Consider the following 72089-nt stretch of genomic DNA (forward strand, 5'->3'; position numbering starts at 1 on the left):
CTCCTTGAGTCATTCGCTCAGTTTGTCGTGAACTATCACATGAACAAAGTGAATACCTCCTTGCCTGAGCTGTTGAATATGCTTAAGACAGCTGAGAGCCATATTAAGAAAAAAAAGACTTCACTTCTTCTTGTGGGTAAAACTTCTAAGAAGAAGTCAGATTTTAAGTGTTCAAAGAAAGCACTAAATCCTAAGGGTGGTAAGATGAAGAAGAAGGGAAAAAAAGTCTCAGGATTGGGTACCTATTTTCATTGTGGCAAGGCAAGACATTGGAAAAAGAATTGCAAGTTATATTTGCAACTGTAAAGGCTGGTGCAAGCGACGCACCAAAAGATATGTATGAGATACATATAATTTTGTCATTAAGTTATTCCAATTTAGACTCTTAGGTATTGGATACCACCTACAGTTCTCATATCTGAAAATCATTACAGGGGCTGCAGAACATTAGAGCACTGAAGAAAGGTGATTTCGAGCTCTACGATGCTGGAGGAGAGTTCATCCAAGCAAAAATTATGGGGATATATATGTTAAAGTTATCTTCTGAGAAGATCTTAGAGCTAGAAAACTGTTATTATATGCCTAAGATCATTAGAAATATTATTTTTGTACCATTGCTTTTGCAACGAGATTATAAAATAAATGGAAAGAGCAATAGTTACTCAATTTCTTTTTTTAATAAATTTTTTTGTCATGACGTTATTAATAATGGTCTTCTGATTCTATCTAATGATAATTTTTTTTATATTGATGAAAGCAAAAAGTGAAAGAGAAAAGAGTTAAATAATACTTTACTTTGGCATTGTCGACTTGGTCATATAAGTGAGACAAGAATTAACAAGTTATACAAAGAATAGTTCTTTGATCCTTATGATTATGAATCATTAGGTACTTGTGAATCTTATCTTATGAAAAAAATGACTAAGACTCCATTCAATAGACATGGAGAAAGGACAAGTGAGTTATTAGAACTTGTACGTACTGATATATATAGTCTTATGACAACAGAAGCCAGAGGAGGATACTCTTATTTTATAACGTTCACTGATGATTTATCTAGGTTTGGATATATGTGTCTTATGAAACACAAATTCGAAGCCTTTGATAAATTTAAAGAGTATCAAAGTATGATCGAGAAATAAACTCAAAAAAGTATTAAAATCTTTCGATCTGATCGAGGAGAAAAATACTTATCAAATGAGTTGCTAGATCATCTTAAAAAAAATAGAATTCTCTCAGAATGGACTCCTCCCTATACATCACAGCTAAATAGTGTATCAGAAAGAAGAAATTGTACTTTATTAGATATGGTGCGGTCCATGATGTGCCTTATAGATTTGCCTATTTTCTTCTGGGGATATGTCCTAGAAACTTCTGTCTATATTCTGAACAGAGTACCTTCAAAATCTGTGCCAAGCACTCAATATGAGATATGAAGAGAAAAGAAGCCTAATCTTAAGTATCTTAAGATATGGGGCTGTCCAGCTTATGTTAAAAGAAATTTTGGACATAAACTGAGTGCTAGGACAGATAAATGCTTGTTTGTAAGCTATCCTAAAAAGAGTATAGGATACCTCTTTTACCATCCTATTGAACATAAGGTGTTTGTGTTGGAAAATATATCCCAAAAGCCAATCGTCAAGCTATTGACAGTTGAGCAACCAAGTATTGTAATTGATTTATTAATAAATAAAATATATTTTTGGTATTTTCATCATAAGTTTTCATCTTCTGATGAACTCTGTTGTTATGATGAAGTCCTTAGGACTATTTAAGTTCAATAAAGAGAGGATTTATCGATTAGTCCTTAAAATTATTCACGACCAAATGATAGGCTGTTAATAAGGACGACAGCTTCTATCGAGCATAGGTCGCTGTAGGCCATATGGGTTGGTTGTCCTCTTAACTAAAGAGTGTGGAGATACTGCTATGGTGTACAGGTAAGATGTAAGGATACATCATTATTGAACGTGACCAACTCTAAAGCATTCTGCTGTCGAGAATGTCTCTGATGGGATATAGGTATAAGTGTCTCTTAGACCTGAGATCGTCTCAGTGACTTGCAAGCAACTCATTGTGCTTTGGTACTGGACTAACTGAATTTCTAATTCAGTGATAGAAGGCTTCAGGGCACAGTCAAGTACTTGCAAAGTCAGAGTGTGATCGAGATGGGATTGACCACTCCAAGAGTTGGAGAAGAATGAGTCACTATATTTCAATTTAGCAAAACTTTGGCTATGGTAATCCATCAGAAGGACTTGATATTTTGAAATATAATGTGGACAACTTGATCAGAGTTGACAGTTGAACTCTGAGGTATCATATGATCATTTTGGTCAAGGAGATAAATTATATAGAAACTATATCTACATGGGTTCTAAGGATATTGTTCTACACATTCGACCTATCCGACCGTCGGATACCATTGCTAGATGATCACTTCGATTGGTATAAAAATTTATTTCTATACTACTGACTTAGATTTGGACCTATGAGATCACACACATTAGAGTCCACGATCTGATCAGATGGTTGATCAATGATTAAAAATTATTCTAGTGTTAAACGATCAATACAATTGACATTTAACCTAGTGCAAGTGTTACAGGAGGATCGATTAGCAATTCGATTACTAATTGGCTTAATTTGATTAAGCCAATGGGCTGAGATTAAGTTTAATTGAATATAATTTAATTAGATTTAGTTTGGACTTGATTGGATCAAGTCCAATTAGTTTATTGGATAAGCCAAGTGCAAGAAAAAACTAGTCCTAGTTCAATTAGGACTTGGGTCAACCTAATTTTTAATTTGATTAAAAAATTAAAATACAATCAAATATAATTTAATATAATTAAATTAAATTTTTAATTGAGTTAAGATCTATTTTAATTGGATTGATCTAATTTTAATTTGATTTGATTTGAGAAACTAAATTAAAGCAAGTCATAAGATAGATCCTAGTAAGACTAGGATTTTACCTTGCGCCATATAAGCCCCACACTCCCTCTTTCTTATTCCACGCCAATTCCCTCTTATTTTGTGTAACAAAAATCCTCTCCCAGATCTTCACAACACCCAAAAGATTTTCTCTCTTCTTTCTTATATGGAAGATGGTTGTGGATCAAATCAAAGTAGGAATAAGTTTGGATTTCAAATTCTATGAGATAGAGTTTTAGAAATCCAAAACTCTTTCTTTTTTGCACCGATTTTATCCAAATTTTTCTTGAGATTTTTGTGGCTTTTATGGCACTTGATAGGTGCTCTTTGCTATTGGTCCACACACAAAAAGAAGGAGGGGGCACCCAAGAGTTGGGCGCCCCTTATCTTGCCATGTTTGGATAAACCTTGACTAGGTATTTGACCTAGACAAGGACTCTATCATATCTCTCTATATAAAATGAATTTCTTCATAAATTTTTTATAAAAAAATAGATCAAAGAGAGACCTTTATGGCATCCAAAAATCAGAGAGAAAGAAGGTTGGGGTGTGGAGATATAAAAGGCACAAGATAGGATGTCTAGAGAGAGCAAAGAGAAGAAGAAGAGGGTCTTCTTCTAGGGTTGTTGTGTTCATCTCTTTCCTTCCTCCATCTTGAGTTTTCTGAGAGTATCTCAGATCTAAATCTCCTCCTCCTACTTCAAATCTTTGGAAGAGTCCAAATCAAGAAGAATGAGGAACCTGATCAACCATCGAAGTGTGGGAAATTCAGTGCAGGGGTAAAATGGTAATTTTAAAACTTTTTCAAAATTATGATTTTACAGTGAAAAAATATTAATTAATCTAATTAATTAATATAAATTTATCTTATACTAGGATCTAAATATGATATATAGCATGCATGCATGCATTTAAATTTGAAATTCAAATTCAAACAGTAAACACTTTATTGTAATGTGTTCAGAACACAATATCTTTGTGCGGGTAGTAGATCGCCATAATCTGATCACCATCAAGAGAGTCTGATCATCGTGATACAGCCACATAGTATGTCTGGCCTTTGCGGATCATCCACATGAAGCTCTCGATCTGATCGACTCCTCACGAGTGCTAGCTCGTTGTAGAGCCCTTTTGATGGTCGATTCTGATCGAACTCCTTCGATCGATGTCTGTCGATTCTTTGGATACTCTGGATCATCAACAGACATGCTTGAGAGGATGTTGAAGATCTTTCTAAAATTTTGTAGGCTCACGACACTCGTAGCTCACTTTCTCACTTCCCGAACCCAGGCTAAAACTCTAGGGAACTCACCAGAAACCTTGCACCCACTTTTCTTTCTTTTCTTTCTTTTTCTCTTGGAAGGATATGGACTTCCTTCTCATGCACAAGACTTCTCATGTCCCAAAATTTTTCTTCAAAAATCTTCTTCTTGCACACCCCACTCTTCTCCTCCTTTTATAACAACGTCAAACGTCTTATCCAAAAGAAAGGATAAAGATGAGTAATTGCACATTTGAATTCAAATTAAATTTTGAATTCAAATGGACACCAACTCATCCCTTATCCACTAAAGGTATGAGGCGTGGCTTAAATTATGCATGAAGTGATTTCATGAGAAACTTTTTCTCATGTAATAAATGGGGCGTAAAAAAAGGGATAAGGTGCAAAGATTGATTGCCCATTCAAATTCAAACTTTATTTTGAATTTGAATGGCCAACCAATCATCCTTATCCATTCTAATGGTACATTAATGTGGGGTGTGGAGAGGGCTTGGCGTGAGGAAAAAATTCATGAGAAGTTCCTTCTTATGAATTCAAATGGGTGCAATGGAAGTGAGGTGGCGCATGGAGATTGGGTCAAGGTGGTTTAATTATTTAAACCAACCTAATTGAACCAAATAAGTTAAGTCCAATTAGACTAATTTAAACCCAACTAAATTAGGCTTAATTAGGCTCAATAAAATCCTAATCAAATCAAGAATTGATTAAGCCCAACTCCTGATCAAATCAGGGACCAAACCATCTCGATGATTAGATCAACTCTTAACCTAATCGGGTCAAACCCAACTGAATCCAATTCAATTGGACTTGATCCAAAAATAATTACTCAATCAAATTGAATTAATTAACAATCAAATCACTAATTAAACCTCTCATAAATACTAAGTCCAAATCTGATGGGCAATCAGGCATCAGAATTCATCGATATGTAACCCTGATCAAAAAGTCCCAACCAATGGGACTCTTGACCCCGGTACCCATAATATGAGGAACTCGTGATCAGAGAATCCTGATTCTCGATCACTGAGTCTCAAACATATAGGATTCTACATCAGCCATCAGATCAGATAGGAACCTCTAGTGTGTGTGACCCCGCAGGTTCGAACCTAAGCCGGTAGCACAGGAACCAATTCCTGTACTAATCGAAGTGACCATCTAGCAATGGTACCCGACATCCAGATAGGTCGAAGAGTCACAATCGCAACACTTAGAACCTACATGAATATGGTTACTGTATAATTCATCCTTTTGACCCCTGTGTTTAGGATGACTCCGGATTAAACTGTCAACCCTGATCGGATCATCCGAATCGTGCTCAACTCAAACAGTCCTGTGACTCCTCACAAGGACTACCCTGGCCAAGATTTTGCTAAATTGAAACATGACTGTACACAGCTCCTAAGCTGGAGTGGTCAATCCCATCTTGACACACTCACCGACAAGTCAAGTACTTGACTACACCCAGTAGCCTTCCATCACTGAATTAGAAATTCAGGTAGTCCAGTGCCTAAGTGTAGTGAGTTGCTTGCAAGTCACCGTGGCGGTCTCAGGTCGGAGGGATATTTATACCCATATTCCATCAGAGCAAATCTTGACAGCAGAAATAGCTCCGGAGTCGGTCACATTCAGTGCAGATATACCCTTATATCTCATCTGTATGCCATACCAGTGTCTCCACACTCATTGGTTAAGAGGACAACCAACCTATATGGCACACAATGACCTATGCTTGATAAACGTTGTCATCCTTGATAACAACGTATCATTTAGTCGCGAATAGATTTAAGGACTAAATGATAAATCCTCCTTTGTCAAGTCTAAATAGTCCTAAGGACTTCACCACAACATAGGAGTTCCTTAGAAGATGAAACATTTTATGATGAAAAATGCCAAAATAATTTTTATTAATTCATAATTTATGTACAAATACAAAAATGAGCACAACCATCAACAGGCTGACGATTGGCTTTGGGACACTATTCCCAACAATCTCCCACTTGGCCTAAAGCCAATCGGTTCAGTATCTAATACCCATCTTTGACTTGTAGTTGTCGAACTCCTTCACTGCAATGGCTTTAGTGAATGGGTCAGCTAGGTTCTCCTTCCCGTCGATCTTCTAAAGATTGACGTCACCTCGATCCATAATTTTTCAGATGAGATGGTAAGGGCACAGAATATGCTTCGTCTGCTGGTGTGCCTTTGGTTCCTTCACCTGAGCAATGACTCCAGAGCTGTCACAGTAGAGCAGAACTGGACCAACAAGGGAGGGTGCTACTCCGAGCTCGGTGATGAATTTTCTCAACCACACCGCTTCTTTGGCAGCATCTGATGCAGCGACATACTCTGCCTCGTAAACTGAATCAGCCACTGTGTGCTGCTTGAAACTTTTCCAGCAGATAGCCCCACCATTAAGGGTAAAAATAAATCCCAACACACTTTTACGTCATCATGATCAGACTGAAAACTAGAGTCTGTAAACCCTATAAGTCTCAAGTTCGATTCACCATAAACAAGCCACTGATCCTTAGTATTTCTTAAATACTTCAGGATGCTTTTAACAACCTTCCAGTGATTCTCCCCTGGATCAGATTGGTATCTACTCACTACCCCTAGTGAGTATGCCACATCTGGTCGTGTACATATCATGGCATACATGATAGATCCCACTGTCGAAGCATATGGAATCCTACCCATATGCTCTCTCTCTTGAGGTGTTGTCGGACAATCCCTCTTTGAGAGAGAAATTTCATGGCCTATCGGAAGATAGCCTTTCTTGGAATTCTCCATGCTGAACCTCTTCAGCATAGTATCAATGTACATGGACTAAGATAAACCAAGCAACCTTTTAGATCTATCCCTATAGATCCTCATTCCTAGGATGTAGGAAGCTTCTCCCAGATCCTTCATGGAGAACTGTGACGACAGCCAAATCTTTATTCCCTGTAATGCAGAGACATCATTCCCGATTAAGAGAACATCATCCATATACAATACAAGAAATACTACTACTGGACCATTAGCCCACTTATAAATGCATGGCTCTTCTCCGTTCTTAACGAAGCCATACGTCTTGATCATCTTATCAAAATGTATGTTCCAACTCCGTGATGCCTGCTTAAGTCCATAAATGGACCTCTGTAGCCTGCACACCTTAGACTCATCTATGGATGTGAATTCTTCAGGTTGTATCATATACACCTCTTCATCCAGCTCTCCATTTGAGAAAGTTGTCTTCACATTCATCTGCCAGATTTCATAGTCCAGATGGGCAGCTATCGCAAGCATAATCCGAATGGATTTGAACATTGCCACATGAGAAAATATCTCGTCATAGTCTATACCATAACATTGACGATATCCCTTGGCAACCAGATGGGCTTTATAGATTTCCACCTTTCCGTCTGTGCCTCTCTTCCTTTTGAAGACCCACTTACACCCTATGGGTTTTACTCCTTCGGGTGGGTCAACCAATGTCCACACATCGTTGACCTTCATGGACTCCATTTCGGATTTCATGGCCTCCAGCCATTTCTCAGAGTCGGATCTCTGCATTGCATCCATGTAGATGATCGGATCCTCATCATTTTTATCAAGTTCGATAGGATTGCCGTCCCAAACCAAGAAACCATAGTATCTGTCCAGTTGACGTGGTACTCTATCAGATCGCCTTAAGGGTGCTTGAACAATGGGCTCCGGATCTGATCTAACCAAATCTGGTTCAGGTTCAGCAACTTGTGTCAGTTTTTCCACCTGCCGAACTTCGTCAAGTTCGATCTTAGAGGCAACAGTCCCTTCACCAAGGAACTCTTTTTCTAAAAAGATTGTCTTAAGGCTGACAAATACTTTTTGCTCATCAGCTAGGTAGAACTAATACCCTTTGGTCTCTTTTGGGTACCCTATAAAATTACACTTGTCAGACCTGGGTCCAAGCTTGTCCGTAATTAAACGTTTAACATAAGCCGGACACCCCCAAACCCTAAGGTGCGAGAGTACTGGCTTACGTCCTATCCATATCTCATATGGTGTTTTGGTTACAGACTTACTCGAAACTCTATTTAGAAGGTAACAAGCCGATTTGAGCGCATATCTCCAAAGGGAGATCGGCAGACCAGCAAACCCTATCATGGATCGAATCATGTCCAACAAGATCCGATTCCTACTTTCAGATACACCATTATGTTATGGTGTTCCAGGAGGAGTTCACTGAGAGAGAATCCCATTCCCCCCAAGATATGTCAAAAAATTATTGGAAAGGTATTCACCTCCTCGATCAGATCGAAGAGTTTTAATACACTTTTCAGTTTATTTTTCTACCTCATTTCAAAATAGTTTGAACATTTCAAACGACTCCAATTTATGCTTCATTAAATAGACATACCCATACCTCGATAGGTCGTCTGTGAAGGTTGTGAAGTAGAAATATCTACCTCTTGCACTTGAGCTCATGGGTCCACATACATCAGAATGTACCAAACCCAAGAGTTCACTGGCTCGCTCACCTTTTCCAGTAAAAGGTGATTTGGTCATTTTTTCAAGAAGATAGGACTCATAGGTTGGAAGTGATTCACAATCACCTACTTCAAGAATTCTTTCTTGAGCCAACCTATTTATCCTGTTCTTATTGATATGACCTAGCCTACAGTGCCAAAGATAGACTTCTGACACATTATCTATTCTAGGGCGTTTATCGGAGGTTTGAACCACATTAACAGGTTGTGATAGAAAGTAAATTCCATTATTAAGTTGTCCAACAAACATTGTAACACCATTCAAAATGATATTGCAAACGTTTCTTTTTATTAAAAATTGATAACCATTCATGGCCAAAAGGCCTACAGAAATAATATTTAATAAAAAGCTTGGACAATAGTGACATTCACTCAGAATTATATTTCGAGAATTGATTACAAGGTTCATGATTCCTAATGCTAGAACTAGAACTTTGCTTCCATCTCCAACATTCAGGAATCTATCACCTTTATCAAATCTTCTACTGACCTGCAGACCCTACATCGAATTGCAAATATGATAAGGGCTTCCGGTATCCAATACCCAGGCAGTAGTATCACAAATGAAAAAGTTGCAAGGTGTTATCATATAAGTACCTTGCTTCTTCTTTGGCCTGTTCGGGTCTAGGGAGGCAATGTATAGAGGACAGTTCCTCTTCCAGTGCCCCTGCTTCTTGCAAAAGAAGCACTCTGCCTGGCTCTGGTCGGGCTTGCGCTTCTTGGTCTGACCCTGTGCAGATGTCCCAGCATGCAGCTGCACCTTCTTATTCTTCTTCTTCTTGTTCTTCTTCTTCCCTTTCTTAAAGGGTCGACGACCAGAAGAAGACCCTCCCACAACATTCACCGACTCCTTATGGAGCTGGTGATCCTTCTCAAAGTTCTGCAGCAACCCCAACAAGCCGTGGTAGTTCACTGCAGGCTTTGTCATCCGAAAATGAGTAAGGAAGGAGAGGAAGGACTTGGGCAATGAATTAAGGATTGCATCCTTACCGAGCTGCTCGTGCAGGGGAAAGCCCAGTTTACTTAGGCGCTCAATCATTTCGATCATGTACAGTACATGATCAGTGACTGAGGCTCCATCCCTCATCCAAGCATTGAAAATGGCACAAAAAGTTTTGTGCCTTTCAATGTCGTCAGGCATGCCAAAGGAGTCATTCAACATTTGAAGCATCTCCTGTGGCTGGGCGTTCTCGAACCTGTGGCTGAACTCATCATTCATTGCCGCCAGCATAATGCACCGAATGGTGGTGCGGTCGTTGAACCACTTCTGATAAGTATCTCGGACCATCCCTCTAATGTTCGAGGCTGGCTCCTCAGGTGCCGGATCCGTTACTACATAAAGGATCCGCTCATGCTTAAGGATGATTTTTAATTTTCGATACTAGCTATCGAAATTAGGTCCCATGAGCTTGTCATTATCTAATAATGACCGGAGTGACAGGGTAGTGGGCATAGCCGTACAAAGGAAAACCAGACCTATATTAGTACATAAATTATTAATACTAAAGACTTGGACTTTAGTCTAAAGTTTCTCCCAGTATTTTTACGAATTGGTAGCCTCAACCTTCAATTCGAGGAATTACTTTAATTTCTTAGTGGGTACTAGAATCCACACAGACTACACACGAGCCCAACTTTGGTTGGTCAACCCATGTGTATCTATGGGTAGGTTCATAACCAGTTGTTTCTCTAAACAACTTCTAGTAATTGATTTTGCCCCAGAACCTAATCAGTAGGCTTTGGCCTCCACTAAAAAAATCTGGTTAGGTCCAACCATTAACATGATTTGATTTGGTGAATCAGACCAATAAATGATCAGGCCCGACTTTGGCTGGCCAACCTGATCACCATCAGAAAGACTCAAACCAAATTATCATATTATGAATGATAATTCCATTAGCCAATAAGCACCAGGCCTTTGGGCCTCCAATGATTATTAAACTAATGGACTCATTATCACTCACTTAATGGGAGGCTATGACTTAGTTATCAATATAACTTAATCATTTTTAGGGACCTAATAATTTTTGAGGATTTTATTAAAGGATAGATGAGAAGAAAATATCCAGCCAATTTTAATCCTCCCACTGACTTCACCAAATCAGATTAAAAAGGATTTAATTAAAGCTAGCATTAGGAGCACCTAAATCAGTCAAACTGATTTACCTAATGACATGGGTGAGCCCTAATCACCAAGTGATCTAATCAAAACCTAATTCACCAGGTTGGCCAGGTAAGTAAGATCAGTGGTGGGGATAAGCCATTAACTCGTCAGAGATCAAATCACTGCGAGTAGCTCCTGCTTAAAAACCACTGGTCAAACTGCCAAACTTACCTTAGACACCAACCAGTTCATTAGTTTTAATTTGATCAACTTAGTAAATAGGGTTCCACCACGTAGCCATGAATTAAGTCCATCTTGGTCTAGTTAAAGACATGGACCCATTCAACTACAACTATTGGAGTTGAGTCTAGAGTATCCTTGACCTAATCTAATTCAACTTTTGATTAGATTTGACCAATTACTCTAGTTTAGTCCATTTCTTTAAGCTAACCTTTGGTCTAACTCAATTATGGACCTAATCCATCTAACCCATTGACCCACAAGTTTATGCAATTATCTTAAGTCTTAATTCACAATTCTAGACCTACTAGACAACACTTAATTCTTTTAATTAAGTATTTGGACTGATGGGTCAGGGTTTGACATTTTGAAAATAATTTTCAAATTTGAAAGGTTTTATTTTTTGTTCACCAAATATGTTGACTCATTTCACAAATAGATCAGCACATTTCATAAATAGCAATCCTATTGCTAATTACATAATAAGAAATAACTCAATCAAAATAAATCATGAATATTCCTTTAGATCTAATCTAACACATTCATGATAAATTTCATAATTGAACCTTTACATCTTAATTCCTTTCGCTGCTTCATCTGCATGGGATATAATTGCAGTGGCACCCCTACCGCCATAGGAGACCCCATTGAATGGGAGGAGAGGATCTTTAAACCCTGCTTTTCTCCTATGACCGGACGGTCATGGCAACCAACCCAATTCGATTACTTGCTACTTGGATCAAGTATATCTAAATATACCAATTTTAAAATTTAAATTTTAAATTTTAAATTTTAAATTTTAAATTTTAAATTTCAAATAAATTTCAAATTTCAAATTTTTGAATTTCAAATTTTGAATTTCAAATTTTGAATTTTAAATTTTGAATTTCAAATTTGAAATTTCAATCAAATTTCAAATTTTAAATTTTAAATTTCAAATTTTTGAATTTTGAATTTCGAACAACTTTCAAAATTCAAATTTTAAATTTTTGAATTTTAAATTTCAAATTTAAACTTTTAGATTACAACTTAATCTACGCATGCAAATATATATATCATATCTAAGAATCTCGCTCTGATACCATTTGTGGGAAATTCAGTGTAGGGGTAAAATGATAATTTTAAAACTTTCAAAATTATGATTTTATAGTGGAAAAATATTAATTAATCTAATTAATTAATATGAATTTATTCTATACTAGGATCTAAATATGATATATAGCATACATGCATTTAAATTTGAAATTCAAATTTAAACAGTAAATACTTTACTGTAATGTGTTCAAAACACAATATCTTTGTGTGGGTAGTAGATCGTCGCAATTTGATCATCGTCGGGAGAGTTTGATCATCGCGACACAGCCACACAGCATGTCTGGCCTCTATGGATCGTTCACATGAAGCTCTCAGTCTGATCGACTCCTTACGAGTGCTAGCTCATTGTAGAGCCCTTTTGACAGCCGATACTGATCGAACTCCTTCGATCGATGTCTATCGATTCTTTGGATGCTTTGGATCATTAACAGACATGCTTGAGAGGATGTTGAAGATCTTCCTAAAATTTTGTGGGCTCACGATACTCGTAGCTCACTTTCTCACTTTCCAAACCCCAGGCTAAAACTCTAGGGAACTCACCGGAAACCTTGCACCCACTTTTCTTTCTTTTCTTTCTTTTTCTCTTGGAAGGATATGGACTTCCTTCTCACGCACAAGACTTCTCATGCCCCAAAATTTTTCTCCAAAAATCTTCTTCTTGCACGCCCCACTCTTCTCCTCCTTTTATAACAACGTCAAACATCTTATCCAAAAGAAAGGATAAAGATGAGTAATTGTACATTTGAATTCAAATCAAATTTTGAATTCAAATGGACACCAACTCATCCCTTATCCACTAAAGGTGTGAGGCGTGGCTTAAATTGTGCATGGAGTGATTTCATGAGAAATCTTTTCTCATATAATAAATGGGGCGTAAAAAAAGGGATAAGGTGCAAAGATTGATTGCCCATTCAAATTCAAACTTTATTTTGAATTTGAATGGCCAACCAATCATCCTTATCCATTCAAATGGTACATTAATGTGGGGCATGGAGAGGGCTTGGTGTGAGGAAAAAATTCATGAGAAGTTCCTTCTCATGAATTCAAATAGGTGCAATGGAAGTGAGGTGGCGCATGGAGATTGGGTCAAGGTGGTTTAATTATTTAAACCAACCTAATTGAACCAAATAAGTTAGGTCCAATTAGACTAATTTAAATCCAACTAAATTAGGCTTAATTAGGCTCAATAAAATCTTAATCAAATCAGGAATTGATTAAGCCCAACCCCTGATCAAATCAGGAACCAAACCATCTCGACGATTAGGTCAACTCTTAACCTAATCGGGTCAAACCCAACTGAATCCAATTCAATTGGACTTGATCCAAAAATAATTACTCAATTAAATTGAGTTAATTAGCAATTAAATCACTAATTAAATCTCTCATAAATATTGAGTCCAAATTCGATGGGCAATCAGACATCAGAATTCATCGATATGTAACCCTGATCGAAAAGTCCCAACCAGTGGGACTCTTGACCCCGGTACCCATAATGTGTGGAACTCATGATCAGAGAATCCTGATTCTTGATCACTGATTCTCAAATATGTAGGATTCTACATCAGCCATCATATCAGATAGGAACCTCTAATGTGTGTGACCCCGCAGGTTCGAACCTAAGCCAGTAGCACAGGAATCAATTCTTGTACTAATCGAAGTAATCATCTAGCAATGGTACCCGACATCCAGTTAGGTCGAAGAGTCACAATCGCAACACTCAGAACCTACATGGATATGGTTACTGTATAATTCATCCTTTTGACCCCTGTGTTTAGGATGACTCAGGGTTAAACTGTCAGCCCTGATCGGATCATCCGAATCGTGCTCAACTCAAACAGTCCTGTGACTCCTCACAAGAACTTCCCCGGCCAAGGTTTTGCTAAATTGAAACACGACTATACACAACTCCTAAACTGGAGTGGTCAATCATATCTTGACACACGCACCGACAAGTCAAGTACTTGACTACACCCAGCAGCCTTCCGTCACTGAATTAGAAATTCAGGTAGTCTAGTGCCTAAGTGCAGTGAGTTGCTTGTAAGTCACCGTGACGGTCTCAGGTCGGAGGGACATTTATACCCATATTCCATTGGAGCAAATCTTGACAGTTGAAATAGCTTCGGAGTCGGTCACGTTTAGTGCAGATGTACCCTTACATCTCACATGTATGCCATATCAGTGTCTCCACACTGATTCGTTAAGAGGACAACCAACCTATATGGCACACAATGACCTATGCTTGATAAACATTGTCATCCTTGGTAACAACGTATCATTTGATCACGAACAGATTTAAGGACTAAACGATAAATCCTCCTTTGTCGAGTCTAAATTTCCTAAGGACTTCACCACAACATAGGAGTTTATTAGAAGATGAAATATTTTGTGATGAAAAATATCAAAATAATTTTTATTAATTCATAATTTATGTATAAATACAAAAATGAGCACAACCATCAATAGGCTGACGATTGGCTTTGGGACACTATTCCCAACACGAAGAAGGATCAGTGCAGTACTAGCATACTATGCTGATTTTCTGGAGCAGGACTTCTGATCGAGATTCGTGGGCTCTTGTGGATGACTCCTAGAGGTCGGATGCATGTGCAACTTGCAACATCATCCTCAAGCCCAGATCAGTAAGGTTAGAATATCTAACTTGCAAGGTAATAGATCTGATCTATTGTTTATTACATACATTAGATGTAACATAGAAATATGTTGATATGATCAACATGTAGTTCATTCTATAAATATTTTAATTTTTGATTTAATGCCATATAATAATCATATAATAGGATCTTAGATCTAAAGATTCTCTAATTTTATAAAATAAAAATAATTTATTTTAGTCTTCCACTGCATGATCTTGAAAAAGTTTCAAGATCTAACCCTGAAACCCTAGATATGGTTCCTTCAATTGGTATCAGAGTCAAGTTGTTTATTACATGATTATTTATACATATTTAAATTATTTTTTAGATTAGATCTAATTTATAATCTAATTATTAAATCTAAAATTAAAATTTTTAGATCAATCACAAACTGCAAGGTTGTCCTGCTGTAAGGTGTACCCCTTATAGTGCAAAGATTGTCCTAATTCGTATAGATCTATCTTTAATCATAAATTTATTAGATATGATCTAGATTAAATTTATGATTTATTAGATTTAAAAGATATTTAAATCTAAAATAAAATCTCTTTGTTAATATAACCTGCGCAAAGAACCATCATATTTTTGTCTGAAAAATTTACACAGTTTAAAGTTGAAATTGTTTCAATTACATGAACTTGTTTAGATTAGATCTAAAGTAGTTTCATGTTTATTTCATTTGCATCTTGATTATGAATCAAACATGCAACTTGTTTAGTGAAACCATGTTGTAAAATTATTTTACAAATATGAAAATTATTTTCAAAAAGTCGAACCCCAACCCTCAGCCCAAAACTTAATTGAGAATTAAGAAGTTGTTTTGATTAGGTTCTAGGATTGTGAATTGAAGAACCTAAGACACAAACCATAACACATTGGGTTAATGGGTTAGTGAGAATTAGGTCCATTAATTGGGTTAGACCTAAGGTTAGATTAAAGATAGACTTAATTAAAGAATTGACTAAATCTAATCAATTGTTGTCTTAATAATGGTCAAGGATTCTCTAGATCAATTACAATAGTTGTAGTTGGTCAAGTCCATATCTTTAACGAGAATCAAATGAACTTGATTCTTGGCTAAGCGATCTAGCACGAACTGTTAGGTTGATCCAATCGATACTAATTAAACCAGTTGGTGTCTAAGGTAAACCAAATCGATGATTTTTAATTGGGAGCCCGCTTATCTGGCCATTTCTGATGGTGTCTAAGGCAAGCTTTGGCAGACCCTCCCATCAATCAAACTTACTTGGCCTCTTGATGAAATTATATTTTGATTAGATCAATTGACTATTCGAGTTGATCCATGTCAGCTAGGTAAATCAGTGTGACTGATTTAGGTGCTTCTAGACCAGCCCTTTGAATGGTCTCCCTTAAGCTGACTTGGTGAAGCCAGTGGGAGGATCATGATAAGCTAGTTCATCTAACCTCATCCTCTAAATCAATTAAATTTTTTAAAATTATTAGATCCTTAAAATAAAATAGTTATGGTGATAACTAGATCATAGCCTCCCATTAAGTGGATGATAATGGGTCCATCAATTGGATAATCATTGGAGGCCCAAAGGCCTAGTGCTTATCGACTGATGGAATTATCATTCATAATATGATTTCTTGACTGCATCTTTCTAAATGGTGATGAGGTTAGCCAACCAAAGTTGGGCCTAATCATTCATTGGCTAGATGGGCCAAGTATGGTCATGTTAATGTTTGGACCTAACCAGACCTTTTCAGTAGAGGCCAAAGCCTACTGATTAGGGACTGGGGCAAAATTAAAATTACTAGAAATTATTTAGAGAAACAATTGATTATGAACCTACCCTTAGATATACATGGGTTAGCCAACCAAAGTTTGGCTTGTGTGCTGTCTAAGTGGATTCTAGTACCCACTAAGGAATTAGGATAATTCCTCGAATTGGAGGTAGAGGCTACCAATACGAATAAAATAGTGGGAGAAACCTTTTGATTAAAGTTCAAATTTTTAGGTTTAATGAATCAATTACTAATTAAGTTATGATTTTTCTTTGTGCAGATATGGCCACTTCCCTATTGCTCCGATTATTGTTGGACAATGATAAGTTGGTGGGACCCAACTTCGATAGCTGGTACCAAAAGTTGAAGATAGTTCTAGATCATGAACGGATCCTATATGTGATAACGGATCTTGCACCTGAGGAGCCAGCTGCCAATGCATATGGAACAGTCAGAGATACTTACCAGAAGTGGCTCGATGATCGGACTACGGTGTGCTGCATCATGCTGGTTGCCATGAGTGATGAGTTCAGTCACAAATTTGAGATGGCTCAGTCAAAGGACATGCTTCAAGTGTTGGAGGATGTCTTTGGCACACTCGATGATGTGGAGAGGCACAAGACTAGTTGTGCCATCTTCAACGCCAAAATACGGGATGGTGCCTTTATCACTGATCATGTATTGTACATGATCGAGTTGATGGAGTGTTTGAGCAAACTCGGCTTTTCCTTGCATGAGCAGCTTGGGAAAGATGCAATACTGAACTCGCTGCCCAAGTCTTATCTCTCATTCCTCACTCATTATAGAATGACAAAGCCTGAAGTAAACTATCACGGGTTACTGGGGTTGCTTCAAAACTTTGAAAAGGATCACCAACTCCATAAGGAGTCGGTGAACTTTGTGGGAGGTTCGTCTTCTGATTCACGACCCTTTAAGAAAGGGAAGAAGAACAAGAAGAAGAAAGTGAAGAAGGTGAAAGTTCAGGCTGGGACATCAGTGCAGAGCCAGACCAAAAAGATCAAGCCCGATAAGAGTCAAGCTGAATGCTTCTTTTGCAAGAAGTGGGGGCACTGAAAGAAGAACTATCCTCAGTACATTGCCTCCCTAGACCTAAACAGGTAGAGAAAGTAGCAAGCTATTGCTGGGCAAGGCATTTATATGATAACTCTTTGCAATTTCTCTATTTGTGATATAACTGACTGGGTATTGGATACCGGTTGCCCTTACTATATTTGCAATTCATTGCAGAGGTTGCAGGTCAGTAAGAGATTCGAGCAAGGTGAGAGGTTCCTGAATGTTGGAGATGAAAGACCAGTTCTAATTCTAGCATTAGGAATCTTGAAACTTGTATTTGAGTCCCATACTGTTGTTCTTAATGATTGTCATTTCTGTCCCAGTTTCTTTTTAAACGTTATTTCTGTAGGCCTTCTGGCCAAAAATGATTATGAAATTTTAAAAAAGAAACAAGTTTATAATATCATTATGAATGATGTTACTATTTTTTATGGACATTTGAATAATGGTGTGTATTTATTATCACAACCTGTTAACGTAGTCTATTCTACTGGCAAGCACCCTAGATTAGATAGTGTGTCAGATATCTACTTATGGCACTGTAGGCTAGGTCATATAAACAAGAACAGAATAAACAGGTTGACTCAAGAGAGAATTCTCGAAGTCAGTGATTGTGAATCACTTCTAACTTGTGAGTCCTGTCTTCTTGGTAAAATGACCAAGTCACCTTTTACTGAAAAAGGTGAGAGAGCTACTGAGCTCTTGGGCCTAGTACATACTGATGTATGTGGGCCTATGAGCACAAGTGCTAGAGGTGGATATTTTTACTTCATCACTTTTACAGATGATCTATCCAGATATGGATATGTCTATCTAATAAAATATAAGTCGGATTTATTTGAAATGTTCAAACGATTATGAAGTGAAGGAGAAAAACAAACTGGGAAGAGTATTAAAACTCTTCGATCTGACCGAGGAGGAGAATACGTTTCTGGTGAGTTTCTCACATACCTAGGAGAGAATGGGATTCTCTCCCAATGGACTCCTTCAGGAACATCACAGTATAATGGTGTGTCTGAAATGAGAAATCGGACTCTGTTAAACATGGTCCGATCTATGATGGGTTTTGCCAGCTTGCTGATATCTTTTTGGGGATATGCACTCGAATTGGTCTGTTATCTATTAAATAGGATTTCAAGTAAGTTTGTAATTAAGACTCCATATGAGATATGGACAGGACGTAAGCCGGCACTTTCACACCTTAGGGTCTGGGGGTGCCCGACCTATGTCAAACGGTTAGTTATAGATAAACTCAGATCTAGGTTTGACTAATGCACATTCATAGGGTACCCTAAAGAGATCAAAGGTCATTTTTTCTACCATGCTGATGAACAAAAGGTGTTCATCAGCCTTAAGGTAACCTTTTTAGAAAAGGAGTTCTTTGGTGAAGGAACCGTTGCCTCTAAGGTTGAACTTGATGAAGTTCAACAAGTAGAAGGACCGACACCAATAGCTGAACCTGAGTCGGATTTGATTAGATCAAATTCGAAATACAATATACCTACACCATTAAGGCGATCCGATAGAGTACCGCGTCAGTCAGACAGATACTACGATTTCTTGATCTGGGATGGTGATCCCATCGAACTCGATGAGAATGATGAGGATCTGATCATCTATATGGATGCAATGCAGAGACCTAATTTTGAAAAATGGCTTGAAGCCATGAAATCCGAAATAGAGTCCATGAAGGTCAACGATGTATGGACATTGGTTGACCCACCTGAAGGAGTTAAACCCATTGGGTGTAAATGGATCTTCAAAAGGAAGAGGGGCGTAGATGGAAAGGTGGAGACCTATAAAGCCCGTCTGGTTGCCAAGGGGTATTGTCAACATTATGGTATTGACTATGACGAGATATTTTTTCCTATGGCAATGCTCAAATCAATTCGGATAATGCTTGCAATAGCTGTCCATCTGGATTATGAGATCTAATAGATGGATGTAAAGACATCTTTCCTGAATGGAGAGCTGACTGAGGAGGTGTATATGATACAACCTGAGGGATTTGCATCCACAGATAAGTCCAAGGTATGCAAGCTTCAGAGATCTATTTATGGATTGAAGCAAGCTTCTCGGAGTTGGAACATGCATTTTGATAAGGTGATCAAAATGTATGGCTTCGTTAAGAACAGAGAAGAGCCCTGCATCTATAAATGGGCAAATGATCCAATTGTGGTATTTCTTGTCTTGTATGTGGATGACATTCTCTTAATCAGGAATGACATCCCCACACTACAGGGAATAAAAGTTTGGTTGTCATCACAGTTCTCCATGAAGGACTTGGGTGAAGCATCCTACATCCTAGGGATGAAGATATATAGGGATGATCTAAAAAGATGCTTGGGTTATCTCAGTCCATGTATATAGACACTGTGCTGAAGAGTTTCAGCATGAAGAATTCCAAGAAGGACTATCTACTGATAGGCCATGAAATTTCTCTCTCTAAGAAGGATTGTCCGACAACTCCTGAAGAGAGAGAGCGTATGAGTGGAGTCCCATATGCTTCGACCATAGGATCTATCATGTACGCCATGACATGTACAAGGTCAAATGTGCAATACTCACTAGGAGTAGTGAGTAGATACCAATCTGATCCTGGAGAAAACTACTGGAAAGTGGTTAAAGCCATCCTTAAGTATTTGAGAAATACTAAGGACCAATGGTTGGTTTATGGTGAGTCAGATCTGAAACTTGAGGGGTTCACAGACTCCAGCTTTCAATCTGACCATGATGATAGCAGAAGCGTATCAGGTTATATCTTTACTCTGAATGGTGGAGCCATCTGCTGGAAGAGTTTCAAGCAGTATATTGTGGCAGACTTTGTTTGCGAGGTGGAGTACATCGCAGCATCGGATGCCGTAAAGGAAGCTGTGTGATCGAGAAAATTCATCACCGAGCTCGGAGTAGCACCCTCCCTCGATGGTCTGGTCCTACTCCACTGCGACAGCACTAGTACCATAGCTCAGGAGAAGGCACCCAAAGCACACCAGCGAATGAAGCAAATTTTATGCTGCTTCCACCTGATCCGAGAGATTGTGGATTGAGGTGACGTCGACCTTCAGAAGATCGACGGAAAGAAAAATCTGACTGACCCCTTCACTAAAGCCCTAGCGATAAAGGAGTTCGATAATCACAAGTCAAAGATAGATATTAGATACTATGCCGAGTGGCTTTAGGACAAGTGGGAGTTGTTGGAAAATATGTCTCAAAAGTCAATCGTCAAGCTGTTGACGGTTGAGCAACCAAGTATTATAATTGATTTGTTAATAAATAAAATATATTTTTGGTATTTTTATCATAAGTTTTCATCTTCTAACGAACTCCATTGTTATGATGAAGTCCTTAGGACTATTTAAGTTCGATAAAGATAGGATTTATCGATTAGTCCTTAAAATTATTCACGATCAAATGATAGGCTGTTAATAAGGATGACAGCTTGTATCGAGCATAGGTCACTGTAGGCCATATGGGTTAGTTGTCCTCTTAACCAAAGAGTGTGGAGACACTGGTATAGCATACAGGTGAGATGTAAGGATACATCGTCATTGAACGTGACCAACTCCAAAGCATTCTGCTGTCGAAAATATCTTTGATGGGATATAGGTATAAGTGTCCCTTAGACTTGAGATCGCCTCAGTGACTTGCAAGCAACTCACTGTGCTTTGGTACTGGACTAACTAAATTTTTAATTCAGTGATGGAAGGCTTCTGGGCAACATGGAATCGATCACTCCTAGTAAGAGAAGATCGCATCCTACTTGCTCTGATCGATTGATGATTCAGGAAGCCTTTGATAAAAGTAGAATAAAAATTAGAAAGAATTTTTAATATTTTATTAATTGAATCATCATATAAGATTGAGAAAAATATGAGTATGATATTGGATTTGATATCATTTCATATCTGGAGTCATATTCGGGGTGCAGGAAGATCACAGGATCAAATTGCATGGTAACTTTTTACTGAAAGATATTTTTGATATTTTTATTAAATTTTTATATCTTCTAGATAGACATAATATATTACTATATGTCAATCTTATCTTATGGGTTTGATCGAATTAAAGAGTTTAATTCAATCGTTAATTAGAAAGAGTTCAAATTGTTGAAATCGGGTTAGTTTGATTAGATCTAGATTGATTAGATTAAATTCTAATCAAATCAAATCAACTTATACTCAGATCTATTGCTAGCTAGATATGGAATCCAATGGGTCACATACAAAGAAAATTGATCAGGGGTCTAATTGGATTAGATCATATTGCAAAATTGACATGCTAGCACATGTTGCAAAAACTAGCTCCCTGTTTCAAATCGGGTTCGAAATTGATTCTAGATTGGACTAATTAAAGCTAAATTAATTCAAACCAATTTTGAGTTTGAGTTGGGTTGGCCCTTAGCTATATGTATCAAAAAATTTGGAACTAGAAAACTAAGTCTCCATGAGTCAAGAATTTTTCTTGTGCGTGGGTGCAATTTTTGTGCACAGAAATAGCTTTCACATCCCATGAGATGGGATGCCTCATCCTTGAGCTTATCCAATGTTCGATGATGAAATAAATTTTTGAGTGATTCCTACTTAATTTTGAGCATAGAAAATCTTTTTGAAGTTAAAATTCCTTCTATTTTAAACGTGGAAATTCATCAAATTTGGAAATCCTATCAGTCTGATCCATGCGCCTGACCAAGAGTCCAACTTGTGAAGGACTCTAACCCATTTGTCATGCCACTTCTTAATCTAAGATTTTTGCTATGCCATTTTGATGTTAGAACCTTCACTTTTGGCCATTGGATGGATAAAATTGAGCTGATGGGTGGTGGAGAAAAATTATGCCATAGGAAGCTGGGCGATGCATCGAAAAATCATCGAGAAAAATATTTCGAAGAGTCCTTCTACGTGAAGCATCTCTTGGATTTTTTTTTGATGGTTGTCATGTGTCAAAATATTTCAGATGGATATGAGAATTCATCAAGAGGTGTGAGATTTTCTGATGGATGCGAGATGGCACATAGAAGGGGCACGAATAATTCCCGAACGCAACCCGTCACTAAGTATTTAAGGGGGGGTGCGCCGAGGGATTGGATTTATTTAGGTTTTTAATTCCTCTTTTCTTTCTAACATCCTCTCTCTATTGCCTAATTAGTTCCTTCCTTCTCTTGTTAGGATAAGTTCAAAATAGTAAGGACAAGTCCGATTTTAGGACAAGAGTCTAGGAAGAGAATTAAGGAAGACAAGGAGAGAAGAAAGGTAGGGATAGGAAGGCTTGGAGAAGAGTAAGAGGAGAAGAGTAAGAGGGTCTTAAGGTCCTGGTGTCCAAAAAAATTCTCAGAGTAAAAATTTTGAAGAAAAAAATCATCTCAAAGAGTCGGTGTCCTGATCATAGCCCTGTGTGTATCACCATTGGAGGGCAAACAATTGGGCATCTGGTGGAGATTCTGTCGAAATTTGGATTAAGCACTGCAGGTATTCTTCTATAGCTTGAATTTAATTTTGAATTTATATTATATATGATTGTTAATCATCAAGGAGATACTGGTTTAAGGGTTTTATATTTAAAATTTTTTAATTTAAATTTTGAAATCTATTATACTTCCACTGTGCATGCCCACCCTAAAACCCTATAGAGCTTGCTTACAATTATAGCTATCAGGCTAGCATGCTGATACGATCGTGATGTAGTCATTAGGACACCATGATTATCAATCTAATTTTGACTTCAATAAAAATTAAAAATATGTAGAAAGTAGCGAGTTGGATCGAATCCATAGAGAAGGCAGGATTTTGATTTGAAATCTTTGATTTTGCAAAAAAAAGAAATAAAATTTTGAAGAAAGCAATTCAAGTCAGAAAAAAAATTAAAAGTATAAAAAATAAATTCATACTAAGATCTACTATTTAGACCATAGCTTCTACTTACAATAAAAATAAATAATAAGAATTTAAAGTATATAAAATAAATTGGTACTAAGATCTACTAACTAGATCCTAGCACCTACTTGCAAAAAAAATAAAAGACAAGAATTTAAAGTGTAAGAAAATAAATTTTGCATTAACTAGAATTAAAATTTAAGTATAAAAAATTTAAAAATAGAATAAAAATAAAACTATAGCAAAGATCTGAAGTTGATCAGTCCAGCCTCGTCGGGAAGATGGTTGATGATCTCTCCTTCTTCTTTCGTACTCCGTAGAGCGAACTGGCTTCTCTTCTTCTTCTCCTTGGATCTTTAAATTTATCTAATTTTTTCTTAAATTTTTTTACTATTTTATTGAATTTTTTCTTCTCTCTAGACTTATTTCTAGACCCCCTATTTATAGGTGAATTTTTTATTTTTTTTTGGTAGCACAAAGAGTCCTAAAACCCCTAGAAAACATATTATACTTGTATCATAAATTCCTGACCATTAGATCATTAATGGACCACTCAAATCAGCCCAAAATTCACTATTTAAATCCTTATCAAGGTTGAAATCAATACTAGCCATTGGATCATGCCTCAGATGAGATCTGGACCGTCGATCAGTGCCCTTTATCTCTTATCCAAAGTCGGGAACCACCGCTGCTGTCGGATTGGATGATAGATTAAATTTCGGCCATCCAATCATGTATTTTTCTTCTGCCTCACTCGTAGACCATGCTTGTGGATCGTGAAATTATTCTGTGGACCGTGCCTTTGCTTCTATGGATCGAGCGGTCGGTCCACCATGCATCGAAGGTAATAAAAATTATTTTTTAGGATATTTTGACTTAATTTTTGCTCTGATTTCATCTAAAAAATTTTTTAAAAAATATGCATTAAATTTTTTAAATTTTTTTTATTATTTTAGTACTTAAATTACTCAATTAAATCAATATCTATTTTTTATAAATATGTACTAATTTTATATTTTTTAAAAATTATTTATTTTTTCAAGAAAATCTAATTTATTCATAAAATTAGATTTTTTAGAAGATGTTAGCACCAAAAATTATCAAAAATATCTAAAATAAATATAAAAATATGCCACTTATCATACCCCCCAACTTAAACTTTGCTCATCTTCGAGTAAAGAAAGAATTTAGAATTAAGTACTGTTTAACTTAAAATTTTAAATTTTATCAAATAATTTTTAAAATGGCCATTGATATTCAGTAGAGCGTGAGAGAGGTATGTCATTGGAGTATTAATACTAATCAATATGAGAGTTAAACTAAGAATACTAAATATTTTCTAAACTTTCTAAATTATTCCTACCTTTATCTCTAAATCATTAATCTTCATATGGACAAGTATATGGTTACTTCCATCCTTCATTTATTAATTTTTTTTAATATTGTACCGCTATTAAATATTTTAACCCCTTAAGCTTTCTGTTTGACCCATGTAGTGAGGTTTCAGCCAATGACTCCCAAACCAGATGGCTTTAGGGCACTAGGTATAGAATATCCCTTGGATCTACTGGCTCGAATCAAACAGGCTATGAGTTAAAACTAGCTTTACAACAAGCTTCTTTGTCCTTCATACCTTTTGACATGAAACTCAATGCTTGCTTAGGTAAAGAGGCTTGGTTACTCAGCATGAAGTACTTGAATTTTTTTTTAATTTTTTTTATATGAAGAAATGTATAGTTGCCCTACACAAGCCCATAAAAAGTAAATTTTTCTTTAATGCTGGTAGAAAAATTTAAAAATACTCAGAAAAAACTATTTAAGTTCTAAACATAACTCTTTATTGAATTTTTTTAATACTTGATCCCTCAATATCTCACAAACTCCCTGATCTGTGCATCAATTTTTTTAAAAAAAATGCTTGATTTAACTCGATTCTTAAGTATAATCAGGAGCTTAAATGCTAGATACTAACTTACTTGAGGACTTAAAAAATTTTATTATTCTCTCCCCCATCTTAATCAACATTGTCCTCAATGGAGTAGGAAAAATGAAGGATGCATACAAAGAGAAAGAAAAAGAGAGATGTCACTTGATCCAGAAGTCTTTTAAAAATTAGTTCTCCCCCTCAACTTAGCCAATATTATCTTGAGATACCTACAAAAGATATTAAGTAAGACTTAATTAACCTAAACAAAATATAAAAAAATAAAAAATAAAAGCTAAAAATTAAAAACTGGGTTGCCTCTCAAGAAGTGCTAAGTTTATTGTCTTCAGCTAGACCATGCTGATTCTTTCACCTATCCCATATCAAATATTGGATTGATAAATTTTAATAATTTTGGATTACCAATCTTAAGAAGATGACCTATAATAAATTTTAATATTTTATTGTCAATCTTCAGAAAGTATAGCACATCTCCGTTCTTAATTTTAGAAAGATAGTTCACAAACCTATTCACAGACCCATGTTTATCAAGAATTTCTTCTATTTGTTCTTCTAAAATGCTCATGAATTGAGTTTTTAGGTTAGGAGTTGAGTTTGAAGTAATGGGTACTGAAAGGGTGTCACTTGATTTTAAACATGTGTACTCAGATGTGATCAAAAATGATTTCAGTTTTGAAGAAGATGGTAATTCTAAAGTGGAAGAACCGATCTTTAGGGCTGAAGAAAATGGGACTCTTGGTGAATATATCTCGAGTAACTCATCCGCTCTCTTCTCTTTATCACTTAGATCAGTATCAGTACTGGGCTCAGGTTCTTTTATTGGGTTAGTCTCAGTATTAATCTCCTCTTCTAATTTTTTTTTTGGCTAGTATCAGTAATAGCCTCACTCACCTGATCTTGGTATGGATCCTTAAGAATCTTATCATTTTTAAGCTTAGAGATTACTTTATCATTTTCAAATTGAGGACTCTTAAGTGAGACATTAGATTGATGACTTGGTCCAGGTGGTTGGTGGGTGGGTGGGTTTTTTTCAAAATTTAGTATTGGTTTGCTCGATAATTGACCTAGTTCTCTCCTCATGGTAGACTCAGCTAATTGACCTATTTGTGCTTCTAACCTGACGAGAGATTGCTGTTGGATCATAAATATTTGTTGAAGTTGGCTAAACCTATCGTCGGCTAGAGGGGTCTGTTGAGGAGGTGGGTGTGGAGGCTGATTGTAATAAAATGGTTGAGTAGGCTGACTAAGCTGACCTCTATTATAAGCATAATTTTGGTATTGGGGCCTATTCTGAAAGTTCTGCATAGAAAGAATTTGGGTCTGAGCCAGAGTCTGTTGGGGTCTCTAAGAAAAATTAGAGTGGTTCCTCCAATCTTGGTTATATGTGTTTAAGAATAGGTCACTGATAGGATTGAAGTAACCTTGGATAGCTTGAACTTGTTCTTGGATGAAAGGTGGAAACTATGCAGTCATAGAACATTCACTCACATGATGGGCTGGGCTAACATAGATAGAACAAATCTCCTAATAATTGGAAGGTTGTCTGTATTGTGTAGGAGATTGTAGACCTAAGGCTAGGCATTTATCTATAAAAAGGTCGACTTTATCTAATTTTTAGGCAATCAAGTTCAAATCGATCTTAGGGCTAGAGTCTAAATGTTTGATCTCATAGAATGATGAAAACATCGATAGATTATAGGTGGAAGGAATAAAATATTTATTCATTTGCTTAGGTGGTTCTTAGAATTTCTAGCCATTTTGTAATCAGGTTTAGCATGAATCAGCCATTCAATTTTAGAATAAAGGTTCAACAAGGTCAGAAAAAAAAATTATACCATGCATGTACTAGTACAAACCCTAATGTGTATGGCTCAGATTTTTTTTCTTTTTTTTTTTAAGAAAGAGGAAGAAAGAAAAGAGAAAAGAAAGAAAGAGAAAAGTTCTAAAGGTAAGATCCTTAAGAAAGTCGTAGACCTAAGGATAAAAGGTGAGAAGAATTAGTTGCGGTTAAGTGTTAATTGCAATCAGTTAGCAAACAATTAAACCTAGACACCTATGGATTTCTTAGACCTAACAATTCGATGTAGAGTGGCTTAGCCTAAATACAAATTAAGTTTGTTCTCACTTCCTTCAACTAGCCAGGTAAGAGGTGGGGTCATGGGGGTCCCCCCATTGCTTGCCTTAGACACTTATTGAAATGGCCAGGTAAGCTAACGGAACCAATTAAATAACTACGAGTCTACTTAGGCTGAGCCTTTATAACCTCTAGCCTTAAACACTAGTTTTAGGGGTGAGTCCAAACTTACTTTACACTTGACTTCACCACAATACTCAAATTGAACTCAATTGATCCTAGGAGCCAATGTCTACTTGATTTTAGTTAGGTTTGGGTTAATGTGGGATGCTGGTTGGTTATTTTTGGGCTAAAGAAGGGTGATGAAATTCTCATCTTATCTTGTTATGGTTGTTGCCCTTAAATTAATTTGAGATGAATATGCACAACCAATTTCAAATAAGAGGGTTCTATGCAACTACTAAATTAGATGTATAAAATTAATCAAACTTGAAAGCTTACTTTGTCTCCAACAATCATCAAAAGAAAATCTAAGATGATGAATGCTTCTAACAATTAAGTTTCTACTCTTGTCATGCAATTTTTATTAGGTTTATGTGGATGAATTTTAGGTTAATTTGAAAAAAATAGTAATTAATACTAAAAAAAAGTTAAGGTTAGGATTAGGATTGATCTCATCAAGCAAAATTGGAAGCTTTCTATCTTTTTTTTTTTATTTTTTTTCCTATAAAAAGATAAAAAAATTAGAAAAGTTAGTAAGCTATATTTATAAGAAAATTAAAGAGATCAAATATTAAAATCATTGCCTTCCCTGACAACGGCACCAAAAGTTGATATGATCGTGATGTTGTTGTTAGGACACCATGATTATCAATCTAATTTTGACTTTAATAAAAATTAAAAATATATAGAAAGTAGCGAGTCGGATCAAATCCACAGAAAAAGTAGGATTTTGATTTAAAATTTTTGATTTTATAAAAAAAAATAAAATTTGAAGAAAATAATTCAAGTCAAAAAAAAATTAAAAGTATGAAAAATATATCTGGTACTAAGATCTACTATTTAGATCTTATCTTCTACTTGTAATAAAAATAAATAATAAGAATTTGAAGTGCATAAAATAAATTGATACTAAGATCTACTAATTAGATCCTAGCATCCACATATAAAAAAAATAAAAGATAAGAATTTAAAGTGTAAGAAAATAAATTTTGTATGAATTGGAATTAAAATTTAAGTATAAAAAATTTAAAAATAAAATAAAAATAAAACTGTAATAAAGATCTGAAGTTGATCAGTCCAGCCTCGTTGGGAAGATGGTTAATCACCTCTCCTTCTTTCTTCGTACTCCGTAGAGCGAACTGGCTTCTCTTCTTCTTTCTTTTGGGTCTCTAAACTTATCTAATTTATTCTCTAATTTTTTTTTACTATTCTACTAAATTTTAGTGCTTAAATTGTTCAATTAAATCAACATATATTTTTCATAAATATGCTCTAATTTCATATTTTTTTAAAATTATTTTTTTTTAAGAAAATCTAATTTATTCATAAAATTAGATTTTTTAGAAGATGTTAGCATCAAAAATTACCAAAAATATCCAAAATAAATATAAAAATATGCCACTTATCATATGCGAATGGCATCTTATGGAGCATTATATGATAGGGGATGCTGGTCACCGATTCACTGGAATGATGTTGGTGAATGGAGATTATCGGGATCCAAACTTGTAGAACAAGCAATTAAAAAGATTCAATTAATCGAAGGGTGGCTTCAAGCTACCCAAAGTAGATAAAAAAGTTGTGCAGATAATAGAAGATGGAAACTAGAATTTCAAATTAGTGATCCCATATTTCTTAAAATATCTCCTTTAAGAGAAATTTCAAGATTTAGCATTTGTGGCAAAATTGAATCCTAGATAAGTAGGTCTATTCATGATTTTGAAAAGAATTGGTGAGGTAGTTTATAAACTTGCCTTACCACCTTCATTTATTGGAGTGCATAATGTTTTTCATATTTTCTTGTTAAAGAAATATATGCTAGGCCCAAATCACATCATGGAACTCGAGCCCTTGTGAACTAGGAAGAATCTATCATATGAAGAATATCCTATACAGATAGTAGACACAAAGAATAAGTACTGAGATGTCATATCATTCCCTATGTCAAAGTATAGTGGAGTTGTCATTTAGAAATAGAAGCCACTTGGAAACAAGAGGAGATAAAATAGAAATATCCTAGCTCTTTGAGACTATAGATATTAAAAATTTTGAGGATAAATTTTTTTTTAAAAGGGGAGAATGTAATAGCCCAACCTAATTTGACCCAGCCTAATTTCAAATAGTAGCCCAATAAGAAGGAGCATGGCTTTTAAAGCACAAAATCAAGGAAAAAGAAGAAGGAACGAGAGAAAGAAGGCTCCCGATGAGAGTCTTCTTCCTGTCCCAAATAGGACTCTAATTAGAGCAAAACCCTAATCCCCCCTCTATAAATGAAAACTCCCCTCCCTTCCATGGCCTTCCATCGCTGAATCCCTCTTCCTCTCCTTGTTCTTCCTTTCTTTTTCCCGATTAGACGTCATTGTACTAGCTAATTTGTGGCCCAAACACCACTAAGAGTAAGGTAAATTTTTTAAGAAATATTCTCTTCAATTCCTTTTTGAATTATAGACTAAGATTTTTATGGTTTAATTGCTGATTTTCTTGGAAAAGAATGTATGTCAAAAACTACATTTTTTTGGCCATCCATTACTGGATTTCCAGTGCCATCCATCGCAATTAAGCACCACACTAGGGACCCATTGCTGCGCTGCTGTGGGCCGCACCTAGGAAATCTTTTCTTAGCAAGACTCCCTTTGAGTTGAGGGAGAATGGGGGTTAAAAGGGGATCCCTTACTTTGCCTAAACAAAGGAAGAAGAAGAGAGAGAAAAATGTTATTCTCTCTTTCCTCCCTCTTCCTTGCTGTCTCTTTATTTCCTCTCCCTATCTTTTCTCCCTCTACTTTCTCTCTCTTATTTTTCCCTCTATTATGGTTCTTGCATCTTATATAAAAAGGGGTTTTCTCTAGTGACCTAGATTGACTAATCAAAAATCTCAAGCACTATCACCTAGCCAACCTTTATGGAAATATTGGATTTTAGAAATTTTATTTTAAAATAATCATGAGAGAATTTTGATTGAATATGAATTTTATATATCGAGCCTAGAGAAGGAGTTTTAGAATTAATTGGATCCATAGTTGGATTTGCTTATAAGGTAAGTTATGTTTCATCTTTAGTAAATTTATAAATTAATAAATTGATGAATTTTGAATTATATTAATTCATGATGTGAATATAATGAAAGGTATTCAAATATTGAAAATGTCTGATTTTTTTGTTAAAATAATTATCATGATGTGTGATCATAACAAATGATCTAATTTGATAGATTCAATATTTTATTATTTACTTATATTTTTGTTGAAAAAAGATATAACACTACAAAATGATATGAATTGTCAATCTGGCTATATAAAGAATCATGCCAGTGGGGGCTAATAAATTGGTAATTAATTTGTTTGAGGATTTACATCACAAGCAGATATGTGACATATCGCCAGTAGATTCATGGTTCCTATGGACTTTGCTATCAGATGATATGCAGTAAACTACATGATGACATGTGGTCCACCGCAAGATAATACATGGTGTCATGACCCTATCATGGAAAAAATATGGTCATAGCTCATGGTTGATAAGATAAACTTGATAATTTACATAATTTGAGATTATGAACAAAAATTATATTTGTGATGAATTGAAATTCTATATATGAATATTTGATAATAAGATATATCAAGCTCTGAATTTTTGAACTAATATATTTATTATGTTATTTTGATAAATTTATATATATATATATATATATATATATATATATATATATATATAATTATTGTTAGATTTATTTTGTTAAAGGTATTCATTGCTTACTGGGCTATTTAGTTCAATCGAATTTCTTTTTTTTTTGTTTCATAGATTCAAAAAATTAGCTTGATGTGGGGTTTTATCATGGGAGTATCTAGAGATGGAGGTTTAACCATTTTATTTGATATAGGATTTATTAGAATTGATACAACACATTGTTTAATGTTGACCTCATCAAACATTTATTTTCATTTAGTTGACATTGAGTTTTAATTCAATTACTTGAATTAAGGTTTGAACATTAATCATTCAATTTTTTCATTCCATTATCTGTTCCTGATATCATGATGAGACGCCTTGCATTCTTATGGAAAGAGTTTTCTATGAGTATGCAGTGATTGCTATGATCCCTAGCTCGATCTCAGATCGGAGGTATGACAGATAACTTTACTCATAATGGTGTGGTCCACTAGATATTGTTGTGCCTTCAAAGATGAATGCCCAAGCGCCTTCAAAATGGGTTGCTCCTAACTTGGACAAAACAATAGTATGTCATTGCCTACTACTAGCTAATCTGACTAGTTATTATTCCATCAAAGGGGGCACCTCCTACAATTTTAGTTCCATCTGCTCCACCAATTGTTGGCGAAATATTTTATAATAAACCCATACACTATCCATCAATAGATTCCAATCTTGTTGATATAAGCATGCCAATAATTATAACACCCTTCAGTTACTGTAAAGCTAGTGCTTGGTGTTGGAGCTAGATGAAACAACTTATTCAGCACCTATTTTATGACATAAAACTTATGAAAAGCCAGATTCAGATCTAGGGATATTGAGTGATTTCTAATAGTTTAAGAACTGAAGGTAAAACATTTATTAAAGATAGACAATCTTGCTAGGAAAGCAAGTTACAAAAGTAAACCACAAACCACTTCAATAATAACAAAAACATGGTAAACAAGTGGTGTAGTAGAAGACTCCATTGCAATATTTTTAGCACTTGACACAATAGCAAGTCCCAATGAAAGAGCACCTTCCACTTTTGTAACCTTCAGAAATGCATGCACGGTTACATTTTTTTGATTTGAAGCAGAAAAATGGCTTATATTTCTTGCTAGGAATGAGGCAGTCACCTTGTCCTTTAGTCACCTCTTGTGCTAAAACCAAAAGAAAGAATCAATGATCAATATTTTTCATACATTTTGTTGACCATGTTAAATAACTTATCCCTTATAAAATGCTACTCTTTATTCAAATTAATTTCAAAACCTAGAAAACTTTGGAGGTGTACTCCATTATAACATGGTTATTGTTAGTTCTTGCTAGTATTGGACATTAATCTATAAAAAGTTAAATTTATCTTGAGAGTAGTTGCAATGCTCAAACTAATAATTCTACTTAATGGAACATGATTTTTCATCCCTCATGCAGATTCCTTCTATACCAATATGGGTTCTATCATGGAATTCATTGAACTCTACATGTTAATATTATCTACTTGAAGGACAATTAATTGCTAATATATGTGTGAAACCTGAAAAGGCCAAACCACATCCGTTATATGGAAAATCTATAGCCTTTTGGATTCTCAAACTAGGCACCATCTAATTGGTTTTCTAATTGTATTCTCCATGTTCAATTTAGGTAAATTATTTTAGGATTAGGCTATTAAATAGTCTTACCAAAATAAGGAAGACCTTGGTATACACAAATAATATTTTTGGTCACTTATTACTATTGTAGAAAGGTCATTATTAGCCATTATAATAAAATATATTGTATAGTTACAAGAAAAATTACATCTATGACAGACATACTCATTGTTTGTAAAATATGAGGCAATGCAAGTTCACATATTACTATTACAAGTAAAATTTTGATGATCAGTATTCAACAAAAAAACATAAAAAATAATATTCATGTCACTTATCATAATGCAACAAAGGTCATCATTAACCATGATATTAACAAATATAGTATAGTTACAAAAAAAATTACATCCTTGATTGAAATGGTAATGTTTTGAAATATATAAAATGTCATTTTTTTAAGAATATTTCTAGACAAAATAAAAATGGGAACTATGTAATGTTGTTATAATTACCGACATGATATATGAATTCATATAATAATGGAAAGATGCATCCACCTCTTTAAACGGTCATTATATAAAATAAAAATATATACAAAATACTGATAGAGAGAGAGAAATACCAGAAGCCAAGATTAAGAGCATCAGCAATAAAGAACAAAAAATAATTTTTCTAGCCTCCATATCAAATTGCAACAATGAAAAGGTGTGAGTAGAAATTCTATGTTTCTCAAAACTTTAGAGTGCATGTAGTGGGATATGAGGGCCTTTTATCATAGCACAGAATGATGAAACAGGAAAGCCTTAAGTGCTGGCAATTAAATCTGTTCTTATCTTTTCACCAAATAGATAATCTTCGGTTCTATAAGGAATGGCATTAATGTAGGGATTCTATTCCATTTTTTCTCAACTAGATTTATCAAAAAATAAATTATTAAATTTGCTTGTTAATATTAAGAATATAAGGAACAATGCTAGCAATTATATGAGAAAAAAAATTATAACAAAAGATATTCAAGTCTTCTAAAGTATTCATGTAAATAAATACAATTTAGGCAGTGCTTTGACTTAACGATTTATTTGGGTACACAACATTTATAACTTATGACCAGGCCAGAAAACAATCCTAATACCCAAGGCAAAACTATCGTATTTATGTTGAACTTCCAAAATTGAAAAATTATTGATATATAACCATAATTAGAGAGTCCGAAATAAAGTTAAGTTGAGAGTCAACACTCGAAGAGGTGCAATAGGATAGGTGGGCTTTCCATCATGGTGCAAAAGGATCAAAGAGGGAAGCCATAAATGCGAGCAATTAAATCTCTTCTTATCTTTTCGCCAAAAAAATAATAATAATAATGGCTTTAGGCAATAGTCAGGAAATAGGAAATAATGGCTAAAACAGCTGTTGCATAAATAGCTCTATAGCAGCACTATTTTAAGCATGGTTTTAAATCTAGATTTAGATAATGGTTTTAAAGTAGTGATTCTAAACAATTGCCCAAGAAAAAATTATGCATCAGCTATGCAAATGGTTTTTAGATATTGTTGCATAAAAGTCTATATTTCAGTGGTTATTTTTTCTATTGTTATTGTCACGCCCCCGACCTGAGATCGCGAGCAGGAGGTCGCGGTAACTACCGCATACTTATGAAGAACTCTCTCCACAAGCATGCAAGGCATCTCGTCACGATATCAATGCATCACAGCAGAATAAAATCAAATAATTATTATTCAACTTTAATTTAAATAATTAAATCAACTATCTTACATCCAATAAAATTTTATTAAAAATAAAATAATAGATCTAATTTTAATGAAGTTGACAATGCTAAATCTCGCCTCTAAAAGCTCTATCCCAACATTATTTTTCATGCTCATAATTAATTATCTGAATCTGAAAAAGATAAAATGAAAGAAAATGAGTTAGATAGCCTAATAAGTAATAAATATCTCAACTAAATATTTTAGATATTATATGATATTTAAGAACAAATACTGAGAATAAATATAAAAATATATTTCCTTCTAATTAAATGTAAATTCAATCTTTTCAAATATTTACATATAATATATGTTAGATATGTGCCCTAGATGCTAGATTGGCTGACACATTCCTATACAAATCTAAGGGCAAATTTATAATTTTAACTATAAATCTATAAATAGGTTATTCTTCTATCACATTTTGTACATTGTGTCTGTGATACATCCTTTGAGTTAGTAGGAATGTCAATTCATATTTTCAAGAGTTAAAAATTTAAGGCATGAATTTATATAACTAACTCATAAATAGATCCTGATTATAGGATCATCACGAGGATGGTGATCGATCCGGAAGGTTAGTGTACGATCGCTTTCTTAGGATAGATGTGTCTTGAGTCTATGGTGTGGAGACACTGAAGCGAGAGTACAGGTATTCGTTGAGAATGAGAGTACTGAGCGTGACCATATCGAGCAGTCATAAGGAAGTATACCTTCTCGTCGATGACTAGCTCGATGCTGCAGTTGTGTGTCTAGTACTTTGACCTGAGGTGCATTGACAGTTCACCTTGAGTGTGTTATAGTTTGACTACACTAAAACTTGGTCTCCTAGCCATTCAAAACCCTGAGCTGTATGTTGGCTGTAGCATATTCATTGTAGGAACTAGGTCGCACCAAGATGGGATCTATCAACCTCGGTAGAAGAGAGGAGTAGTCCTATGGTGATCGAAAGATTGAGTCCTTAAGCCCATGGCCATTACAGAGTGAAATAATGGAAAAGAGTTTTTCATTAGAGTTTCACATCGGACTCGGATCGATCGATTGATTCATATGACTGATGTTGGGTTTGACGAGTTCATCTTAACCCTAATTCAGTCGGGACTCATGATAGAGGAACTCAATCCCACAGGTAGCTGTACTGAGAGGTTCATCTTCAGTTCTGATGGATTGCCACCACATACTGCTAGGTGTCACTGATAGATTTTGGAAGTAATTAGAATGATATTGATGATCGATCATTCTAATTGTCTGAATCAGAAAAGTTCTGATCCATCGAAAGGAGTTTCGATGATGTCGATGATGAGATCAAGACATATCTCATTACCATACAAAATTGAACCTAACTGGGTCACACAAACAAGGGTTAGGGTTTGGATGTCATCAATTAGGCTAACCCAATTGATTTGGATAAGATCCAATTAGGTTCAATGAAATCATGCTAGCACACGATTGAGTCTAACTTTCTCCTCGTGTAATCTTTTCTATCTCTACTGAGCTAAATGTGATTTGACTCATCCAAAAAACTTTGAAAAAGTTTCTCTCAGTCTAAATGAAGCTTGTCCAGTATAAAAAAAGCTTGTCTTAATTCATGAGATGAATTTAAGACAAGCACCTGCTAATTCCTGTCATCTGTCAATTTCATTTTAGGATATCTGTCAAATGTTGACATATGGGTCTTAAACCAAAGAGAGCTCATTCGAGGATTTTTGTGGAGTGTCTACATGCCTAAACCATATCAAATTGATTTCCATAATCAGATTATGGTGTGAGCCCAATTGGATTAAAGTGGGCGCCCCAAATGGATAAGGATGAAAAAGTCCTGATTAACATGGACTCTTTGGCGCCACCTTGCTTGTGCTTATCCAATGTTGGCATCAACTTTTGGAGATAAGGTGGGGTTCTTATCTGATGGGATCAGATGATATCACTCCATCAATCAAAATTTTTTCATAATTAATTAGAATTTTTTGATTGGTCGAATGATGTGGCAATGCGCAGCATCCAGGGTCTATAAAATCCCTGTCTGCGCCTAGGGTTTGAAAGTTTCTGCTCAATACCCAGCCAAAATGAGAATCCTCTCCTCTTATCCATATCCTTCTTGCTCTCCTCTCTCCCCTCTTCACATCGAAGAAGTTGGACATCCATCTGGCAAAGGTCCAAGGCGTGGTGACGTTTGGAACAAGAAGGCTGCAGGACATCTTCGACAGGCTGCTGCTCCAACTTCAGAAGGAGTTCTGAAGCACTTTCAAATCAGATAGAGATTTGATTTTTGGAGCATAGATTCATGAATGGAAGATGTTCTAGGTCCTACCTAAGTGAATACTGATAGAGGCCATGCACTTATGTGGCTACATCAGAACTTCGGGCTGTGCTGAGATCATCTACAGGATAATCAGATTCCCTTGAGGTATCACTTGTTTCCTCATCCCTTTTAGATTTATTTTAGACTTAATATTAGATATGAAGATTAGATATAAAGACTTAGATCTGAAATAGATATAGAATAATTTTTTTTTAAATTATTCCACCCCAGATTTGATGAAATCTGAAAGATCCTACAAAGGAAAAAGGTTGTTTTTCCTTCAACTGGTATCAGAGCCAGGTTTTTGGCTCTATTTCAGATCTAATTTAGATCTGATTTTTTATTTATTTATCTGATATTTAAAAAATTTTAGATGTCACATCAGATATGATAAGATCTGAAATTAAAATATTTAAAATTAAATCTAAGAAGATCTAACATGCATGAGATGCATGACTAGACTAGGATTAGTTGAATCCATGAACAGTCTTAAGTTTTATATTTTAATGAGATTAAAATATGAATTAAATCTAATTTATTTTTTATTTTTTTGATGTTATAAGTGTTATAATTAGATCAGAAAATAGAAAATAAAATTTTAATTATTTCATAAAATTGATCTGTTGCATGTCTAGACTAGTTGTAGAATTGTTCTAGTAACTTATCTAGAATAGATTTAATTTTGAATAGTTTAATTTAAATTTTATTTTTCAGATATTACATGTGATGTATCAGATCTGAAAGCATGTTAATTAGATCAATTTTTGATACATAAGATGTATGCAAAACATGTATTAGTTAGATCTTAAATTGAATATGATATATGTAAATTTAGATCTAACTATTTATAGTTAAATTTATATTTCTGATTAAGGTGTTCCTCATGGCCGTCCGGTCATAAGAACAAAGTAAGATTTTAAGACCCTCTCTTCCCATTCAATGGGGTGTTCTTATGACGTGTAGGGGTGTCGCGCGTTCATCCTTAATCAGAAATCAAAACTTACTTTTCTGCAAAACCCTAAATCTTGAAATCCTAGGATTTATTTTATATATTTTATTTATGAATCCAAACTTAATTAATGAATTAAGTTTATGAAATCAATTTGGTCTAAAATTAAAAATTTTAGATCTAAGATATTTTCATAAAATTGGGTTCGGACTTGGGTAGCTCAATTAGGTCTAGCGGTTGATCAAATCAAATCAAGAGTTGTTTAGATTGGATTATGAAAGCTAATAATTGACCAACCTAATAGGATTAAGTCTGGGTCAAGGTCGAATCATATTTAGATGTGACTCGATCAAGTTAAGACCTAATTTGGCTCAGTGGTTAGAGCCTGGATTATAGGCTAATCCAATTAGTTCTGGTTCGATAATTTGGTATCTAAGGTAAATTGGGTAGATACAACCGACTGGTTTTTAATTGGGAGCTACTCGACTCGAATGCGTTCTTGTTGAGTTAATGGCATATCCCTCCCATCGGTCTCACTTACCTGGCCATATGTCTCGACTCAGTTCTAATTTGAGGTGGCTAACAATTCGAGCTAACCCATGCCACTAGGTTAGTCATAATTGTTATGACTATGTCAAGTCAAGTTTAATGAGACCTAAATCAAATCTCCCTAAGAAAATATTAAGTCTAGGTCTTCCACCATTGTGGATGTGCGGGCCCTTTCCGAAATTGATTGTTCTCGGCTGGATACAGTGGCTCAGTTGCACCAGAAAGATGCAACCATGTCCATTAGGCATTGGATGCTACGAATTAGAGGATGGGTTGGGCTCAATATTCCGAATACGGTGAGGGATCCAATCAGGAATCTAGTTCATGCAAATGGTGGGTCTGACTTAAATAAAGATTGGAGCAATATTTTAGATACGGTGAGCTTCATGAATTAGAGACCAAGTTTTGGGTGCACCATGATTAGAGAATCATTGGACAAGAGTTGTCCACTCATTGGTTGACCCATCACCAATAACTGTTAGGTGAGGTGATGAGCTAGTCAGTGAGACTGCACCACCCTCTAGAAATCACTGATCATGGAGATTTTCACATCTCTACCAAGGGAGTGTAGGGATCTGAGAAAATAGTGAGAGCCTAATTTGTTTAAAAATAAAACCCCTAAACAAATTGGTTAAGTATGATTACAAAATTTAACTAGAAACTTTCGACTCTCTACAGGAAATATGTCTGCCTCCAACCCCCTGATCAAAATACTAAACACCCACAGATTGACTGGATCCAATTTCAAGGACTGGTTGAGAAACTACAAAATTATTCTGGGTTCCAAAAAATTGACTCATGTCTTGGACCAAGACCCACCTGCCATGCCAGCACGTCCGACTGCTGAACAGAGAGCATCTCTGAAAAAGTGGACGGATGATGATAACAAAGCAAGGTACTATATGTTAGGTGCAATGTCTGATGACTTGCAGTGCCAACATGAGAATATTTTGACTACCCGCCAAATGTTGGCTCACCTACAAGAGTTGTTTGGTGAACAGAGTCACGCAGCCAAGTATCAAGTCTGTCAAAGACTTTTTAACGCTAAGATGCGTGATGGGCAGTCAGTCCAAGATCATTGTTTGACAATGATCAAGGACCTTGAGGAGCTTAAAAAACTCAGAATCATCTTAGATAAAGATTTTCAGATTGATGTGATCCTTCAGTTTTTGTCTGATGCATATGGTCAGTTCATCATGAACTTTCATATGCATAAGATGCAGTGTACCTTGGCTGAGTTAATGAACATGCTGGTTACGGCTGAGCATTCTATGAAGGGTTCAAAAGGCTCAGTTCTTACTGTGGAGCGGACTTCTTCCAAGAGAAAGTCTTTTGGAAAGAAAAAGAGATCTACGAAGAAGCAGAAGGTGGATGGGAAGAAGAGGAAGCAAAACTATCCTCAGTACCTGGCCACCCTAAAGAACAAGAAGGATGGTCCTTCTGAAGGTATGCTCGTTATAGAATCTAACCTTACGATTTCTTCTGCATCTAGTTGGGTACTTGACTCTGGTTCTAGTGTTCATTTGTGCACTTCTATGCAGGGTCTTGAGGAGAGCAGGAGGCTGAGGGATGGAGAGATGATCCTACGCATCGGGAACGGAGCAAGAGTTGCTGCCGTGATCGTGGGAATCTATCCTTTATGATTACCATTAGGATTAGATTTAGTTTTAAGAGACTGTTATTATATGCCTGCAGCAAGCAAGAATTTGATTTCTGTTTCATGTTTAGCACAAGAAGGCTATGTGATTAGTTTTCATAAGGACCATTGTAACATTTTTTATGAAAATAATAAAGTTACAAATGGTTTTATCATTAACGGTCTCTATCAGTTACATGTTGATGTATCTGTATTTAATATTGAGCAAAATGTGAATTCCATAGGAATTAAAAGGCCTAGAGATAGTCTAAATAATAGGTATCTGTGGCACTTATGGCTAGGTCATATAGCGGAAGATAGGGTTAACAAATTGGAGAAATCTGAACTATTGAGTCCGTTGACTTTCGAGTCATATCCAGTTTATGAATCATGCCTTCAAGGCAAAATAACTAAGCTTCCTTTTGTAGGACATGGGGAAAGGGCCATAGACATACTTGCCCTAGTACATACGGATGTGTGCGGCCCATTTGATGTGCCGGCTAGAGGCAACTACGTCTACTTCATTATCTTTACCGATGATATGTCTAGGTACGGATATATGTTTCTAATGAAACACAAGTCTGAAGCTTTTGAAAGGTTCAAAAAATTCAGACATGAAGTAGAAAAACAAATAGGAAAGCCCATTAAGGTTCTTCGATCAAATCGAGGAGGTAATACCTTAGTCGGAAGTTCCTAGACTATCTTAAGGACAATGATATAGTCTCTTAATGGACTCCACCTGGAACATCTCAACACAACGGGGTTTCAGAATGGAGAAATCGGACCCTATTAGATATGATCCATTCTATGATGAGCTTCACGGACCTCTCTGAATTTCTTTGGGGACATTGTCTCATGACAGTAATTTATGTATTGAATAGGGTTCTCTCTAAAATCGTTCCTACCACACCATATAAGATATGGAATGGTAAGAAGCCAAGTCTGAATTATTTCAGAATTTGGGGTTGTCTGGCTCATGTCAAGAGACAGCAGGCGGACAAGTTAGAGTTCAGGTCTTTTAGAGCTGTTTCATAGGATATCCTAAAGAGTCATTAGGATACCATTTTTATATTCTGAAAGACCACAATGTGATTGTGAGTCGAAATACTATTTTTTTTGAAAAATAGTTTATTCAAGATGGTGGCATCGAAAGAATAATTAAGCTCAAGGAGAATGTCTCCCAAGAGCAACGAGCTAAATGAAGGAGGAAAACAGCTTTTCCTCGTAGGATCTTCTAGATTTCACCAAATCTGGGGCGGAATAAATTTAAAATTTTTATCCTACATGTATTTTAGATCTAAATCTTTAGATCTAACCTTATTATCTGATATTTTAAATCTAAAATTAAATCTAAAACTATGATGAAAGAAGAAATACCTCAAGGGTAATCTGATTACCCTGTAGATGATCTCTGCACAGCCCGAGGTTTTGATGTAGCCATGCAAGCACCTGGCCTCTATCGATATCCACTCAAGTAGGATCTAGAAAATTTTCTCCTTATGAATCTATACTCCAAAAATTAGATCTAAATCTGATTAGGAAGATCTTCAAAAGTCTTCCTGAAGTTGGAGCAGCAGCCTGAAGAAGTCCTGCAGCCTTCTGTTCCAGGCATCACCACGCCTTGGATCTTTACCAGATGGATGTCCAACTCTTTGGACATGAAGAGGGGAGGAAGGAGAGCAGGGAGGATGTGGAGAATAGGGTAGGGGGTGGCAGCTATTGGGTTTTGTGCATAAAATAATTTCTTCCACGAAACCCTAGGCACAGCAGGGTTTATATAGACCCTGTATGCTGCGCAGTGCCACATCATTCAACCAATCAAAAAATTCCAATAAATTTTGAAAAAATTTTGATTGGTGGAGTGATGTCATTTGATCACATCAGATAAAAACCCCACCCTCTCTCCTAAGTTGGCACCAACATTAGATAAGCTCAAACAAGGTGGCGCCAAAGAGTCCATGTTTATCAGGACTCTTTGGTTCTTATCCATTTGGGGCGCCCACTTTAATCCAATTGGGCTCATGCTATAATCTGATTATGGCACCCAATTCAATTGGGTTTTGGTATGTGGACACTCCACAAAAATCTTCCAATGAGCCCTCTTCAGTTTAAGACCCATATGTCAACTTTTGATAGATGTCTTAAAATAAAATTGGCAGGTGCTAGAAATTAGCAGGTGTTGTCTTAAATTCATCTCATAAATTAAGACAAGCCTTTTCTGAGCTGGACAAGCTTTATTTAGACTGAAAAAAATCTTTTCAAGGTTCTCTGGATTAGTCAAATCATATTTGGCTCAGTAGAGACAGAAAAAATTACACGAGGAGAAAGTTAGGCTCAATCGAGTGCTAGCATGATTTCCTTGAACCTAATTGGATCTAATCCAAATCAATTGGGCTAGCCCAATTGATGACATCCAGACCCTAATCCTTATTTGTGTGACCCAGTTAGGTTCAATTCTGTATGGTAATGAGATATGTCATGATCTCATCATCGACATCATCAAAACTCCTTTCGATGGATCAGAACTCTTCTGATTCAGACAATTAGAATGATCGATCATCAATATCATTCTAATTGCTTCCAAAATCCATCAGTGACACCTAGCAGTATGTGGTGGCAACCCATCAGAACTGAAGCTGAACCTCTCGATGCAGGTACCTGTGTGATTGATTTTCTCTATCATGAGTCCCGACTGAATTAGGGTTAAGGTGAACTCGTCAAACCCAAATCAGTCATATAAATCAATCGATCGATCCGAGTCCGATGTGAAACCCCAATGAAAAACTCTATTTCCATTATTTCACTCTGCCATGGCCATGGGCTTAAGGACTCAACCATTCGATCACCATAGGACTACTCCTCTCTTCTACCGAGGTTGATAGATCCCATCTTGGTGCGACCTAGTTCCTACAATGAATATGCTACAGCCAACATACACCTCAGGATTTTGAATGGCTAGGAGACTGAGATATGGTGTAGTCAAACTATAACACACTCAAGATGAACTGTCGATGCACCTCAGGTTAAAGAACTAGACACACAACTACAGCATCGAGCTAGTCATCGACGAGAAGGTAGACTTTCTTATGACTGCTCGATATGGTCACGCTCAGTACTCTCGTTCTCAATGAATACCTGTACTCTCGCTCCGGTGTCTCCACACCGTAGACTCAAGATACATCTATCCTAAGAAAGCGATCGTACACTAACCTTCCAGATCGATCACCATCCTCGTGATGATCCTATGGTCAGGAGCTGTTTATGAGTTAGTTATGTAAATTCATGTCTTAAATTTTTAACTCTTGAAAATATGAATTGACATTCCTACAAACTCAAAGGATGTATCACAGACACAACGTATATAATGTGATAGAAGAATAACCCTTTTATTCATTTATAATCAAAATTATAAATTTGCCCTTTGATCTGTACAGAAATGTGTCAGCCGATCTGGCATCTAGGGCACACATCTAACAAACTCCCACTTGACCTAATGCCAATTGGCTACATATCTAAGTCCCATCTTGTCAAGGTGGGCTTCGATCTTCTGTTGGCCCAATGGCTTAGTCAGTGGGTCTGCCACATTATCTATGGAGTCGACTCTCTTGACCTCGACATAATCCTTTTTGAGGTAATCATGGATCAAATGAAATCGCTGCTCGATGTGCTTGGACTTCTGGTGAGACCTTGGCTCCTTAGCTAGGGCTATGGTGCCATTATTGTCGCAGTAAAGAGGTATGGCATCCGATGACATCACTCCAAGTTCTGCAGTAAACTTTTTGTACCAGAATGCCTCCTTCGCAACTTTCGATGCAGCAATATACTCTGCCTCCATGGTGGAATCAACAATCACAGTCTGCTTGAAACTCTTCCAGCTGACTACACCACCATTGCAAATGAACAGACTCCCAGATGTCGACTTTCGATCATCTATATCAGACATAAAGTTTAAGTTTGTATATCCCTGAATCTGGAGTTCTCCATTTTCAAAGACTAGAAACATATCCTTAGTCCTTCTCAAGTACTTAAGGATACATTTCACAGAAGTTCAATACTCTTCGTCTGGATTCGACTGATATCTGCTTGTGACACTCACAGCATGAGCTATATCAGGTTGTGTATATAGCATGGCATACATGAGGCTCCCTATTGCCGAAGCATAAGGGATCTTGCTCATGCGTTCAATCTCCTCAAGTGTGCTAGGGCACATCTTCTTGGAGAGATGAATACCATGTCTAAAAGGTAATAAACCTCTTTTGGAGATTTTCATGCTAAATCTTTTTAGCACCTCCTCTATGTACATCTTCTGTGAAAGTCCCAGCATCCTATTTGGTCTATCTCTATAGACCTTAATACCCAGTATAAAGGATGCCTCTCCTAAATCTTTCATAGAGAACTCCTTAAACAACCACACTTTGACTGAGGTCAGCATGGGAATGTCATTCCCAATTAGGAGGATGTCATCTACGTACAATACGAGGAGGACAACTGCGCTCCCACTGACCTTTTTGAACACACTTAGTTCCTCCTCGTTCTTAATGAAACCAAATATTTTGATCACATTATTGAAACGAGTATTCCAACTCCGAGATGCTTGCTTAAGTCCATAAATGGATCTTTGCAGCTTGCAGACCTTGTGATCATCATCACTGGATGTGAAACCAAGCGGCTGTTCCATATAGATATCTTCTTCAAGATGTCCATTTAAGAACGTCATTTTCACATCCATCTGTCATATTTCATAATCGAAATAGGCTGCAACAGCAAGCAATGTGCAAATGGATTTTAACATGGCTACGGGCGAAAAGTATCCTAATAGTCAATGCCTTCATGCTGACTATAATCTTTCACAACAAGCCTAGCCTTGAATGTCTCTACATTCCCATCTACATCTATCTTTCTCTTGAAGATCCATTTATACCCAATAGGTACAATACCTTCAGGTGAATCTACCAATGTTCAGACTTGGTTTGAGTGTATCGAGTCAATTTCTGATCTCATTGCCTCTACTCATTTCTCGGAGTCAATATCTGATATCGCCTCATCATAGGTCTTGGGGTCATCACCATGAGCCCCATTTCCCATGAGGAACATTTTCTCTACTTCCTTTCGTATGGTACCTAAGTACCTTTCAGGAAGACAGGAAATCCTAATCGATCTACGAGGTGGAAGAGGTTGTGTTGGGACTGGTTCTAATTGATTGGGTTCCTTAGGTTCTTGAGCTCGTTGCTCTTGGGAGACATTCTCCTTAAGCTTAATTATTCTTCCGATGCCACCATCTTGAATAAACTATTTTTTAAGAAGAATAGCATTTTGACTCACAATCACATTGTGATCTTTCAAAATATAAAAATAGTATCCTAATGACTCTTTAGGATATCCTATGAATCGAGCTCTAAAAGACCTGAACTCTAATTTGTCCGTCTGCTGTCTCTTGACATGAGCCGTACAACCCCAAATTTTGAGATGATTCAGACTTGGCTTCTTACCATGCCATATCTCATATGGTGTGGTAGGAACGGTTTTAGAGGGAACCTTATTCAATACATAAATTGCTATCATGAGATAATGTCTCCAAAAAAATTCAGAGAGGTCCATGAAGCTCATCATGGAATGGACCATATCTAATAGGGTCTGATTTCTCCATTCTGAAACCCCGTTGAGTTGAGGCATTCCAGGTGGAGTCCATTGAGAGACTATGCCATTATCCTTAAGATAGTTTAGAAACTCCCGACTAAGGTATTCACCTCCTCGATCTGATCAAAGAATCTTAATGGGCTTTTCTATTTATTTTTCTACCTCATGTCTAAATTCTTTGAACCTTTCAAAAGCTTCAGACTTATATTTCATTAGAAATATATACCCGTACCTAGACAAATCATCGGTAAAAGTAATGAAGTAGATGTAGTTGCCTCTAGCCGGCACATCAAATGGGCCGCATACATCCATATGTACTAGGGCAAGTAGGTCTGTGGCCCTTTCTCCATGTCCTACAAAAGGAAGCTTGATCATTTTGCCTTGAAGGCATGATTCACAAACTGGATATAACTCGAAAGTCAACAGACTCAATAGCTCGGATTTCTCCAATTTGTTAACCCTGTCTTCCGCTATATGACCTAGCCTTAAGTGCCACAGATACCTATTATTTAGACTATCTCTTGGTCTTTTAATTCCTATGGCATTCATATTTTGCTCAATATTAAATACAGATACATCAATATGTAACTGATATAGACCGTTAATAAGAAAACCATCTGCAACTTTATTATTTTCATAAAAAATATTACAATGGTCCTTATGAAAGCTAATCATATAGTCTTCTAGTGCTAAACATGAAATAAAAATCAAATTCCTGCTTGCTGTAGGCTATAATAACAATCTCTAAGAAATAAATCTAATCCTAATAGTAATCGTAGAGGGTATGTTCTCACGGCCACGGTAGCAATTCTTGCTCCATTCCTGATGCGTAGGATCATCTCCCCATCCCTCAGCCTCCTATACTCCTCAAGACCCTGCATAGAAGTGCACAAATGAGCACTAGAATCAGAGTCAAGCACCCAACTGGATGCAGAAGAAATCATAAGATTAGACTCTAAAATGAGCATACCTCCAAAAGGACCATCCTTCTTGTTCTTCAGGGTGGCCAGGTACTGAGGACAGTTCCGCTTCCAATGACCGTCTGATTGGCAGTGGAAACAATTTTCCTTATCAGCAACCTTCTTCTTCGGTTCTGCCTTTTTCTTTTTTTCATCCACTTTCTGCTTCTTTGCAGACTTCTTTTTCTTTTCAAAAGATTTTCTCTTGGAAGAAGTTCACTCCACAGTAAGAACTGAGCCTTTTGAACCCTTCATAGAAAGCTCAGCCGTAACCATCATGTTCATTAACTCGACCAAGTACACTGCATCTTATGCATATGAAAGTTCATGATGAACTGACCATATGCATCGAACAAGGATTGAAAGATCACATCAATCTGAAAATCCTTGTCTAAGATGATACCGAGCTTCTCAAGCTCCTCAAGATCCTTGATCATTGTCAAACAATGATCTTGGACTGACTGTCCATCACGCATCTTGGCCTCGTGTGACTCTGTTCACCAAACAACTCTTGCAGGTGAGCCAACATTTGACGGATAGTCAAAATATTCTCATGTTGGTACTGTAAGTCATCAGACATTGCACCCAATATGTAGTACCTTGCTTTGTTATCATCATCCATCTACTTTTCCAGAGACACTCTCTGTTCAGCAGTCGGACTTGCTGGTATGGCAGGTGGGTCCTGGTCCAAGACATGAGTTAATTTTTTGAAATCCAGAACAATTCTATAGTTTCTCAACAAGTCCTTGAAATTGGGTCCAATCAATCTATGGGTGTCTAGTATTTTGGTCAGGGGGTTTGAGGCAGACATATTTTTTGTAGAGAGTCAAAAGTTTCTAGTTAGATTTTGTAATCAGACTTAAATAATTTATTTAGGAGTTTCATTTTTAAACAAATTAGGCTTCTACTATTTTTTCAGATCTCTACACTCTCTTGGTAGAGATGTGAAAATTTTCATGATCAGTGATTTCTAGTGGGTGGTGCGGTCTCACCGACTGGCTCATCACCTCACCTAATAGTTATTGGTGATGGATCAACCAATGAGTGGACAACTCTTGTCCAATGATTCTCTAATCATGGTGCACCCAAAACTTGGTCTCTAATTCATGAAGCTCACCGTGTCTGAGATATTGCTTGAATCCTTAGTTAAGTCAGACCCACCATTTACATGAACTAGATTCCTGATTGGGTCCATCACCGTATCTAGAATATTGAGCCCAACCCATCCTCTAATTCGTAGTATCCAATGCCTAATGGATATGGTTGCATCTTTTCGGTGCAACTGACCCACTGTAACCAGTCGAGAACAATCAACCGCACATCCACAATGCTGGAAGACCTAGACTTAATATTTTCTCAGAAAGATTTGATTTAGGTCTCATTAAACTTGACTTGACATAATCATAACAATTATGACTAACCTAGTGGCATGGGTTAGCTCGAATTGTTAGCCACCTCTAATCAGAACTGAGTTGACACATATGGCCAGATAAGTGAGACCGGTGGAAGGGATATGCCATTAACTCGACAAGAATGTATTCGAGTCGAGTAGCTCCCAATTAAAAATCAGTCGGTCACATCTGTCTAACTTACCTTAGACACCAAATTATCGAACCAAAACTAATTGGGTTAGCCTACAATCCAGACTCTAACCTCTGAGCCAAATTAGGTCTTAACTTGATCGAGTCACATCTAAATGTGATTCGACCTTGATCTAGACTTAATCCTATTAGGCTGGTCAATTATTAGCTTTCATGATCCCACCTAACTAACTCTTGATTCGGTTTGATCAATCACAAGACCTAATTGAGCAATCCAAGTCCGAACCCAATTTTATGAAAATGTCTTAGATCTAAAATTTTCAATTTTAGACCTAACTTAATTTCATAAGCTTAATTCATTAATTAAGTTTGGGTTTAGAAATAAAGTATGTAAAATAAATCTTAGGGTTTCAGGATCTAGGATTTTGCAGAAAAGTAAGTTTTGATTTCTGATTAAGGATGAATGCACAACACCCCTACACGTCATATGAACACCCCATTGAATGGAAAGAGAGGGTCTTAAAACTTTACTTTGTTCTTATGACCGGATGGCCATGAGGAACATCTTAATCAGAAATATAAATTTAACTAGAAAACTAGTTAGATCTAAATTAACATATGACATATACAATTTAAGATCTAACTAATACATGCTTTGCATACATCTCATGTATCAAAAATCAATCTAATTAACATGCTTTCAGATCTGATACATTATATGTAATATCTAAAAAATAAAATTTAAATTAAACTATTCAAAATAAAAACTATTCTAAACAAGTTACTAGAATAATTCTACAACTAGTCTAGGCATGCAACAGATCAATTTTATAAAATAATTAAAATTTTATTTTTTATTTTTTGATCTGATTATAAAAATTATAACATTAAAAAAATAAAAAATAAATTAAATTTAATTCATATTTTAATCTCATTAAAACATAAAACTTAAGACTATTCATGGATTCAACTAATCCTAGTCTAGTCATGCATCTTATGCATGTTAGATCTTCTTTGATTTAATTTTAAATATTTTAATTTTAGATCCTATTACATCTGATGTGACATCTAAAATCTTTAATATCAGATAAATAAAAATTAAAATCAGATCTAAATTAGATCTGAAATAGAGCCAACAACCTGGCTCTGATACCAGTTGAAGGGGGAAAATCGCTTTTCCTCATAGGATCTTTCAGATTTCACCAAATCTGGGGCGGAATAAATTTAAAATTTTTATTCTACATGTATTTCAAATCTAAATCTCTAGATCTAATCTTATTATTTGATATTTTAAATATAAAATCAAATCTAAAACTATGATGAAAGAAGAAATACCTCAAGGGTAATCTGATTACCCTGTAGATGATCTCTGCACAGCCCAAGGTTCTGATGTAGCCACGTAAGTGCCTAGCCTCTACTGGTATCCACTTAGGTAAAATCTAGAATATATTCTCCTCACAAATCTATGCTTCAAAAATTAGATTTAAATCTGATTAGAAAGATCTTCAAAAGTCTTCCTGAAGTTGGAGCAGCAGCTTGTCGAACAAGTCCTGCAGCCTTCTGTTCCAAGCATCACCACGCCTTGGATCTTTACCAGATGGACAGCCAACTCTTTGGACGTGAAGAGGGGAGGAAGGAGAGTAGGGAGGATATAGAGAAGATGGTAGGGGGTAGCAGCTATTGGGTTTTGTACATAAAACAATTTCTTTCATGAAATCCTAGGCGCAGCAGGGTTTATATAGCCCTATATGCTGTGCAGTGCCACATCATTCAACCAATCAGAAAATTCTAATAAATTTTGGAAAAATTTTGATTGGTGGAGTGATGTCATTTGATCACATCAGATAAGAACCCCACCCTCTCTCCTAAGTTGGCACCAACATTGGATAAGCTCAAACAAGGTGGCGCCAAAGAGTCCATGTTTATTAGGACTCTTTGGTTCTTATCCATTTGGGGCATCCACTTTAATCCAATTGGGCTCATGCCATAATCTGATTATGGCACCCAATTCAATTGGGTTTTGGCATCTGGACACTCCACAAAATTCCTCCAATGAGCCCTCTTCAGTTTAAGACCCATATGTCAACTTTTGACAGATGTCCTAAAATGAAATTGGCAGGTGCTAGAAATTAGCAGGTGTTGTCTTAAATTCATCTCATGAATTAAGACAAGCCTTTTCTGAGCTAGACAAGCTTCATTTAGACTAAGAAAAATCTTTTCAAGATTTTTTGGATGAGTCAAATCATATTTGGCTCAGTAGAGATAGAAAAGATTACACGAGGAGAAAGTTAGGCTCAATCGAGTGCTAGCATGATTTTCTTGAACCTAATTGGATCTAATCCAAATCAATTGGGCTAGCCCAATTGATGACATCCAGACCCTAACCCTTATTTGTGTGACCCAGTTAGGTTCAATTCTGTATGATAATGAGACATGTCGTGATCTCATCATTGACATAATCGAAACTCTTTTCGATGGACCAGAACTCTTCTGATTCAGACAATTAGAATGATCGATCAGCAATATCATTCTAATTACTCCCAAAATCCATTAGTGACATCTAGCAGTATATGGTGGCAATCTATCAGAACTGAGGATGAACCTCTCGGTACAGCTACCTATGTGATTGATTTCCTCTATCATGAGTCCCGACTGAATTAGGGTTAAGGTGAACTCGTCAAACCCAACATCAGTCATATGAATCAATCGATCGATCTGAGTCTGATGTGAAACCTCAATGGAAAATTTTTTTTTCATTATTTCACTCTGCCATGGCCATGGGCTTAAAGACTCGATCTTTCGATCACCATAGGACTACTCCTCTCTTCTACCGAGGTTGATAGATCCCATCTTAGTGCGACCTAGTTTCTACAATGAATATGCTATAGCCAACATACACCTCAGGATTTCGAATGGTTAGGAGGCCGAGTTATGGTGTAGTCAAACTATAACACACTCAAGGTGAACTGTCGATGCACCTCAGGTCAAAGAACTAGATACGCAACTATAGCATCGAGCTAGTCATCGATGAGAAGGTAGACTTCCTTATGACTGCTCGATATGGTCATGCTCAGTACTCTCGTTCTCAACGAATACCTGTACTCTCACTTTGGTGTCTCCACACCGTAGACTCAAGATACATCTATCCTAAGGAAGCGATCGTACACCAACCTTTCGGATTGATCACCATCCTCATGATGATCCTATGGTCAGGAGCTGTTTATGAGTTAGTTATGTAAATTCATGCCTTAAATTTTTAACTCTTGAAAATATGAATTGACATTCCTACTAACTCAAAGGATGTATCACAGACACAATGTACACAATGTGATAAAAGAATAACCCTTTTATTCATTTATAATCAAAATTATAAATTTGCCCTTAGATCTGTACAGGAATGTGTCAGCTAATCTGGCATCTAGGGCACACATCTAACACTAAAGAACCTGAGGAACCAAATCAATCAGAATCAGTCCTAACACAACCTCTTCCACCTCGTAGATCGACTAGGGTTTTTCGTCCTCCTGAAAGGTACTTAGATACCATACAAGAGGATGTAGAGGAAATATTCCTCACAAAAAATGAGGTTTATGGTGATGATCCCAAGACCTATGATGAGGCGATATCAGATATCGACTCTGAGAAATGGTTAGAGGCAATGAGATCAGAAATTGACTCGGTGCACTCAAACCAAGTCTGGACCTTGGTAGATCCACCTAAAGCTATTGTACCTATTGGGTATAAATGGATCTTCAAGAGAAAGATAGGTGCAGATGGGAATGTGGAGATATTCAAGGTTAGGCTCGTAGCGAAAAGTTATAGTCAGTGCAAAGACATTGACTATCAGGATACCTTCTCACCCGTAGCCATACTAAAATCCATCCGCACATTGCTTGCTGTTGCAGCCTATTTCAATTATGAAATATGGCAAATGGACGTAAAAACAATATTCTTAAATGGACATCTTGAAGAAGATATCTATATGGAACAGCCACTTGGTTTCACATCTAGTGATGATGATCACGAGATCTGCAAGCTGCAAAGGTCCATTTATGGACTTAAGCAAGCATCTCGAAGTTGGAATACTCATTTCAATGATGTGATCAAAATGTTTGGTTTCATCAAGAATGAGGAAGAACCATGTGTGTTCAAAAACATCAGTGAGAATGCAGTTGTCTTCCTCGTATTGTACGTAGATGACATCCTCCTAATTGGGAATGATATTCCCATATTGATTTCAGTCAAAGTATGGTTGTCTAAGGGGTTCTCTATGAAAGATCTAGGAGAGGCATCCTTTATACTGGGTATTAAGGTCTATAGAGCTAGACCAAATAGGATGCTCGGACATTCACAGAAGATGTACATAGAGGAGGTGCTAAAAAGGTTTAGTATGGAAAACTCCAAAAGAGGTTTATTACCTTTTAGACATGGCATTCATCTCTCTAAGAAGATGTGCCCTAGCACACCTGAGGAGATTGAACGCATGAGCAAGATCCCTTATGCTTCGGCAATAGGGAGCCTCATGTATGCCATGCTATGTACAATACTTGATATAGCCCGTGCAGTGAGTGTCACAAGCAGATATCAGTCGAATTCAAGCGAAGAACACTGGACTTTTGTGGAATGTATCCTTAAGTACTTGAGAAGGACTAAGGATATGTTTCTAGTCTTTGGAAATCGAGAACTTCAGATTTAGGGATATACAGACTCAGACTTTATGTCTGATATAGATGATCGAAAGTCGACATCTGGGAGTCTGTTCATTTGCAATGGTGGTGTAGTCAGCTAGAAGAGTTCCAAGTAGATTGTGATTGCTGATTCCACCATAGAGGCAGAGTACATTGCTACATCAAAAGCTGTGAAGGAGGTATTCTGGTATAAAAAGTTTGTCGCAGAGCTTGGAGTGATGTCATTGGATGTCATACCTCTTTACTACGACAATAATGGCACCATAGCCCTAGCTAAGGAGCCAAAGTCTTACCAGAAGTCCAAGCACATCGAGCGGTGATTCCATCTGATCGGTGATTACCTCGAAAAAGGTTATGTCGAGGTCAAGAGAGTCGACTCCGCAGACAATATGGCAGATCCACTGACTAAGCCATTGGGCCAGCAAAAAATTGAAGCCCACCTTGAGAAGATGGGACTTAGATATGTAGCCAATTTGCATTATGTCAAGTGGAAGATTGTTAGATGTGTGCCCTAGATGCCAGATTGGCTGACACATTTCTATACAAATCTAAGGGCAAATTTATAATTTTGACTATAAATCTATAAATAGGTTATTCTTTTATCACATTGTGTCTGTGATACATTCTTTGAGTTAGTAGGAATGTCAATTCATATTTTCAAGAGTTGAAAATTTAAGGCATGAATTTACATAACTAACTCATAAACAGCTCCTGACCATAGGATCATCACGAGGATGGTGATCGATCCAGAAGGTTAGTGTACGATTGCTTTCTTAGGGTAGATGTGTCTTGAGTCTACAGTGTGAAGACACCAGAGCGAGAGTACAGATATTCATTGAGAATGAGAGTACTGAGCGTGATCATATCGAGCAGTCATAAGAAAGTCTACCTTCTCGTCGATGACTAGCTCGATGCTGTAGTTGTGTGTCTAGTTCTTTGACCTGAGGTGCATCGACAGTTCACCTTGAGTGTATTATAGTTTGACTACACCATAATTCGATCTCCTAACCATTCAGAACCCTGAGGTGTATGTTGGCTATAGCATATTTATTGTAGGAACTAGGTCGCACCAAGATGGGATCTATCAACCTCGGTAGAAGAGAGGAGTAGTCCTATGGTGATCGAAAGATCGAGTCCTTAAGCCCATGGCCATGGTAGAGTAAAATAATGGAAAAGAGTTTTCCATTAGGGTTTCACATCAGACTCGGATCGATCGATTGATTCATATGACTGATGTTGGGTTTGACGAGTTCACCTTAACCCTAATTCGATTGGGACTCATGATAGAGGAACTCAATCACACAGGTAGCTGCACCGAGAGGTTCATCTTTAGTTCTGATGGGTTGACACCACATACTGCTAGATGTCACTAATAGATTTTGGGAGCAATTAGAATGATATTGATGATCGATCATTCTAATTGTCTGAATTAGAAGAGTTCTAGTCCATCGAAAAGAGATTCGATGATGTCGATGATGAGATCATGACATATCTCATTACCATATAGAATTAAACCTAACTGGGTCACAAAAACAAGGGTTAGGGTCTGGATGTCATCAATTGGGCTAACCCAATTGATTTGGATAAGATCCAATTAGGTTCAAAGAAATCGTGCTAGCGCACGATTGAGCCTAACTTTCTCCTCGTTTAATCTTTTCTGTCTCTACTGAGCCAAATGTGATTTGACTCATCTAGAAAATCTTGAAAAGGTTTTTCTCAATCTAAATAAAGCTTGTCAGTTCAAAAAAAGTTTATCTTAATTCATGAGATAAATTTAAGACAAGCACCTGCTAATTCTTGTCATCTGCCAATTTCATTTTAGGACATCTGTCAAATATTGACATATGGATCTTAAACTGAAGAGAGCTCATTGGAGGATTTTTGTGGAGTGTCCACATTCCTAAACTACATCAAATTGGGTGCCATAATTAGATTATGGCATGAGCCCAATTGGATTAAAGTGGGCGCCCCAAATGGATAAGGATGAAAGAGTCCTGATTAACATGGACTCTTTGGTGCCACCTTGCTTGTGCTTATCCAATGGTGGTGCCAACTTTTGGAGATAAGGTGGGATTCTTATCTGATAGGATCAGATGACATCACTCCACCAATCAAATTTTTTTCAAAATTAATTGAAATTTTTTGATTGATCGAATGATGTGGCACTGCGCAGCATCCAGGGTGTATAAAATCCCTATATGCACCTAGGGTTTGAAAGTTTCTGCTCAATACCCAATCAAAATGAGAATTCTCTCCTCTTCTCCATGTCCTCCCTACTCTCCTCTCTCTCCTCTTCATGTCTAAGAAGTTGGACATCCATCTGGCAAAGGTCCAAGGCATGGTGATGCTTGGAACAAGAAGGCTGCAGGACATCTTCGACAGACTGCTGCTCCAACTTCAGAAGGAGTTTTGAAGCACTTCCAAATCAGATTGAGATCTAATTTTTAGAGTGTAGATTCATGAGGAGAAGATGTTCTAGGTTCTACCTGAGTGGATATCGGTAGAGGCCATGCACTTGCATGGCTACATCAGAACCTCGGGCTGTGCTGAGATCATCTACAGGATAATCAGATTACCCTTGAGGTATTACTTATTTCCTCATCCCTTTAAGATTTATTTTAGACTTAATATCAGATATGAAGATTAGATCTAGAGACTTAGATCTAAAATAAATATAGGATAATTTTTTTTTTAAGTTATTCCACCCCAGATTTGATGAAATTTGGAAGATCCTACAAAGGAAAAAGGTGGTTTTTCCTTCAATATAATCATAAATTTGATTCAAATCAAAACACTCGTAACTCAATAGCCTCGACTATGACCAATGTTTAACCCCCATTGACAGGGTCTACTGAATACCAGTGCACAACCTCCACTGACAGGGTCCACTAAGCACCAGCGCACAATCCCCACTGGCAGGGTCCACTAAATACCAGCGCACAACCCCCACTGGCAGGATCCACTGAGTACCAACATATAATCTCTATTGATGGGGCTCACTAAAACATAGTTAGACTGAGAGTATAAATCCGATCTATATCAAAATACTTTTGTATCATGACATATCATAATTTTTACTAAATAATGCATAATCAATAATTCATAGTATTTCAGAATCACTTTTCATTCAAAATATAATTTCATAAATCATGCATAATTTTAAAGAATAATTATTTATTTTTAGAATAAATATGAAATATCTCGAGAAGATGATTCATTACTTACCTTTCGCAGATCACTGAATGAACAGGTCGACTAACTTCTAGGAGTATCCTTCAGTGCCTATTATCCAAAATTATATTCTTATATTAATTTTAATTCAAAATTAAATCTAAATAAATCTTAAATCAAAATTTCACTTAAGATCGGATCCTTCACTAAGCTCGATCAAAATCATTAAAAAGAAGTCTTTCACTATGCTAATCTTAGAAAGATGACTTTGAGAGAGAAAAATCCATCAAGAGAGAGAAACAATCTAGAGAGAGAAAATTTTAGAGAGAAAAAGTAGAGAGAGAAAGTTCAATTTTAGAGAGAGAAAGTAATGGTTCAGGTTGAAGGAAGAGAGAAGAGAGAGAAACTTTCTCTCATATTTTATTTTCTTTTCCCTTTTTTTCTTTTCTTTTTCTTTTCTTTTTCTTTTTCTTTTTCTTTTTCTTTTTCTTTTTCTTTTTCTTCCTCCTCCTTCCCATGGCCCTCTTTGGGTGAAACAGGGACCGAATGGTCCCCCCCTTTTGATTGACCAATTAGGGCCGCAGCCAGCACGGCGGTGGCTGGATGTAGCCGGCAGTAGGAGGACAACCCATGCATGGCCCGGAGGGACCAAAGCTGGCGATCGGTGGTGACCACCGACGTTGGAAAATTAAAAAAAAAGAGGGCTGAACAGAGGATATTTTTCCAACAAAATCTGGTGACTCTAGTCACCGGCGATCATGCACACAGGTATGGAAAGGAAAGGAGAGAAGAGAGGGAGAGAAGCCGGGGCTTACCTCGAGCTCCGGTGACGTCTCCAACGAGAAATCAAGGTGAGCATGGTGACGGGCTTCTACAAGCAAATTTCGATGATTCTCATCATTTCGCTCTAAGATTCTTTGGTGGAAAGAAGGAAGAAGGGTCTCCCCCTTAAATAGAGCCAGAGGAGAGGAGTTTGACTCCTCCCCGATGAGGTTTCTGACTCCGATTAGGAGCCGATCGGAGAAGAAGAAGACTCTCAGGAGTCTTCTTCGATTTTTCCTTTTTTTTTTTTGGGGCTTTTGGGTTTAAGGCCCAACGGGCTAGGTGTTACAAACTACAACTATTGTATTGGCTTAAGAGAAATTCTGATTTAATCTAATTTTTCTTCTTAATCCAATTGATTTTTGATTCTAACCCTAGGTCTAACCCAATTAGGAGTATCTGATCAAGCTAACCTATAAACCCATCACTCATGTTTTATGCAAATGATATTAGATCTTTAATTCATAATTTTAGATCTAATAGGTTCAACTTAATTATCAATTAAGTTTGAGGCTGTGGGTAGGGATTCGGTGTTTGAAAATAGTTTTAAATTTTATAAAATATTTTTATAATTAATTTTATTTATAATCATTTAGATCTGAAGCTTGAATCGGCTCACCCCTGGATTGAGCCTACTTATTACAATAGATCGACTAAGTTTTGAGACTTAGTTGACTCATTGATGATGAACTATTAGTCATAATTTTTAGCCTGTTATATTGAGTCAACTCAATAGAAATTGAGCTGACTAACCAGGATCCTGAGTTGACTCAATAGGCAAACTACAATAATTATATTAATTTCAAATCAAAATTAGTCTACATAAATAGTAATAAAATCAATCATAAATTATTTTAAAACTATTCTAAATATATTTATGATTCTAGATTTTATTTGCAAAGATCAGATGCAACTACTTTTCGTATAATGTATCACATACACAATCCTAAGATTTTAAGAAAAGTAATTTTTTTTTTTCGCATTTATCTTCATGGTATATAGTCACAATGGCACCCTTACACATTATAAGAGGCTCCAATTGAATAAAAAAAAAAGAGATCTAATCTCTATTACCTCCTATGACTGGACGGCCTGGTGACAAACCCGATCCGATTACTTCGCTACTCAGATCATCTAATCTAAATAATTTAGATATAATCTAAATTCTTTTAGATTTGATTATTATATTTTAATCATATCAAAATTAGATAATAATCATCATAAATAAATTTTACATACTTCAAATTAAAATCAAATTTTATAAAGATAAGTACAAACTAAGACAATCTTTGCACTGTAAGGGGTAAACCTTACAGTAGGACAACCTTATATCAGTGTATGCGATCAGATCTATAACTAATTTTAGATCTAAATATTATATATCAGATCTAATCTAAATTAAATTATAGATCTATATATATATAATATCATGTCATATCGAACCTGGCTCTGATACCACTATTGGGATGCGCAGGGGTTTCATGTATGCATTTCAAAAAATTTTACAACATAAAATATTAAATTAAACTATTTAATCTATAAATGAATGCATAAGATTTGATCTTAAAATTCTTATAAATAGATCTATGATATAAATTTATATGCATAAAAATCTGAATCTAAATTGACAAGCATGTGAACCAAAAATAGTATTTAGTAATAGATCTAATCTACTACTTTTAGGGTTCCGAACCCAATATCTGAGTATGGGTAGTCAAACTTTACAATTGAGAATATAGATCTGAAAGTCTTCTATGATTGCTCACAGCCGCACAAGCATCCAACCTTTACAGATGGTCCACACGAAGCCCCTCGGACCGATCAGCCCTCCACAGAAGTGCTAGCTCGCACAGTCGGGGCTTTTGATGACAGATCTGACTTGATCTCCTTCTTTGATCACCTCGAACCTTTTCAATATTAAAGATGAATTAAAATAGGATGCTAGATGGTGGAGAAAAATTAGATAAAGACTCTCTTCTATTTGATTTTTTTCTTACTCAAAAACCTAGAACAGTTCTAGGTCTCTCACCCGAGAGGAGAATGGTCTTTTCTTTTGTTCACACCAAGGAAGAAAGAAAACCACCCAAACCTCATGCCCCAAAGAAATATTTTAGCTCCTCTTTCTCTCTGATATCTCATAGTGAAAAGCTCTCTTTTGTTGGTGCACAAAATTATGGTCTTTTTATGGTTGTCGCACAAATCAGGTAAGACATGATAAGAGCTAGAGTTTGTTGTAATTCAAATCATTTTAAATTTTAATTTGACTCTAACATTTTCTCACCCTTATCTGACTTAAAGAGAGACTTATCAAAGAAAATTGAGTATAAAAAACAATCAGAAAGACTTCCTTTTCTCTCACACAATGGGCCCCTTCAAAAATAGCCAGCGTGTGGAAGGATATGTATAAGATTTTAGGTTGAAATTCAAACTATTTTGAATTCAAATTAAAGCCAACCAATTTATATCCCTAATGAGCAACAAAATAATGGTTATCTTTTGATTTTCTCATGTATAAATTAATTTTATGTGGTAAAAAAAGGTGTGAGACAATTTGGATGGTGCAAGGGAGAGAGAGTCCCATTCATTTGGGACTCTAGAGTTTAACCAATTGAATTTCTTTCAAACCAAATCCAATTAGATCCAATTAAAATATGATGAATCTAATTTAATTAGATTTCTATAATATTAATTAAATCTGATCAAATCAATAAATTAATTGAGCCATAGATCCGATCAAATCAGGATCATTGCTTTCTTACCGATTAGGTCATCTCATAACCTAATCAGACTTGACCTGATTGAATCCAATTCAATCAAACTTGATCCAGACATTAATGCTCAATCAAATTGAGTTAATTATTGATTTAATAATCAATTAATCCTCTATTAATGATAGAGTCCAAGTCTAGTGGGACTCTTCTCTAGAGTCCCCATCCAGTGGGACTTTCCAGCAGAGTCCCAGTATAGTGGGACTCTTCACCAGAATCTCCGACCACTGAAACTCTTCAGATTAGCCATATAATCAGAGAAAAACTTTTAATGTGTGTGACTCCATAGGTTTGAACCTATATCGGTAGCACAGAAACTGATTCTTGTACCAGTCAGAGTAACCATCTAGCAATGGTACCCGATGTCCGGATAGACCGAATGTATGCAAAGCAACACTCAAGAATCTATTTGGATATAGTTACCGTATAATTCATTCCTTTGACCCTTGATGCTAGGATGACTTGGAGTTTAAACTGTCAACTCTTAACAGTATATCCATTATGTGTCTCAACCTGATAAATCTTGTGACTCCTCCAAGGGATTGCCCTGGCCAAAGTCTTACTAACTTAAAACACAAAGCATTCTCTCTAATCATTTGAAATAGTCAATTCCATCTCGATTCACGCACCAACTTCATAAGTACTTGACTGTACTCAAAAATCTTTCGATCCTAAATTAAAAATTTAGATAGTCCGATACCAAAGCATAGTGAGTTGCTTGTAAGTCACCATGGTGATTTCAGATCGGAGGGCCACTTATACCTATATCTCTTCGGAGTGACTCTTAACAGTAGAGTACTCCGGAGTTGGTCATGTTTAGTGAAATGTACTCCTATATTTCACCTGCATGCCATTCCAGTGTCTCTACGCTCCTCGGTTAAGAAGACAACCAACCTATATGGCACACAATGACCTACACTTGATATGTCTATCATCCTAGTAATAGCATATCATTCGGTCACGAACTTATTTAAGGACTAAATGATAAATCTTTCTTTATCGATTTAAAATAGTCTTAAGGACTTTTATCATAACACAAAAATTTAATATAGAAGATGTACAAGCATATGATGAAAATTATCAAATAAATATTTTATTAATTAATTCATTTACAATTACATCAAATAGCACCATCGTCAACAGGCTGACGATTGACTTTGGGACATATTTTTCAACAATATCCCCAGAATGAGATTTGTGAAGCATATTAGAGAACACACCATATCTCATATGGGGTGTCCAGCTCTGGGTCAAGATATTATTAGTCTTCAAACATCCATATGTTCAAAACGTAATACCTTGCTCACCTTTTCCCATATCCAGTAAATGGGATCTTTGTCATTTTATCTATGAGACAAGATTTACAAGTTCTATATGATTCAAAATCATACAGACAAAGAACTCTTCTTTGCATTACTTATTTATCTTTGACTCACAAAATTAGCTAAGTTGACAATATCAGAGATATGTGACCATCACATATTCATTTCTTGTTCTCATCAAAATGAAGAATAATATCATTGAGTGATAGAAACATAAGACCATAGCCATAAAATTTATCAGAAAGAGAGTAACTTTTACTCTTTATATTAATTTCAATACCATGCTATAATAGCAAAAGATTTGAAATAATATTTCTGATAAATTTAGGCATATAACAATGGTCTACAAGTTTCTAAACCTTGCTAGTAGGTTCCTACAGCCTTGGCATGAATGGACTATCCATTAGTGCCAAAAATATGTAGTCACTTCTCTTCAGCTTTATAGGTCCAGCAACACTTTGCATAAGTAGAACCTATATAAGGTATTACATATCCAAAATTTTAAAGCTGAAGCACTCAATGATAAAATTAATTTGTATCATATACAAACCATTAGCAGATACCATCTTTGCATCCTGCTACTACTTCATATTTGCAAGACAACTCTTGCAATTTATCTCTATTGCTCATAATTACTGTAATGATAATAGATACCTATGGTGAAGACAATCTTTGCCTTTCTTCTCTTAAGAGATACTAAAAATGAAATTCAGGAGAGTTAGAAGGATTAAATCCTAGATTAACTCACCATCCATGATATTGACTTAATCACATGATTAAGTTAATTAGGATATATTTGACAGTCATGCTGTCACCCTGTCATATCTTATATGCGGTATTTTCTTCTATATAATATCAACTCTAATCAAATCGAAATTAGGAGAATAAGAGACTATCTTCAATATGAGAACTATTCTCAGGTTCCTCAACCATTCCATGATATTTGGTCAATTTTAAAAATATCCTATGCAGTGATAATGAAGATGCAAATATGTATATAAGAACATAAAAGGACTACTCATGATGACATGCACAATTTAGATGAAGTTTTTATCTAATTGTGTCTCCCATTATTTTAGCAAATTTTATAGCCCTCAAGTATAAAAATGAGAAACCTTATCATGAAGTTTTTTAGTGGGGTTGAGATCCCAATTCTTCATAAAAAGTCTTGTGGATAGCACAACAAGTTCCTATGAGTTCAAAGGTAGGTAACTCTTTATCAATTGCATCTTATGCAACTCTCAACATAACTTTTACCTCTAAAATACTTATAGCCTTGTAGATAGCATAACAAACTATAGTATCCTAGTCAAGTCATACCCTTCAATCTTATATAGTCATATTTGAATAATACTACCCTTGTGGATAGCACAACAAGACAGTACTATCAAAATATGCCATAAGCATCACTTAGTCAACATCATATCAATATCTATAGCAAGTCTTGTGGATAGCACAACAAACTTACCATAGTTTTTGATATATTCTATTGACAAGTATGAGCTAAGTACCATTAGCTTCATGATGCATCAAGACAGTATTAAATCAATCCTCACAGCAAGCCTTGTGGATAGCACAACAAGCCTACTATGGTTCTTGACATAATACTAGCTTAGCATGAAAGAAGGCATGGGTAGTGTTCTTAACACTTTGCCATTATAACTTAATGTAATTTAAATGAGGGTCTTACATCTTATGCACATCCAAAACATATATTTACATCATATGCAATTTAAATTTTAACTACCAACAAATAAAAGTATATAAATAGAAATCTAATGGTTATGGATTTTTGAAAGATCATCTATGCTATAGGATGATATTTAGGTCTAACCCTAGGTGCATCCTAGAATGAACCATCTTATGGTCAATATTAATGCACCTCTACTCTTAAATGCTTGGTAGTCAAGTCTTCATCTTCATGAAGTCTACCATGAATGCTTGATCTTTATTTAAAAATAAAAAAAATAATTTTTATTCATTCTCAAATAATTTTTTTCTATAATTTTACATCAATATGTAAAAATTCCAATCAATAGTTAGGAATATACAAAAGAAAGGTACAGTTGATAATACAATACATCAAGACACCCAGCTCCTATTGCAATTCTTGCATATGCATTTATATAATCAGTCAATAGGGAAGCATTCATGCATATATCCTTCACATGGATGTACCATAGTCCATAACCACTCAACATGTATTTTATAATAATTATAAAATATGATAACTAATATCTCATGTTATCTTAATTATGATATCATTCAAAAATATGTCAATAGAGATGTTTAAATATTTGGGCATAAGGCCCATCTAGGATTTTTGATTCGGGTTCAACACTTGATCTAAATTTTTAATTTTAAGTCAATTATTTATCATCCTATTTGAGTTAAGTTGACCAATTCTTAGGTTAACCTAAATTAATTAGGTAAGCATAGATTCGATCAACCATGACTCAAACCTTAATCGAATTAGGTAAATGACAATTTGACTAACCTAAATCAAACAAGATTTCTAATCAAATTAGAACTATAAATTTAATTTAATCTATAATCATTAATTCTAATCATATTAGATCAATGAATTATAGTTCAACAAATCCATCAGCCAAAAATCCTAATCCATGTTTAAGGCATCCTTTCCATGATCAAAAATTTTCTGGCCCCACACATACCTTGGACAACAACTAAGATGGAAGACCCATAATGGTGAGTGTCCAATAACATGGTGGTCAACTTTTGGATCTTAGGTAGATACATCAAATGCAAGAACCTTAAGTCTTGACAATGTACATTCATATGTATCATTCCAAGGCTTCATGCATCACATGCACTGGATTACAATTCCATCGAAAATTAGATCATGGGATCTAATCTAAAACTTGTCTCACAAGTCTAAGGACCATGAAATTTTTTATATCCAAGATTTGATCATGGATTGATAACATTTATCAAGAGATGCATCAAAAATATCAACTACACATCAATCAGAAAATCTGATTTTGACATAGTTTGAACTAGATCTAATCCATATTACAAAAATAACATGAATTTTGATTGAATCTATTAAGGATAGCTTTGATACCTGTTGGGTATAAAATATCCACAACCGAAGTCCTTAGTGGAATCGACTACATGACAACTCCGCCCGGACTCCTACGGGAGCCGGGCTCCATCACCGACAACTCCAACAGCTACGAGCAGACTTCGTCCGGACTCCTACGGGAGCCGGGCTCCACCACCGACGTCGACTACAGGATAGCTCCGCCCGGACTCCTACGGGAGCCGGGCTCCGTCCTCAGTGTCAACTACTGGTAAGCCCCGTCCGGACTCCTACGGGAGCCGGACTTCGCCTTTAACCTTGATTGCAGGAAAACTTCGTCCGGACTCCTGTGGGAGCCGGGCTTCATCCTCGACGCCAACAACATCAGCCGCAAACAGATTCTGCCCGGACTCCTACGGGAGTCGGGCTCCGCCGCCGACATCGACTACAGGACAGCTCCGCTCGGACTCCTACGGGAGTCGGGCTCCGTCCTCAGCATCAACCGCTGGTAGGCCTCGTTCGGACTCCTACGGGAGCCAGACCTCCCCTCTGACTTTAATTGTAGGGAGACTCTACCCGGACTCTTATGGGAGCCGAGCTTCATCCTCGATGCCAACAACTTCAGCCGCAAACAGATTCCGCCCAGACTCCTACGGGAGCCGGGCTCCGCCGCCGACATCGACTATAGGATAGCTCCGCCCGGACTCCTACGGGAGCCGGGCTCCGTCCTCAGCATTAACCGCTGGTAGGCCTCGTCCGGACTCCTACGGGAGCCGGACCTCCCCTCTGACTTTAATTGCAGGGAGACTCTGCCCGGACTCTTATGGGAGCCGGGCTTCATCCTCGACGCCAACAACTTCAGCTGCAAACAGATTCCGCCCGGACTCCTACGGGAGCTGGGCTCCGTCGCCGACATCGACTACAGGACAGCTCCGCCCGGACTCCTACGGGAGCCGGGCTCTGTCCTCAGCATCAACCGCTGGTAGGCCTCGTCCGGACTCCTACGGGAGCCGGACCTCCCCTCTAACTTTAATTGCAGGGAGACTCCGCCCGGACTCTTATGGGAGCCAGACTTCATCCTCGATGCCAACAACTTCAGCCGCAAGTAGACTCCGCCCGGACTCCTACGGGAGTCGGGCTCCATCCTCAGCGTCAACTGCTGGTAAGCCCCGTCCGGACTCCTACGGGAGCCGGACTTCGCCTTTAACCTTGATTGCAGGAAAACTTCGCCCGGACTCCTACGGGAGCCGAGCTTCATCCTCGACTCCAACGGCTGCAAGACAGACTGCGTCCGGACTCCTACGGGAGCCGGACTCCGCCGATAACTTCAGCAGCGAGCAGACTCCGCCCGGACTCCCACGGGAGCCGGGCTCCGTCCTCAACGTTAATTGCTGGTAAGCCTTGTCCGGACTCCGACGGGAACCGGACTTTGCCTTTAACCTTGATTGAAGGAAGACTTCGCCCGGACTCCTGTGGGAGCCGGGCTCCGTCCTCAATTCCAATGGCTGCAGACAGTCTTCGTCTGGACCTCTACGGTGGCTGGACTCTGACCACTGCCGAACTTCAGCCGACAGATCTGCACTCCCAGGCCACAATCACGGCCACGATTCTGCTACATTTCCTGCGGTGGATTCCGTGCAGCTCCACCACTCCCTGACAGGCCGCAGTAACGATCGCAGCACTGCTCCACTCCTTATGACGGATCCCATGTGGCTCTATTACTACCTGACCAGCCACGATAAACGGCCACGATCCTGCTCCACCTCCTGCAATGGATACTGCACGATTCTCCCATCCACTGGGAAGTCACGACGACAAACGCCACCCCACTTCACGTGGCAGACTCCACGTGGCACGCCCCAGCGATAGCCACGGGTCCGTTCCACTACACTTCGCAGCAAACTCCGCCTGACCCTGGGCAGTCCGCTGCCAGACGGTTACAAACGTCACCATCAATCCGTTGCTTCCTCCGCCTATAAAAGGGTGACCCAGATACGTTATTCTATAAGCTCATGTCTTATCTCAAAACTCTGCTAAATTCTCCGTTCGAGCACTCCATTCTTGTTGAGGCAGAGAACTGACTTGAGCGTCGGAGGGTCTTGCCGGAGCAACCCCACCTCCGATTTAGACTTCCTTTGCAGGTCCCGGCGGCGACCGTGACTTCCTCGACTCCAGCTTCTCCGACGCAAGCAGATTTTTGCACCAACAGGATTGGTGCTAGAGGAAGGGCTGAACCTTCGCAGTACCCTTGTTCTTAAAGGAGTGTTCAACGGAGCCGCCTCCGATCGTCTCTCCGACACCCACTCCTAATTTTCCCCCGCGAGATCCACGCTCGATGCCTCCACGCAAGGCATCCACACGATGGTCCACGGCCTCCGCGGCCAAATCTCAGGCTCCGGCCTCCCCTCCTGTTTCCCAGCCTCCTCCTCCTCCTCCAGCGGCGGTGGTCGGCGCGGAGCAATTTGACTTGCTGGCACAGCAGGTCAGAGGCCTCATCGAAGCAGTGCAAGCAATGCAGCAGCAGCAACCGCAGGCGTCGGCACACCCGGAAAGGGCATCTCCGGAATGTCAAAACCCGACGGTGGGGCGGGCCACCTGGGCCAGCCGCCCCATCCTTCCCGAGAAAACAAATCCGAGGGTAGAGAGCCCTCAATCGGATCACGACTCCACCCCTGGAAGATCCCTGCCCCCGTTCTACCAGAGGACCCTCGAGACTCGAAGTCGAGAGGATTTCCTGGACCGGAGGCTCCAGGAGATGAACCGGCGGATTGAAGAACTCTGCCACGCACCCCCCGCTCATGGTGAGGATATTTGTACTGACCCTCCCTTCTCTCAAATGATCATGCAGGAACCGATCCCGCCAAACTTCAAGCTTCCCCAGTTCGAAAGCTACGACGGGACTTCGGACCCGGTTGATCATCTGGAGGCCTTCCGGACGATGATGCTGCTTCATGACGCTCCTGACGCCATCTTATGCCGGGCTTTCCTGTCTACTTTGAAGGGAGCAGCGAGGAACTGGTACTCGGCTTTGAAGTCGGGTACCATCTTTTCCTTCGATCAAATGAGCCACCAATTTGTGGCCCATTTTGTCAGTAGCCGGCGCCCCCGAAAGGGTTCGGAGTCCCTCATCAACATCAAGCAGAGGGAAGGGGAGTCCATACGGGCCTACGTCAACTGCTTTAACATCGCGGCGTTGGAGATCCGGAACTTGGACCAATCAGTTGCCATGGCCGTCTTGAAAGGTGGCCTTCAGAAGAATGATCTTTTGTTCTCCTTGGAGAAGAAGTACCCCAGGGATTTTGCCGATTTACTGGCTCGGGCTGAAGGATACGCCCGAGCAGAAGAAGCCTTCAAAATGAAGGACGAAGAGACAGCAAGGGAGCGGCAAGCGGGAGATTCGAGTAAGCCCGCAGTTGAGAAAAGGCCAAAGGAAGCCCGACCACGTTCCCGATCCCCTCTTGGACATAAGCGCGCCCATACTCCACCCCGGGCATGCAGGCAGAGAAGCCCGGACCGCGGGGTTCGGCGGGGCTCCCCACCAGGGAGATTTTGCAACTACGCCCCCCTCAACGCCTCGAAGGCCCAGGTATTAATGGAGGTCAGGGAGCAGCTCCCTAGATCGGAGAGGATGCGCACACGCTCCGAGAAGCGCAACCCCAACAAGTTCTGCCTCTACCACCGCGACCACGACCACGACACAGAGGAATGCATCCAGCTCCAGGACGAGATCGAGGAGCTCATTCGGCGAGGTCGACTCGACAGATTCATCCGCCACAGGCTTGAGGGTAGAGGAGACCGGCCAAGAGCCCTTCCACAGCCTGAACCGCAGAGAAGGGAGGAGCAACCCGGGGACCGGCCTCCCATCGGGACCATCGACTCCATCACCGGAGGGCCTCAAGGAGGAGCGGGAAAACTGTAAATGTATCACTTACGATTTCACCTTGAATCTATTTTTCTTTCTACCTAACGTGCCCTTCCCACCTGGCGTGGATTTATTATGACTGGATATGATCCCTCCAAAAACAAAGCCATGTCAGGAACAGGAGGAGAACCTCATCCTGACATGAGCAAAGTCAAAGGCCCGGTTCTCTTAGACCGGATGGGGGTAGAGGCCTTACAACGCCCTAATGTGCCCCCACAGCCATGTCAGGAACAGGAGGAGAACCTTGTCCTGACATGAGCAAAGTCAAAGGCCCAGTTCTTTTAGACCGGATGGGGGGAGAGGCCTTACAATGCCCTAATGTGCCCCCACAGCCATGTCAGGAACAGGAGGAGAACCTCATCCTGACATGAACAAAGTCAAAGGCCCGGTTCTTTTAGACCAGATGGGGGGAGAGGCCTTACAACGCCCTAATGTGCCCCCACAGCCATGTCAGGAACAGGAGGAGAACCTCGTCCTGACATGAGCAAAGTCGAAGGTTCGATTCTTTTAGATCGGATGGGGGGAGAGGCCTTACAGTGTCTTAACGTGCCCCCACAGCCAGGCTGGTAACGAGGAGAGAACCTCACACCGGCTCGAGCAAAATGGAAGGCCCGGACTCCTACGGGAGCCGGGTTCCATTCACGGCGCAAAGGAAGACTTCACCCGGACTCCTACGGGAGTCGGGTTCCGCCTACAAGGAAGACTTCACCCAGACTCCTACGGGAGCCGGGTTCTGCCCGCAAGGAAGACTTCATCCGGACTCCTACGGGAGCTGGGTTTCGCCCGCGAGGAAGACTTCACCCGGACTCCTATGGGAGTCGGGTTCCGCCTACAAGGAAGACTTCACCCGAACTCCTACGGGAGCCGGGTTCCGCCTACAAGGAAGACTTCACCCGGACTCCTACGGGAGCCGGGTTCCGCCTACAAGGAAGACTTCACCCGGACTCCTATGGGAGCCGGGTTTCGCCTACAAGGAAGACTTCAACCGAACTCCGACGAGAGTCGGGCTCCATCCATGACTTCTGCAGCAAGGGTTAATGGTGGCAAAACCTGGCCGGCTAACAAGATCAGATGAAAGGAAAAAGCCCCCTCCCAACGATGTCAACATCAGGCAAGTCAGATGGCAAGAAAGGTTTGGCAGACAGCGATATTAGTGCAGCACGCGGACGAGGTAACGCAAAATGCTCTTTTTATTCCATTTCCGATATACACACTACAAAGCCAGGAAGGCCAAGGAAAGAAGGGCAAAACGACAAAAAGGAAGTAACTACATGATAAGACAGAAAGACAAAAAGAGCTCTAAGGAGGCCCTGCTCCCTCCGACCTAGAGTTATCTATTCCGTCCCTCAACCAGGACTGCCTCAGATTCTCTATTTCTCCTTCTAGCTCTTCCCTCTTCCGCAGTGCGTCCTGGAGCACCCGATGAAGTTGCTGGCCCTCAGCCTCCACTTCTCGATGCCTCTTCCTCAAAACTTCGGACTCCGCCTCCGCGTCTGCGACGGCCCGCCGCTCAAGTGCCAGTTGGATCTTCACTTGTTGCAGCTCGGCTGTCTTCTCCCCGAGGGAGACAGAAATCCCTTCAACAGTGCCTCTCAGGGCTTGGAGCTCTTCAGAATCTTGGGCGGAAGTAAGCTGCGCCCTGTTAGCCAGCTGCCTCTGGAGACGAACGACTTCGTCGGCCGTCGTTCGGAATCTCCCTTTATACTCTTCCACCTGCCGGCGCCAGCTAGCCCGCTGCACGTCGTGGCTCATCTCGGCGTCTTGAAGCTGCTTCTGAAGGTCAGAGACCTTCTGCGACCACTTCTGTTCATCATCGACCCAGGCCAAGAGCCGGGATGAATTTCCTTCCAGCTGGCCGATCTTCCTCTTCGCAGCTGACAGTTCCACCTTAAGGGTGCTGATCCTGGCTTCTTGAGCCCAAATACGATCACTGGTGCTCTTCTTGCACTCCTCGAGTTCCTTTGCGAAGTTCACCTTCCTCCAGCTGTAATCCATGATCGCCTTCACATGGAGACTCCGAAAGTGGGCGGCCTCAGTGGCGGCTTCAGAATGGCCTTCTCTCGATTTGCGGAGCTCGCCTTCCATCTTCTTCAACTTCTTCGTCAGGTGAAGGACCTCCTTTTTCAACCGCTGGATTGTCGATTTCAGCGGGACCCCCAGGGCCAAGGGGAGTGCTTCTGTAGGGCACTGCCATCGGAAGGCAAAAGCATCATGGAACAACTCATTGCAAGGAGAAAAGCAGAAAGAAGGAGGAGGGGAAAGGAGAAGCCATCCACAACAAGAAATTCGACTTTATTGATTGAATAATTTTGAAGACAAACAGAAAGGAAATATTGCGACAAAATAAGGGCACAAGATCAGAGGTCTCAGACCTCAGGGGCGGGAGGTGGAGAACTCGGCGCGGGGGGTGCGACCGTGGTGGCGGCAGACGAGGGACCGGCCTCATCTTCGGACTCCTCAAGGAAGCCGAGGTCGAGCTCGGGAAATTTGCTGGCCACCTTCTCTTGGCAGAGCTCGAACCCCTTGGTGAACGCCTCCTGGCCGAACTGGACATTCAGGTCCCTCATCTCTGCGGAGGCCTTGAATTCCTCCACCGTAAGGGCCCTGGCCTCCGAGACCAGGATCGGAGTTTGCTCGACCAAATGGGCGACCTCGGCCTCCGCCTTCCTCGCTGACTCCTCCAAGATCTGCCTCTCCTCCTCCCGGGCTTGCTTCTCTCTTTCCAGGGCCTCCTGGAGGGCGGCTACTTCAGCCGACTTTGCTTGGAGGCGGGCAACCTTGGCTTGGCAGCGTTCCTCCACCTGGAGGATGTCCCTCCTCATGCGGCTCACCGCCTCGATATAGGCGAAGAGCTGGTGCCCAATCTGCAAGGACGGATAGAGAATTACGATAAAGGCTGAGTGACCGTGTAAATAAAGATCCGTTTACCTCGAGGAAGGACCCCAAAGAGTCCCAAGCCCGCTGCTCAGGATCGGTGCGGTCGATCCTCTCCACGACGTCGGACAGGATGCAGCCGTCGATCAACCGCCTGATCAAGTCTCTATCATTGAAGGGATTCTTCGATCCCTCCTCAGAGCAGACGGACTCGTCTACAGCAGCTCGGTGGCTACTCGCCCTGCGAGCCACCGATTTCCTCCTCCTCCCCACGGCGGGTGCCTCCGTGGAGCGAACCCTCGGAGCGGGGGCCCCAATCGGCGGGCTCCTCGAGGAGGCCCGGAGAGCCACTGGCTCGGCATCTGAGGGAATGTCGATGGCCGGGGCCGCCTGGATGGGCGCAGCCAAGCTCATCTCCTCCGCCCTGGCCCTCTTCGCCAATCCGGAGGCCGCCGCACCCTTTCTCTTCTGAGCTCTCATACCCCTGGCGAGCATCCGCGCTGCTTCGGCGTCCATTCCTAAAAAAAAAAAAGAAAGAAGAAAAAGGGGAAAAAGAAGCAACATCGGTCAATCAAGAGTCAAAAAAAAAAAAAAAAAAAGAAGAAAAAAAGAAAGAAAAAGAAGAGAAGGGGAAGGAAAAAGAGGTAAAGAGAAGAAGAGGAGAAAGGCAAGAAAAGAAAAGATAAGATGAATACTCGCTGGATCCTGGGGGCTCAGGCCGATGTTGAAAAGAAGCTGCTCCCTCAGAAGATTAGGAAGGGAAGGAGCGGGATAAGTTAGAAGCTTCTGGGCGGCCTGAAGGTCATCCTCCCCCAGGCTGGGAGCCCGGCGGACAGAATCCCTCAGAGAGCCCCAAGGGGGCAGGCCCAGTTCCAGGGTCGGGCAGTGGACGAAGAGGTATTTCCCCTTCCAATTGTGGATCGAAGAAGGGGCGCCTTTCAGCAACCCCTTCTTACCGAACTGGGGGGAGAAGTACCACCAGTCCTTCACCGAAGGATGGCGTTTGAAGGTATAAAAATGCCTAAACAAGGAGAGAGACGGCTGAACCTCGACTATGTGGCAGAGGGAGAGAAACCCTATCAAAAATCTAAAGGAATT

This window comes from Elaeis guineensis, chromosome 1 (genome assembly GCF_000442705.2).
Source record: "Elaeis guineensis isolate ETL-2024a chromosome 1, EG11, whole genome shotgun sequence".
Classification (NCBI taxonomy): domain Eukaryota; kingdom Viridiplantae; phylum Streptophyta; class Magnoliopsida; order Arecales; family Arecaceae; genus Elaeis; species Elaeis guineensis.